The 69256-nt window shown below is 39.6% G+C and overlaps 10 protein-coding genes across 15 annotated transcripts; 6 read left to right on the plus strand and 4 right to left on the minus strand.

The window, feature by feature from the left end:
• Positions 1 to 501: 501 nt before the first annotated feature.
• LOC108042118 lies at positions 502 to 9883 on the plus strand. 5 transcript variants are annotated; one of them, XM_017120252.1, is made up of 5 exons: positions 502 to 585; positions 1226 to 1548; positions 6555 to 7540; positions 8717 to 8785; positions 8844 to 9883. In XM_017120252.1, the coding sequence occupies exons 2-5, from the start codon at positions 1546 to 1548 to the stop codon at positions 9436 to 9438; spliced, it is 1653 nt and encodes a 550-aa protein (XP_016975741.1). In that variant the 5' UTR covers positions 502 to 585; positions 1226 to 1545; the 3' UTR covers positions 9439 to 9883. The 5 variants fall into 5 exon arrangements, with proteins under 5 accessions (XP_016975741.1, XP_016975739.1, XP_016975740.1 ...); XM_017120250.2 differs by having other exon boundaries at positions 505 to 673; XM_017120251.2 differs by having other exon boundaries at positions 505 to 673; positions 1295 to 1548.
• LOC108042117 (probable RNA-binding protein CG14230) lies at positions 9869 to 12117 on the minus strand. Its single transcript, XM_017120248.2, has 4 exons — positions 11850 to 12117; positions 11505 to 11794; positions 10342 to 11437; positions 9869 to 10292 (listed from the first exon to the last, which is right to left on the minus strand). Exons 1-4 carry the CDS (start codon positions 12025 to 12027, stop codon positions 10126 to 10128), a joined length of 1731 nt encoding a protein of 576 aa, XP_016975737.1. The 5' UTR covers positions 12028 to 12117; the 3' UTR covers positions 9869 to 10125.
• Positions 12118 to 12719: 602 nt separating this feature from the next.
• On the plus strand, positions 12720 to 14868 carry LOC108042119 (Golgi resident protein GCP60). Its single transcript, XM_017120255.2, has 4 exons — positions 12720 to 12965; positions 13027 to 13454; positions 13626 to 14096; positions 14151 to 14868. Exons 1-4 carry the CDS (start codon positions 12845 to 12847, stop codon positions 14568 to 14570), a joined length of 1440 nt encoding a protein of 479 aa, XP_016975744.2. The 5' UTR covers positions 12720 to 12844; the 3' UTR covers positions 14571 to 14868.
• Positions 14869 to 15521: 653 nt separating this feature from the next.
• Positions 15522 to 17005, plus strand: LOC108042120 (probable tRNA N6-adenosine threonylcarbamoyltransferase, mitochondrial). Its single transcript, XM_017120256.2, has 2 exons — positions 15522 to 15778; positions 15828 to 17005. Exons 1-2 carry the CDS (start codon positions 15573 to 15575, stop codon positions 16870 to 16872), a joined length of 1251 nt encoding a protein of 416 aa, XP_016975745.2. The 5' UTR covers positions 15522 to 15572; the 3' UTR covers positions 16873 to 17005.
• A 1524-nt stretch (positions 17006 to 18529) lies between these two features.
• On the minus strand, positions 18530 to 20674 carry LOC108042121 (cdc42 homolog). Its single transcript, XM_017120257.2, has 3 exons — positions 20531 to 20674; positions 19567 to 19874; positions 18530 to 19501 (listed from the first exon to the last, which is right to left on the minus strand). The coding sequence occupies exons 2-3, from the start codon at positions 19852 to 19854 to the stop codon at positions 19214 to 19216; spliced, it is 576 nt and encodes a 191-aa protein (XP_016975746.1). The 5' UTR covers positions 19855 to 19874; positions 20531 to 20674; the 3' UTR covers positions 18530 to 19213.
• A 591-nt stretch (positions 20675 to 21265) lies between these two features.
• LOC108042125 (pre-rRNA 2'-O-ribose RNA methyltransferase FTSJ3) lies at positions 21266 to 24153 on the plus strand. The gene is made up of 2 exons (XM_017120261.2): positions 21266 to 23198; positions 23481 to 24153. The coding sequence occupies exons 1-2, from the start codon at positions 21350 to 21352 to the stop codon at positions 24077 to 24079; spliced, it is 2448 nt and encodes an 815-aa protein (XP_016975750.1). The 5' UTR covers positions 21266 to 21349; the 3' UTR covers positions 24080 to 24153.
• A 1007-nt stretch (positions 24154 to 25160) lies between these two features.
• On the minus strand, positions 25161 to 33022 carry LOC108042122 (ras GTPase-activating protein 1). Of its 2 annotated transcripts, none has more exons than XM_017120259.2 (9): positions 32971 to 33022; positions 29532 to 29912; positions 29093 to 29206; positions 28935 to 29007; positions 28396 to 28805; positions 27483 to 28332; positions 26450 to 27356; positions 26225 to 26375; positions 25161 to 25594 (listed from the first exon to the last, which is right to left on the minus strand). In XM_017120259.2, exons 2-9 carry the CDS (start codon positions 29740 to 29742, stop codon positions 25446 to 25448), a joined length of 2865 nt encoding a protein of 954 aa, XP_016975748.1. In that variant the 5' UTR covers positions 29743 to 29912; positions 32971 to 33022; the 3' UTR covers positions 25161 to 25445. The 2 variants fall into 2 exon arrangements, with proteins under 2 accessions (XP_016975748.1, XP_016975747.1); XM_017120258.2 differs by having other exon boundaries at positions 32956 to 33005.
• Positions 33023 to 37159: 4137 nt separating this feature from the next.
• On the plus strand, positions 37160 to 37970 carry LOC108042111 (fibrinogen-like protein 1). Its single transcript, XM_017120242.2, has 3 exons — positions 37160 to 37473; positions 37574 to 37780; positions 37841 to 37970. Exons 1-3 carry the CDS (start codon positions 37160 to 37162, stop codon positions 37968 to 37970), a joined length of 651 nt encoding a protein of 216 aa, XP_016975731.2.
• Positions 37971 to 39818: 1848 nt separating this feature from the next.
• Positions 39819 to 42652, minus strand: LOC108042113. The gene is made up of 5 exons (XM_017120244.2): positions 42412 to 42652; positions 41025 to 41337; positions 40870 to 40946; positions 40324 to 40753; positions 39819 to 40255 (listed from the first exon to the last, which is right to left on the minus strand). Exons 1-5 carry the CDS (start codon positions 42630 to 42632, stop codon positions 39986 to 39988), a joined length of 1311 nt encoding a protein of 436 aa, XP_016975733.2. The 5' UTR covers positions 42633 to 42652; the 3' UTR covers positions 39819 to 39985.
• Positions 42653 to 45346: 2694 nt separating this feature from the next.
• Positions 45347 to 52447, plus strand: LOC108042112. The gene is made up of 8 exons (XM_044461206.1): positions 45347 to 45550; positions 45622 to 45726; positions 45787 to 45930; positions 46611 to 46722; positions 46778 to 46911; positions 46972 to 47112; positions 47171 to 47347; positions 51552 to 52447. The coding sequence occupies exons 1-8, from the start codon at positions 45347 to 45349 to the stop codon at positions 52293 to 52295; spliced, it is 1761 nt and encodes a 586-aa protein (XP_044317141.1). The 3' UTR covers positions 52296 to 52447.
• Positions 52448 to 69256: the final 16809 nt, after the last annotated feature.

Genomic DNA, 69256 nt, shown 5'->3' on the forward strand with positions numbered 1-69256 from the left:
AAGATTGGTTCATAGAGTAGGAATTGAATTTGAATCGGAGTAACTGCTTCCCTCTTCGGGCTGTGGATCTTGGAATCTTGCTTGCTCCGAACCGATCTGATCCGATCCGCTGCCTCCCCAGCCTCCCCCACTTCCTCCTCCGCCTCTGACGCCGTGGTAGCGATCTCTGTCCGATTCTATAAGTAGACGTACGTACATACATATGTACATATTCGTGTATATTTATATACCCACACACACATGCACATATAGCGACACACATGTGCACCACAGAAGGCATCGCCTCCGCCGCAATCTACCAGGTTAGAGCAGAGCCGTCCCGTTCCGTTCCGTTCCGTTATGTGCCGTTATGTTCCGTGCCCGAGGAGCGATCGTCTGCCTAACGATCGTAGCGGTATATATATACGTGTACGCCTATGCGAGTGTAAGTGCGAGTGCTCGTGTGCCATGTGTGTGTGCGACTGCCGTTAGTATCGGCAACGGGATCGCAAACAAAAAGTTCAGTTTCAGTTTCGTTGTTGTTTGGTTTGGTTAGTTTTAGTTGGTTAGTTGGAATCTCAGGAGCAGGCGGACTACGGAGAAGCGGTAAACGGTTGTCCGGCAAAAACGAGACCGAGACGCGCGCCTCTTTTTTCTCTCAGTGCAAATGCAGGTCAGCGAAAGCTTCTCGTGCGTAAGTTAAAGAGAGGGAAAAAGAGTCCGTGAGAGCCTGTGCGTGTGTATGAGTTAGAGAGTGCGAGACAAGGAGGATCAACAGGAACAACAACAACAACAGGGACCCTACATGAAAAAGCTTTGGTGGAAATAATAATAAAATTAAAAAGAATTATAATAACTAATAAATAAATGTGCAGACGGATATTTCTGAGTGTGTACGCAAGGCACATGTGCATCTGATTTCGTGATTTGTTTTTTTCTGGTGTTTCGTATTCTTTTTATTTTTATTTTGCGTGTTTTTGTCGACGTTGCCGTAGCCGATGAGCCGCCGTCTAAGGCTAAAAGGTTAACTTCTAAATATTAATAGTCGTTGTCGGTTTGTTGTCAACAACAAAATGCGAGTAACGCCAAAAACAACAAAGACATACAAAAATCGCGTTCGTTCGTTTATTCCGATTTTTATTTTGTTGTTCCTTGCGACGTTTCGGTTTCTGTGTTGTTCTTGTTGTGATTCGCTATTCTTTATATATGTATGTACATATATACATGCATATGTATTATTTTGTAGAGAAACTCTCACACATGCACAGTCATCGCCGAGCTTTAACTTTAACCGTTAATCGCCGAACGTTACAAGGGTAACGCTGCGTTCCAACTAGGACCATTTGAAATGCAAACGACGCACGGCCGCAACATCGACAACAAAAACAACAAACAGAGAAGCAACAAGAGCAGGAGAATCCGCCATTGAAGCACTCGACGAAATCCGCCGCAGAAAAAGAATTGAAGACAAAAAAAGAGAAGAGAAGAAAGACAAGATCCAGAGTTTCGCCTTCTCAGCAAAATTGGGGCATCAAGGAGAAGCTGCTGACAAATCAGAATTATCAAATGGTAAGCAAAACAACTGAAGATCAGCTTCCAGAGAGAGAGATCGACGAGACTCGGAAGTCTTTGCAGATGGGATCGGAATGCCATAGCCTTTGCATGGATTATTATCAGCAGTGACAATTTGCGAAAATCTGTGAAACCATTTTCGCTGTGTTTAGTCATAGTCTGCTGGGAGAATATATCGAGGAATGAGTTCTTACCGACAGCATGATACACAAACAGTTCTAGTCCAAATAATGACGCATCCAGTTCTTGAATAAGTCGGGCGGCATCTTTAAACCAACGTTAGATCATCAGAATCATGAGTACGGTTTTTCCATACTATTAATACAACGTTAAATAAACATTAATTTTTGATGTTTTCATTTACATACATATTTACAAACATATGTACATATACAACCTATGTACATTAACATTATCTATGTATATACATATCTGACAGAATTCTATGCATCTAAAAAGTCGTAAAATGACCTTTACTGCTAATTTAAAAAATTTTAAATTAATTTTAAATCAGCTTTTAAAATAATTTATAAAGTATTTTAATTTTGTTCAATATTTTTTCTAATTCAGGAAATAGTTTAATAGAGGCCAAAATTGTAAAAACCAACATATAAGGCATAAAGCAGCTCATAATTCTTGGGTAACAAACAAACGTAGCAAATTTTACAGTATGGTTCCTCAGAGAACTACATAAATATATGATACAGCCGTTCGATAAGCAAGATTTTTTAACATGATCAGTATACACAAACAATTTCGATTTGAAATGTTTTATGTTCATAGCTCTAAACCGCGCTTATAAACTGGATTGAACCTTACCTACAGTATGTCAACTAACAAAAAATGTTTTGGCATAGGAAAAGAATTTTTAAATCATACGAGAAGGTTGAAAGGACCCAAAAGTCGATTGGCACACTCAGAACTGTATTTCGCTACACTAAATGGTTGATTTTGAGTCAAATCGATTTTTCCTAAGAGCAAGTCGTTTGTAGAAACTATCATGCAGGCCCTTCCAAAAGGCTGTTGGGTGAATATCCTTACCAAAGTCCTTCTTATCCTTAACTTTGATCTATGTATGTAGAGGAGATCTGCGGGTTGACATTATGCTTTTATACGATCCTTACGAATTCCTGGCCACTCAAAGCCATGGATTAGCCAGTGTGTCCTGCACTTTGCAACGGTGTGGCTCCTTCAAAATGTCGCAAAGGGCTCCAAAAAGTAAAAACGGCTTCTGGGCATCCTTCCACCAATATTAACATTCGAATTGACTCGATCCTGCTTATTAAATATTAATTTTTGGACACATGCGGTTGATTTTCAAACAACCTTTTTTTTAATTAAATGCACTAAAATGATTTTTGCATACCTTTTAGAGTATAGAGGCCAATGGGACAAACCAAAAAAAAGTGGCCAACTCGATAGAGTTTTAACAATATAGGGGAAATTTGGTCCTTTTTTGTTTACCGATTTTTAATAAATTATTTATAAAAGATAAATTAATGAAGTCACTTGTAATAAACAGTATATTGATGTTTCATTTAAATATCAGCATATTATATATAGAAAAAGAAAGGAAAGCTAGCTTCGGGCGGAGCCGAAGTTGATATACCCTTGCAGAATACTCTGTAAATTGTATTCTCTAAAATTATTCATATGATGCATTCTTAATACTCATAAAAATCCCAACTTCCTATCTTTAAAAACACCAAAGTTATGGCATTTCCAATCGTTCAGTTATATGGCAGCTATAGGATATAGTCGGCCGATCCTTATGAAGTTTGGTAGGTCGGATTGATTGGCCAAAAATAAAACCCATAGAAAATCCCAACTTTCTAACTTAACAAACACCAAAGTTATTGCATTTCCAATCGTTCAGTTATATGGCAGCTATAGGATATAGTCGGCCGATCCTTATAAAATTTGGTGGGTCGGATTGATTGGCCAAATATAAAACCCATAGAAAATCCCAACTTCCTAACTTTACAAACACCAAAGTTATGGCATTTCCGATCAATCAGTTATATGTCAGCTATAGGATATAGTCGGCCGATCCCGGCCGTTTCGACATATATACTGCGTGCAAAGGAAAGAAGGGTGTGTGCAAAGTTTCAATTCGATAGCTTTAAAACTGAGAGACTAGTTTGCGTAGAAACAGACAGACGGGCAGACGGACAGACGGACATGGCTATATAAACTCAGGAGGTGATCCTGATCAAGAGGGTCGGAGATGTCTCCTTCACTGCGTTGCACACTTTTGACCAAAATTATAATACCATCTGCAAGGGTATAAAAAGAGCCTTAAAGTTCTACATGCTTGCTGTGCCAATAATTAAGTTCGTTACTGTATAACGTTATTATTAGCTACCACAAGAAATTTAGTGCCAAATTTGTAAAATGCGTACCCGTTTCTTGTAGAGTAAAAGGGTATATTGTATTCGTTGGAAAGTATGTAACAGGTAGAAGGAAGCGTTTCCGATCCTATAAAGTAAATATACATATATATTCTTGATCAGGATCAATAGCCAAATCGATTAAGCTGTGTCCATCTGTCTGTCTTTCCGTATTATGAACGTCGAGATGTCAGAAACAAGAGCTAAAGATTTGGGATAAATAAAACAGATTCTAGATTTTCTTGTGCAGCGCAAGTTTATTATACCCGTTACTCGTAGAGTAAAAGGGTATATTGTATTCGTGCAAAAGTATGTAACAGCTAGAAGGAAGCGTTTCCGACCCTATAAAGTATATATATTTTTGATCAGGGTCACTAGCCGAGTCGATATAGCCATGTCCGTCTGTCCGTCTGTCTGTCCGTATGAACGCTGAGATCTCGGATCTCGGATCTCGGGGCACCCGAGTATAGCGTTCTCTCTTGTTTTAAAATGCTACTATGCCCATTCTAACGCCCACAAATCGCAAAACTCTTTAGAGACCTTGTTGAATCGAATTATTTGGCGGAATATGTTAAAACCGCACCAAAACCCGAATTCGGTCAATATCTATCAACACATCAAAAATTTTGTCAAAGCAGTACTTTAGAAGGTATAGGACATCTTAAGTGTTAATTGTGACGTCACTGCATATTTGAAAACATGGTTCATATATTTGAGAAAGCGGAACAGAGCGAGAAACCTGTTAGTAGGTGGGTGCTGCTTGTTTTCAGCTTGTGGTGTTTGCACTACAGTTCGACATTTCCTGGGGGTATATTTATTTTGAAATTGGTGACCTCAGTAACGGGTATCTTATAGTCGAGGCACTCGACTGTATCGTTGCTCCTTTTTATACCCTTGCAGAGGGTATTATAATTTTGGTCAAAAGTGTGCAACGCAGTGAAGGAGACATCTCCGACCCTATAAAGTATATATATTCTTGATCAGGATCACCTCCTGAGTTGATATAGCCATGTCCGTCTGTCCGTCTGTCTGTTTCTACGCAAACTAGTCTCTCAGTTTTAAAGCTAAAACAAAGCTTTGCACACACCCTTCTTTCCTTTGCACGCAGTATATATGTCAGAACGGCCGGGATCGGCCGACTATATCCTATAGCTGCCATATAACTGATTGATCGGAAATGCCATAATTTTGGTGTTTGTAAAGTTAGGAAGCTGGGATTTTCTATGGCTTTTATATTTGGCCAATCAGTCCGACCTACCAAATTTCATAGGGATCGGCCGACTATATCCTATTGCTGCCATATAACTGAACGATCGGAAATGCCATAACTTTGGTGTTCTTAAAGTTAGGAAGTTGGGATATTTTATAAGTATTAAGAATGCAACATATGAATAATTTTGGAGAATATAATATACAGAGTATTCTGCAAGGGTATATCAACTTCGGCTCCGCCCGAAGTTAGCTTTCCTTTCTTGTTTTAATATATATTTGAACCGATACCTTGAGTTTGATCACTCTTAGTGATTAGGAGTGATTAGGATCAATAGACGAGTCGATCTACCCTTCTGTCCGTATAAACAGATCTCTGAGTTCAGAGAGTTGGTATTAATGTTGAGAAATGTTTTTTGGCGGTATACACTACATTGATCTATTAACATTGATCCAAAAACAACAGCTATTTTTAAAGTTATTTAAAAATTAATTTAACATTGTCAATGACGTCTAAAGGCGTAAAATCTTGTTATCTCCTTGCAGAGAATAAGACATTTCCGACCCTATAAAAAAAATATGTATATATTTTTGATCAGAAACAGCATCAACAGGATAGTCAATCTAGACATGTCTGTCTGTCCGTTTCTACGCAACCTAGCCTCTCAGTTTTAAACATTCTCAAAAGTCTTCTTTCTATTGCAGTATAAAAGAAAACCGTTAATCTGAAATCTTTTAAAAATACTATATTTCCGTATATGTTAAAAATCGAAGTTATAATTCTTTTAATTTATTTTGTCGATAGTTCCAACGGGAGCTATATTAAAGTGTTGACCGATCCGACTTATCGACCCTAAATAGTATTTTTAAAAGATTTCAGATTAACGGTTTACTTTTATAAAAATCGGACGACTAAAAAAAGATTTGCCAATTTTCAATCAAATTTTTGTTCGTTTCAATGACTTCCGATTTTTATAAAATGTAATCCCCAATTTTGAAATAAGAGCGTAGCCGTATATGTTTTGACACGAACATTTTTATTGGCCCGTTTCGACTTAAGAAAAATAAAAACTAAGAAAATTGTATCATATAGCTTTTAACATGAAACACTAGTTTGCCTAGAAACTGACAGACAGACGGATGGAAAGACAGACTTGGCTAGATCGACTCTTCTGGTGAAGCTGATCAAGAATATACATATATACTTAAAGGGTCGGAAATGTCTCCTTCACTGCTTTGGAATCTTTTGACTCTAATAATAATATCCTCTGCAAGGAATTAATAAGAAATACAGTCATAGGATAACGATCTAATTACTTATTTCTAAAATATTGCTTATAATTATAAAATTTGTATATATTAATTCTTTAATAACACCACCCAAAATACCACTGATCCCCACAGGAGACGAAAAACCCCCCGCCAGTGACGAGCAGTTACCACCACCAGCGGGCGCCGCGCACGCCGGAGTCGTACTTCAACGTGCCGGAGTCGGTGGCACTGCTGAACATCGTCAAGTCAGAGCGCATCCAGAGCGCGTTCCAGTCAAACCGCAAGAACCATGCCAGCGTATGGGAGATGGTCGCCGAGGTGCTCAACCGATTCAGTGCCCGGAAGCGGACGGCCAAACAGTGCTGTAACCGGTACGAGAACCTCAAGAAGATCTACACGCAGCTAAAGAAGAACCCGGAGCGCCATGTGCGCCGCAACTGGCCGTACATGTTCCTCTTCAAGGAGATCGAGGAGCAGCGCGGCGAGTGCTGGGGCTCCAACGGCAAGCGCCTGGCGCTTATCTCCAAGAACCACAACGAGCTCTCCTACTACCAGCGCCGGCGACAGGCGGCCGAACTGGGAGTGCTACTCAACAAGGACAATCTCACCCCGCACCAGCACAGCCTCCTGCAGAGCCTGAGTCAGAGCCAGAGTCATTCGCACGCCCACTCCACGGACTCCTCGCAGAGCGGGTGCAAGCTGGAGCGCTTCCTGCCCAACCACTTCGTGGAGGCTCAGCTGAACGAAGTGCCGTGCCCGGTCGGTGGGGCCGGTCCAGGGTCCGGTGGCGTTTCCGGCCTGTCCGGCGGCGCTTACGACGAGAGTCCCCTCCAGATGCAGGTGGCCGCCGCAGCCGCCGCTGCCGCAGTGGCCGCCCAGAAGCGGCACGAGCTCCAAATGGCCTGTGTCGGCGACGTTCAGATAGCGCACGAGGACGACGACGAGGATGAGCATGAGCGTCCCGCATTTAAAAACCGCCTCCACGGGCTGGGCCATGGCTTGGGCCACGGTCCGATGGATGACCCCGGCGAGGCACCCGACTTTGAAAAGGACTGCAATGGAGCCCTCAACATGCACCACCAGAATAACAACCACCATGACAATAACATATCCATGAAGTGAGTACATAAACAGGCCAAAGATTTATTCATTGCAAGAAGATATCTGAGAAACTATATAGTATGGGAAAGTTGATGCTGATCAATAATATATATACTTTATAGGGTCGGATATGACTGACATTTTATTATCATCTGCAAGGATATAAAAATAAGAGTTATTTGTACATTTGTGCGTCAGGCGGTCCAAATTTGTATTACAATTTTAAGGTCCCACTCTTACCCGCTTATTCTGTGCGTATCGATGCATTAAATCACTACATTTATTAAAAAATATGCATTTTAAGATCATTGCTGTGGCTTAAGATTTCATTGACTTAAAATGTAATTTGTTTCTTCATATTTTGACTATAATTTAAAAGAGAAAGAATGTAACAAATAGGAGAGAGATCATTTTGTACAAAGTTTTTACTGGCAGATGTATCGTATAAGTAACTAAAACTCAAAATAGATTTGGTTGATTTTAAAATAAGTCTATTGCATACCAAAATCTTCCACATTAATCGGTAAGAGTATGTTTTTCTTACAAACCTCATTTACACTCGTAGACAATATAATAGGTGTGCAGTTATTTTTTTTAATATCGTTTTAAATATAAGATTTAATAAGGAAGCTATGTTTTTTAATATCATTACACTGTTTCGGTGCGAATTGGAAAATTGCGATTTGATTTATTGCTTTGATTGCGAATTCGGTTGGTCAATTAAATATGCGTATGAAGCAAAACATTCACCTGTAGCTTATAAATACAATTATTTGGTAAGGTATTATAAAAATATACCTAATGGGGACATAAACATTAAAATTGTATTAGAAAGGCCGTGGGCGTCACTGCAGTGCGGAGGAGAGAAGGCTTATTCGACGACTCCGAGATGAAGGAAAAACGTATAATTCTATTGCCATGCTAATGAAACGTTCTCAAAAATTTGCAATAGCAAACTTACCAGGGAAATGTACAGATGAGGAACAAATTTGCATTCGATCGTAGAACCTGGTGAGGACCGAAGGGTGAGAAAAAATGGAGTAATATCCTCTGGAGTGACGAAACCAAAATACATTTATTTACATTTAATACATTTAATTTGTTATGTGTATATATTTCAAGTAGTTTATGACCAAATAATTGCTCAGTAGGTTCTCAAATCTAAGACAAGCACTTTGCTCTTATGCACACAGGTCGGAACCACTTTCGGAAGGCGAGTTCAACCCGGACGACATCCAGTTGATGCAGACGAACTACAATGGGTGAGTGCTCGCGACGGAAGGAGTTTCCGGTTCCCCTCTTAAAACCGTTGTCTTTCAGGGCACAGAACTACTATTCACCGGGCCTGGATCCAAATATTTTGCACCCCGACGTGATCGTCGACACGGACAATCTGTCCGACTGTTCCTCGTCCACCACGCTGAAGAAGAAGCGCAAGATGTCCACCTCCACCGATGGCGACAGCACCAACTACGAGCTGATTGAATATCTGAAGCGGCGCGAGAAGCGTGACGAGGAGTTCCTCAAGCGGATGGATGCGCGCGAGGACCGTCTGATGAACCTGCTAGAGCGCACGGTGGTGGCCATTGAGACGTTAGCCGTAAAGCGAGCACTTTCGTTTTCGACGACGTCCAAAGAAAAGACGCCCACGGCAGCAGATCGCTTTTCTCCGCCACAAGAAGCGCAATTTTTAGCGCCACCAGCATCGCAGGCAAATCCCGCTGAACAGCCCATTGCGGAGCGGAAAGGCAATCCGCCAGCTAGCAGCAGCAGCTCCCTTACCGTCGGGGATCAGGGTCACGTCATCGAAGTGCCTGACGATGGCGATAGCGGTGGCGGTCCTCAGGCTAAGGACACGGCTGCCAATGCCCCAAAAGCTGGAGATGAAGAGCGAGCCGATACCAAGCAGACATAGAATACAACACTCACACACCCACTATTTTAACGCTCGCTAGACCTACTTAAACCTTCCACCCATAATCCCTCCCTACCACCAATCCTGCCCGGATGGCGGAGGAGGACACAGTGCCAAAGACGAGCCACGTCTCGAATTTTTATTGAGATTGCATGTTTACTTAGAGAGCCGACGAACGTGCTCAGCGGACGAAAGAAACTTAATGGAATGTTGAGCACCGCAATTTTTGTTGCAGCGATAATTTTAATTTTTTTTAATTAGCTTTAGTTAGGCGGAATCCCACATCCGGATGCCAAATGAATCTCAACACAGCAGGATTCTCACCGCTACAATAATCTAGTTGGAGCTGCAACGGGGCTCAAATGCATTTGTGCAGCAACTTAAGCACAATCATTTCTTTTTTTTGTAATCTAGATAAATACATGTACGATTTAAAAAAAACAAACGTGGTTTATTTTACAGAGGATTAAGCTTACAACTAAATGAGGCATGCTTTGGCTTTCATAATGCCACTTTTTGTCCAAACTTTCGCCATACTTCTGCGAGGGAGTAGATCAGAGTCAACAATAATTATGTGCAGTGGCTTTGGCACTGGTGTAAAAAGTAGGTATGTAAATAAAGGAGTGGAAATCCAGAGAAAGCCCTTTAACTACCGTATAAATTAACCTAAGGATCAGCCTAAGGGGATTATTGTTTTGCTTTTTTATTCCGGTACTGTTTAATGTCCTTGCTGGGCAGGTTCTTCTTGGTCTTGGCGATCTTGTTGCTGATAAGCAGCTTCAGACGGTTCCTTACTTGGTCGTAGTGGGCCTGGTCAACCTCCGCCTTCGCGGACTTGAAGAACTTGGCGCCCTCTGCAAAACCAGATGAATTAGTTAGGTTAGATAGCACTGATGTTCTTACCTTTCAGTCGAGGATCGTTTTTGGATATGAAGAAGGACTCCAGTTTGATCTTGTTCTTCTTCTGCTTAGACTTCTTGACTGGCTGGTCCTGATTTTCCTTGCTGACCTCTATTTCTTGCTCGTCTTTTGGCGGTTTTGCTTCGTCCTCGCTGTCAGACGAGTCGTAGGAGAAGGGATTGAGCGTGTCCAAGCCGAGCTTGTTGACGGAAGCCTTGCCCACCAGGATCTTTTCGTGACCCAGCTTTTCCAACTGGTCTTGGCGCTTGGCCACCTCCTCGTCGGGGGCGCTGCCAAACATGTCAAGCAGACTGAAGCCTTCGCCCCGAGTGTTCAGAGAATCCTTAAGGGTGTCGGTGACCATGTAGAAGGCCGTTTTTGAGACGGGGGCCTGGACAGTGGCGCTGTCGCCGGTCTTCGCGTCTTTGGTCTTGGGAGCCTCCTCCTCCTTGGAGTGCTTCTGGCGCACTAGCTTTTGATGGTCCTCCTTGGCCGGATCGAAGCGCAACATTTTTTTGCTTTTGGCTGGTTTACCGTCATTGTTATTGGCCCCGCTAATCTTATGTCCCACAACCTGCTCCAGAATGTCCATCTGCCACTTACGCTCACTGTCCTCCGGCTTTGGCTCATCTCCAGAGCGGTCGCCAGAGCCCTGCAGCTCCTCCTCCTCCTCCTCTTCGTCCACAAAGTTGGCTGTGATACGAAAGCGGGGATCTATGCTCTGTTTGCTCTGCATCTCCACCAGACGCTCGCCTTTCTTTCCCTTGTGCTGCGGCAGGACGACCTCCTCGTCCTCCTCATCCTCGTCGCCCTCGAAGAGATCCCGTTTTTGTGGTTTGGACTTTTGGACAGGCTTTACCTCCTCCTCGTCGTCGCTGAACTTGATCCTCTTCGCCTGAGCCCCTTCGCCGGATATCGCAGACAGCGCCTGCTGGATGACAGACTTCTTCTGCTGGTGCCCCTGTCGCATCTTGTTAAGTGACTCCTTGCGCTTCTGCTCCGCCTGGCTGACCTTGGCGTCTGGTTGCTGCTTGGCTGGCTTGCGGTGCTGCTCGATGACGTGCAGCGGTTTCACGTCGTGCTCCTGCTGTATGACGATCTGTATTGAAAGGAAAGGAACCCGGTTTAGATGCCAAAAAATTGCAAGTCGCTAAGTAAGTGCCTACCTTGCCATTGTGCATGGAGTGGGCGGCGCGCTTCTTGGTGATTAGCAACTCCGGAGCAATCTCGTCGTCGCCTATCTCCTCGTCTTCGCCGAAGACCCTGCGCTTGTTCTGGTTGCTCCTTGCCAGCAACTGGGAGACTGGAGCCGACACCTCGGATTCGACTGACTCGCCCTGTTCCCGCCGCTGGTTCTCCTCGCGCTCACGCTTCAGTCGGTCCAGAAACGACTCCTTGGCCAAGGACACCCGCAGCTTTTCGCCGTGAAGCTGCTGCCAGTTAAGCTCGTTGACGCCTGGAAAGTGATCGCTAAGTTATCGCAACGCACTGCTCCATTCCGGCCGACTTACAGTACTGGGCATCCTCCGTCTGCAGAGTGACAAAGGCGAGCACCTTGGTCGCCCCATCCTGCTCCTTCCGCTTCAGATCCACATGCTCCACATGGCCGTAGTCCTGGAACAGGCTGCGTAGGTCCGCCTCCGAGGTCCTGGTCGGCAGATCCGCCAGGAAGAACCGAGTACTCCCCATCGTTGAGTTCAGTTTTCAGTATTGACAAAAAAACAAAACGATTTCACTGCACGTGTAGAATCCCGGCAACAATAACAATGAAAGTGTGACCACGGAAACATACACACTTCTGCCTTAAAATAACCTTCATATATATGGGCTTAAAATTAAAGTCGGTGGTTCGATTGTGCAGCGGTGGAAAATGGTACATGCTATTTATATTTTTCAATTTTTTCGCTATTAAGACTTGTAATTCAAAAATGTAGAGCTTAAGAAAAGTTTCAAACAATTTTTATTTGCAGTTTCTTGGATTAAAATTGTCTTAAAAGCATTGCTCCCGAAAGTGCGGGGAGCAGATTTTTCAAATCCCATTTTGATACATTTGCAAACCTCGAATATTCTAGAATCCATAAGTAAAGTTAGTTTTTTTTTCTTATTGATTTAGGTTTTTTGGATTACCATGCCCAAATAGCGACAAAATTCAAAAATAAAGGCAGCCTATGCTAATTCCACCCATATAAAATATATTCAGTATATCATTTAACTCAGTTCGAAAACGTTAAATAACGTTTTTGTAAATTAATTTCATAAAAAATAAGCCATGAACACAGACAATTTACACAATACCATAAACTGTTATCCGCTTCAAAAAATGCCAGCACTGATCAGCTACTGGCAGTGTTGCAAAACGCGTTGCAACACGACCGCTCCGAGCCTGCAGTGCAGCTGGTCACACCGGCAGCAGACGTCAAATTCTATTATTTTGTTTTGTTTTGCGAAAAGTTTGCAGGCAAAAGTTGCCAGCAAGCGTGGAGATAAAACCACAAGCGACGGCACCATGGCGAGCGGGACAAGCAGCAGCGGAGCGGCAGCGTCGGCGGACACGGCGCCCCCGTCGGCCGAGAAGTGGGGCTTCCCCCTGATGGAACTCTATCGCCTTGCATTCGCGTTCTACAAAAGTGAGTGACCCCTCAACCGATCCGTTTCCCCATTTCTAACTTGTAAACGTGCTTTTTGCAGGGAACTCGGGCAAGGCCATCCACCTGTCCTACGAGGACAACCTGAAACTGATCGCCTTCAAGCAGCAGGCAGCCCTGGGTCCCTTTAACACGACTCGGGCACCGGCGCTGGGCGTCCTGGACGTGATTGGGCGCGACCGCCAGCAGCACTGGCAGCTGCTGGGCGAGATCACTCGAGAGCAGGCCATGGAGGGCTTCGTCGATCTGCTGGACACCATGTGCAGCGCCTTCAGACCGTACATTGAGGCCGTGCGCCAGGATCGCGACGAGACCCTGCGCAAGGAGCTGCGCCTCATGGAGGTGGAGAAGGAGGCACGCGAACGGCAGGAGAACGCCCAGCAGGAGCTGCTCGAGGAGGGCTACAAGGAGGAGCTGCAGCGCCGCCAGCTGCAAGACGCGCTTAACAAGCAGACGTATCAGCAGTTCAAGGTAGAGCCCATCGATTTTTTCCACGAGATGCCGGGCCTCTGCACCTGTTGTTGCGCTCAATAATGCATGCTAATTGCTGGGGCCCGGCCTTGGCAGGGTCTCTGCCATTGAAAGGGGTCGTGACCCAGTTCCCAGGCAATTTAATTTACCCCCATAACACTCCATCCACAGCTGTATGCCGAGAAACAGTTCCCCGGCAATCCCGAGCAGCAGGCCGTGCTCATCCACCAGCTGCAGCGGGAGCACTACCACCAGTACATGCAGCAGCTCCATCTACAGAACCAGAATCAGCAACATAACCAGAACCCAGAGGAAAAGGGCCACCAGGACAGGGAACTGGAGGACAACGCCCCTGGCAACAACAACAACAGCCCTACCGACTTGCCCCACGCCATGGAGGCTCTGAAGCTGGGTGAAATAGAGACGCAACAGGAGCAGCATATGGCGGAGCAGCAGCTCGGCCATGTGGAGCAGGCGGAGGGCGTCGGGCAGGATCAGCTTGGCGAGGAGGAGTACGACGACTACGTCATGATATGCCCGGCCAAGATCTGGACTCGTCCCGACATCGAGCAGTTCAAGACTGAGGTGTCTGCCGGCGATGGCGACGGCGTCATTACCATCGGGCACGGCGACACGGTAACGGTGGGTTCCAATCAGATTTTTGAAAAGGCATATCTTGATTCTTACTATTCGCAGGTGCGGGTGCCCACCAACATGAACGGCAAATGCATTTTCTGGGAGTTCGCCACGGACAGTTACGACATAGGTTTCGGCATCTACTTTGAGTGGGCCAAGCCCGTGACCAACGAGGTGACCGTGCACGTGAGCGACTCCGACGAGGACGAGGACTGCGTAGACGAGGACTACCTATCCACCACCGAGGACCTGGAGTCGGGTTCGCTGTCGCAGGAGCGTGGGGCGGTTAGCAACCCGACTGCTGCCCCCAAGGCACCCATCTCCATTATTGTGCCCATCTACCGGCGTGAGTGCTACAATGAGGTGTACGTGGGCTCTCACTCCTATCCGGGCGAGGGCGTTTACTTGCTGAAGTTTGACAACAGCTACAGCATCTGGCGCTCCAAGACACTTTACTATCGCGTCTATTACGAACGTTAAGAGGCCAAAATGTATTTAATATTCACAAACTTAAAAGAATCCTATTCTATACGACCGGCTCATGTGCAAGTCCGGAATTCCCTGTAGGTGCGTATGCGTGTGCGTGTGCGCGCGGGTTCTGGTGTTACGTGTACGTTAATGCATCTCCGGAAAATAACCAATGGGAATGCCATCTCTTTGCAAATCTGCGGGTGGCCTTCTCTAATAAAACCAATATTATTTATTATTTAGTTGTAAACCGACAAAGACAAGTCCAAAATTCAATTTGAAAAAATAAACCAATAACAAGAAAACTAAACATATTCACTATTTATTATACTTATCGAATACAATTATTTTTTTCTCCGCTATTTTATCAACTTTTGTTTATAAAATTGTTCAGTTAAGACCTTAATCATCAAAAGTATTTCCCAAATTTAGAACGACTTTATTCACCATCAATTTTTTATTTTAAAATTGTGGGATACAGAACAGTTTTGTTGCTTAAAATACGTATTCGTCAATATTATAACTAAATAACGATGTTGATAAGCACCTTTTTTTTAAATGTTATAGGGCTACCACAATTTTTCAGAATCAAAAATATATCAAATACATGGACATTTTTATATCCATTATAATTCAATTCCAATCGAGTTTCAACCGAAGAGATTTGTGTTACCCCTAAATTTATCTAGTTTTTTAAACTTGTTTTCTATTTCTTTTAGATAAACTGTAGAACTTTCAGTGCATTTAAAAAGAGTTTGTTTGTGTCCCAAACGGTCCGTTAAAATATTTTCAATTCATAATTGTTTAGACGTTAGACTTTGGCTAACAAGACCACCAGAGTGAACCCACTCTTTGTTTATGTTTTGCTTATTTCTTGTATTATTTAGCTCAAAGGTGAGATAAATAAAGAAAATACAGATGAGATCTCAACTCGTGGGAGGGGGTCTTAACACAAACGGTCCTACCATCTACTGGTCTAGTGCTTACTGCCGCCGCCCGGTCACACTGGCCATTATGCATGCACTCAGGTTTTCAGCCGGCAATGGAATAGGGAATGCAATCGGAGGAGGGCTCAGAGGAGCACTGCGGTGCCACGGACGCCGCCTCAGCTACGTGCTGGGCATCGAGACCTCATGCGATGACACGGGCATCGCCATTGTGGACACGGCCGGCCGGGTGAGGGCAAATGTTCTGGAGTCCCAACAGGAGTTCCACACTCGGTGAGTACGTTCGTGTATTCGTTCGAAAATCTAACCGATTGGCTTGCAGATACGGCGGCATCATCCCACCAAGGGCCCAGGACCTGCACCGCGCCAGAATCGAGTCCACCTACCAGCGCTGTCTGGCGGAGGCCCAACTGCAGCCGGAGGAGCTGGCGGCCATCGCGGTGACCACGCGGCCCGGACTGCCAATGAGCCTTCTGGTGGGCCTGCGCTTTGCTCGCCACCTAACGCGTCGCCTGCAGAAGCCCCTACTCCCTGTTCACCACATGGAGGCGCACGCTCTGCAGGCCCGCATGGAGCACCCGAAGGAAATCCGCTTCCCGTTCCTCTGCCTGTTAGCCAGCGGCGGCCACTGCCAGCTAGCGGTGGTTCACGGCCCCGGCAGACTGGCGCTCCTCGGCCAGACACTGGACGACGCGCCCGGAGAAGCCTTCGACAAGATCGGGCGGCGCCTGCGCCTGCACATCCTACCCGAGTACCGACTGTGGAACGGTGGGCGGGCCATCGAGCACGCCGCCCTGCTAGCCAGCAATCCGCTGGCCTACGAGTTCCCCCTACCGCTAGCACAGCAGCGCAACTGCAACTTCAGCTTCGCCGGCATCAAGAACAACTCCTTCCGCGCTATCAAAACGCGGGAGCGGGAAGAGCTAACACCTCCGGACGGAGTCATCAGCAACTACGGCGACTTCTGCGCCGGCCTGCTGCGCGCCGTCAGCCGGCATTTGATGCACCGCACCCAACGGGCGATCGAGTACTGCCTGCTGCCGAACGTTCGACTTTTTGGCGACGCCCCGCCCACGCTTATCATGTCCGGCGGGGTGGCCAATAACGACGTCATCTACGCCAATATCGCGCACCTGGCCGCCCAGTACGGATGTAGGAGCTTCCGGCCGTCCAAGCGCTACTGCTCGGACAACGGTGTGATGATCGCCTGGCACGGCGTAGAGCAGCTCATGCAGGACAAGGAGGGCAGTCTGCGCTTCGACTACGACCACATCGACATCCAGGGTACGGCGGGCTTCGCCGAATCCCACGAGGAGGCAGTGGCCGCGGCGGCCATCAAGTGCAAATGGATACAGCCTCTGGGCTGACGGTCCGCATTAGTTTCTCTTTTTGCCTTACACTTCCCGATAAGTTAGAGTAAGGTGCTTTAAATAAGTTTAATGTTGTTATGTGAGGGAAACTAAATCCTTTGAATTATAGGCTATTTTCGTAAAATTCCAAGAAAAACGTTTTTTTTTACTCTGTTACGACTGCGGCATTAGAGCTCAGTCCAAAGGACTTCACATGTCTGCCTGGGTTTAAATAGGAAAAACGCAGTTCTAAATAATATATATTATTAATAGGGTGGGAGATAGACGCTTCGTTAGGTATTACTGACCAAAATTCAGTAGCTTACTTTACTTGGCAAATTCTTTACCATTAAAGGGAAAAAGAACTCGGTTCTCATTATCATTAAAATAATAAATGCTAAATAATTTATCAACGAATTTAACATAAGTAGGCTTGTCTGAGGAGTTTAGTATTAAAACATGCATCCATGTCTTAAAAACTCTTTATCACTTTATCATCTTAGATAGTTAATCATTGCCTTCTAGTAATATTTTCATCTATAAATTTCACAAATAAATCGATGATTAATTATCGCTCTTTCATAAACTAAAATTCTTAAAAAAATAGTACTTATTTTCATTTAATTATTTCAAATGGATTTAAGAGCAAGTGTTTCTTGGCCAATACAGATTAAAACTGTCTATATAATTTCTTCTCCCTTACCATTTTGCAGTTTTTTCGGATCCATAGCCTACTACCGTATTTATATTATGACCGTTGTATGTATTCAGTTACACAAGAAAGTTGATTATGAATTTAATGTCGTCATCGTCTTGCATCAGGTGCATCGTATAACTTAAATAATCCCTTTATAAGCTTGTTACCACATTGGAAGTAAATTCCCATTTAATTTGTTTGATATCGCCTGCTTTAATAATATTATTGGTGTTTTCACTCCATTGATTCATAAACAAACACCTATCACTACCTATTCGCATTCGTCCCGTTTTCTAAATGTCCTGAAATTCATAGCAAGTCGTTGTAATTCACGGACATGGTGCTTATGCTCACACTTTTTCCAACATCTAATGTAATTATTGCATTAAATTTGGCGTCCATAAAAACACTTCAGCATACGGTTTTGTACATATGAATTTCTAAGAAAACGGCAGATCAATTGTTTAATTTTCACCTTTTTACGAACTTAGTTTTGGGTTTTTGTTCCTTGTTCATTCTGGAAAACTGGCAACACAGAAAACGTTTCGTTTTGGATTTCGTTTTATTATAAGATATCTGAAATCAATAATGTTAAATCACTAAGGTCTAGAAAAAAAATGTAAAAATTGATAATGTATACATATAAAAATATTAAAAAATGCATTAGTTCGTATTTTCTTTTTCTTTGTTGTTTTTGCTGAACTACAATACAAATTTGTTTCTTGCTGTTGCCGTTTGTTTTATTGTTATACTTTATGGATTATACATATTTAAATATATATATTTATATAGATTGTAAATTTCAGATGTGTGTTTGTGGTTGCAACGCCTAGTTCTGTTTTTGTTTCGTTTTCTTTTAATTTATTTTTAATCATATTTCAATACTCATACTCTTAGTTTTATTACATAATAAGCTTCACTTTCATATTTGCATGCTAGCAAATTCCTTCCAACCTCCGTTTTCTGAACATAACGCCATTAGTTATCATAAATATTTTATTTAATCTTCGCGACTTTGCTTATTTTTCACATTGCTCATGGGACTATCGACTTGGATTGCAAGTGTTTCATAGACTGATGCAAAACAAAAATTTGCATGGTTCTCCCTTTTTTTGTTTGTTTTTTTTTTGTTTTATCATAAGTTTATATTTTGTTGTTTCTTCTTAATTCTTGTATATATATAAAGAAATATATATAAATAATTTGTTTTCGCTATATTGATATTGTGTTTTCTCTCTTAATAAGAAAATTGCGCCAAAAACAAGAATGCGAGCAGAAATGAAGTCGGTCCTGGCGAAGATCGGGATTGAAATCTGAGGGGCGGAAGAGTGTCCCAGTTTAAAAGCAACTGCCCAGTCAGCTGAGACAGTGTTTAAATCATAATCCAGGGCGATTCTAGCTCCAAAGTCGGAGCACGGACAGTACCGACACAGATACGGATAGAGAAAGAGAGGGAGAGACAGACATAGGCAGATGGAGGGGAAGCAGCTTCTGGAGTACTGGGCTGGACTGGGCTCCGGCAGAAGCGATTGCAGAATTACATTGTCAAAACATATATATGGGCATATATTAAACGCTTCTCGACGCTGGGAGGCTGGGAAGGAGTCAATGCGATAGTAGAAAGCCAGAAAGAAAGGGACACATCATGCGGGGGGAGAAGAATTATAAGAATTTGCACTTCCTTTTCTTTGTCGGCTCTGGCGGCTCAAGGGCGGCCAGGATGGCCTCGTCGAATACATTTTTCAGGCCCTTCTGTGTCAAGGCCGAGCACTCCACGTACTTGACGGCCTTCAGCTCCTTGGCCAGCTTCTCGCCCTGCTCCATGGTGATGGGCTTCTGCTTGTTCTTGGCCAGCTTCTCCAGCGTGCTGGTTTCGTCGCGCAAGTCGATCTGTGTGCCCACCAGCAGGAACGGCGTCTTTTGGCAATGGTGCGTGATCTCGGGCACCCACTGTGGAGTTGATTAAATGTCCGGTTAGTCTGTTTTGGCACATCTATCTGCTGCTATCTGCTTACCTTCTCCTTGACGTTCTCAAATGAACTGGGACTAACCACCGAGAAGCAGACCAGGAAGACATCCGTCTGTGGGTAGGAGAGCGGACGCAGCCGGTCGTAGTCCTCCTGCCCGGCCGTATCGAACAGGCCCAGTGTGTAGGGCTCGCCGCCGATCATCACGGTGACCGCATAGTTATCAAAGACCGTGGGCACGTACTCCGAGGGGAACTTGTTGGTTGTGTACGAGATGAGCAGGCAGGTCTTGCCCACGGCTCCGTCGCCGACGACCACGCACTTGATGGTTTGCATGTTGTGCAGATGGATGACTCCTGCGGTGTAAGAGAGAGCGTAGGATTAGTTTCCGGATTTTGTCACCCGTCGGCGGGGAAGAGGCGGGGAGGCAGACTAGGGTGCGGTCCTGGCCCACTCCTGCTCCTGCCAGAGTGACCGTTCGTCGGCAGGGCCTTATCTATGCGGAGCAGCGGGCATATCTGTGCAGACCGAGCGATGACTCAAGCCAAAGAAAGAACGGAAAGCAACGGCGCACACAGATAAGCCGGACGGACGGGCATCAGAAAATTCTGATTGGACACACACGGGCGTATCGAGTAGGCTGCACCGGTGTGTGTGTGTGTGTCCGAGCGGTGCGTGTTCACTTAAATGCAGTTTTTACTGCACTAGCTCTTTGCCAACTTTATTGCACACGAAACCAGCAGTAGACAGCTGCTAATCTTAACTTGTTTTCCCCCGCAATTAGTAATGAACCAGACAATATTTGCCATTCACGGGTTAAAAACTAATGAAATTTGGAACCAATTATTTATCACACACGCACACCGTTGCACGAACCACACACACACACACACAAGCAGGCCCGTCATCGACGTATCGTTTCGTTCACTTTTCACTGGATAATTTTTTAACTTCTATCTGGATCTTTGGCACTCTTTTACGTCCACCTGCTCTAGGCATATTTTCTACTTACAGTTAATGGAAAATTGCAACCGCTGGCGCGTCCGTTCCGTTTTCCGCTTTTCTGGGCTGGGCTCGATTCGTACGGAAAACTACTATTTCCTTTTGTGTGTTCGTGTTCTCCCTCTCCAGCGATCTGTTTGCGTGCGAGTGACTAGCGCGGCGTTGCCACCCAGCCTCAGTGCTCCCACCCGGCTTGCCGAGCGAGTAGCGGATACACACCCCTCAGTTAGCTAAGACATGCTCTGCAGTACGAATTTGTTCCCGGTCACACTGTTTGTAGGGGTGAAAAAACATCGATGATGATTATGTTTTGCGATGGATGTTTTTTAACCTCTAGTTGCACAATATCTCAAACCTTTCTCATTGATATCGAAATTATCATATATCAACGCAGAACGACCGTTTACACTAGGCAATAGGCTGTAGGAAAACTGTTCTCTTCTTCGATTTGAAACAGAAATCGGGGAAAACAACAGCGGAGCTAACAAAGGAAATGTATATTTCAATACGTTTTTAGGCGAAATGTTGTTAATCTGCCATATAAACTTGTAACAGCTGCCTTGAAGAGCTTATACATTACATAAGGTGTAATTGATTGGATCTTTAATCATATTTTAATTTAATCATTACGGTCCCTGCAAGAACACCCTTCATGTTCCATACTCAACCGTTTCATTTTTGTCGCTTATTTGACGCACATCATTTTTTAAGCCTAGTGGAATATTCAAAATAGTCAATACGGCCACACTGTTGGCAACACGTGCACGATTTGCTGCATTTAATTTGAATTCGGTTCAATTTCTCGAGATTGTATTGAATCGGAGGAAAAATGGGCAAGAAAACCAAAGTTGGAAAAACCAGAAAGGACAAGTTCTACCAGCTAGCGAAGGAAACTGGACTTCGATCGCGTGCTGCCTTCAAGTTGATCCAACTAAATCGAAAATTTGGTTTCCTTCAGCAGTCGCAAGTATGTTTGGACCTGTGCGCAGCTCCCGGAGGATGGATGCAGGTGGCCAAGCAGAACATGCCGGTGTCCAGCATTGTAATTGGCGTGGATCTCTTCCCGATCCGCCCAATAGCCGGTTGCATTGGTCTGGTTGAGGACATAACCACCGAGAAATGCCGGCAGTCGCTGACTAAGGAGTTGCAATCGTGGAAGGCCGATGTTGTGCTCCACGATGGAGCTCCCAACGTGGGTCGCAACTGGCTCTACGATGCCTATCAGCAGATCTGCCTCACCCTCAACGCCCTCAAGCTGACCACACAGTTTCTGCGCAGCGGCGGTTGGTTCGTAACAAAGGTATTCCGCTCCAAGGACTACAACGCTCTGCTCTGGGTTTTGAAGCAGCTTTTCAAGAAGGTTCATGCCACCAAACCAAGCGCCTCGCGTAAGGAATCCGCCGAGATATTTGTGGTCTGCCAGGGGTACATAGCACCCGACCACATAGATCCCCGTCTGCTGGACTCGAAATATGTCTTCGAGGAGCTCGACCTCGACGCCAAGAAGAAGAGCAGCCTGCTTCATCCGGAAAAGCAGAAGCGCATCAAAGCCGAGGGATACACAGCTCAGGATATTGCTCTCCGCAACGATCTAGCTGCCACAGAGTTTATGCAAGCTGAAAATGCCCTAGCTGCCCTACAAGGCGTGGGATCAATTCGCATCGATGACAAACGAATTGCTAATCACAAAAAAACCACACCAGAAATCCTGGAGTGCTGTAAAGATCTTAAGGTCTTGGGCCGCAAAGATATTAAAGGACTTGTGCAATGGTGGAAAGACGTAAGGGAACTTCTTGTGAAAAAGGAAACACCACTGGTCGTCGGGGACCCCAATGCCGAAGAGGAAAAGGCGAAGCCATTAACACAAGCGGAAATAGAGGACATGGAAGACGCCGAACTTCAAACGCAAATCGACACAATTTTGGACGAGGAGAAAAAAGATCTGAAGCGGAAGCGGAAGAAGACGCTTAAAACAAAAGCGAAATTGCACGAGAAGATGAACCTCAACATGGTAATCAAGGGAGACGATGGTCCTGTCGAGGAAATGGAGCACGAAATATTTGAGCTCAAAAATATAAACACCTCTGCTGAGCTGGACGGTTTGCTAGATGTTCAGCCTGATTTTGCTGTGGACGAAAATCTTCCCGAGCAACCTAAGCTGTCAAAATACAAGTATTATGACAAGGATGAACAGAATGTAAATGATGATTTGAACTATGGGGACGAGGATGACGAAGAACAGAGCGAAGCTTCAGAAGACGACACCAACCTGGATAAACGGGGCCTGGGCCTTAGTGACGACGATGAAGAGGTTTCAAAAGGCAAAAACAAGAGGAAAAAACGATCCGAGAATCCACTCATTAAATCAACTGATTTTCGGGATAAAAATACTAAGCGGGAGCAACGTGTTCAGCTTTGGTATGAAAAAGATGTCCTCCAAAATATAAAGTCAGACGACGATGAAGAAAACTACGACCTAGATAATCTGGCTAAGGAATACAAGGCCAAGGGTGTGTCAGTGTTGGGTGAGAGCACCCTTACCGCGGATGACGAACTAATCCAAGGCAAGAAAGCCAAACGTCGCGCACGCCACGAAGCCACAGCAAAGGAAAGCAGCTCAGAGTCATCCGACTCCGAAGATGAAGATGACAAGCATGATAATGAAGACTCGGTTACAGGTTAGTATTAACAAATAAATGGCTTACTGAAAGTCATTCGAAATCTAGGTTGATAATGATAAAGAAACTAAATTGACATGCAAATAATTGATAATATTTTATTGTAAGAAAATAAGAAAGTACACTAAAGTTCAAGGAGAAAAGATACGATTATTATCCACTAGGATATTCAGGCTTAAAACCCTCACACAACGAAATCCTGGATCTTACCTAAGCATGTTCAATGTAGTTTAGATTTAAATAAATATCCTTCTTAAACATTTTCCCATTTTTATGTTTCAGAAACAAAGGTGAAAAAGGTTCGCTTATCCGAAAATGAGATGGCATTGGGTGCATTTTTAACCCGCAACAAGAAAACACGCCGTGACCTCATCGACGCCGCCTGGAATAGATATGCTTTTAACGATGAAAATCTTCCCGTTTGGTTTGTACAAGATGAGGATGAGCACATGACCAAACCACAGCCAGTTCCCAAGGAGCTAACCGCGGAGTACCAACGCAAATTGCAGGAGGTGAATGTGCGCCCAATAAAGAAGGTCATGGAGGCTAAGGCGCGTAAACAGCGTCGTTCCACAAAACGCTTAGCTAAGGCTAAGAAAATGGCCGAAAAGATAATGGAGAACAGCGATTCCACCAATCACGAGAAATCAAAGCAGCTTAAAAAGGTGTACAAAAAGGCTCAAGAGAAAAAGAAGGAGGTTACATATGTAGTCGCTAAAAAGCAATCAGCCGCTCGGCGAGCCCGTCGCCCAGCAGGTGTGAAAGGTCAGTATCGTGTCGTTGATCCACGAGAAAAGAAGGACAAGCGGTCAGTAGTAGCAAAAAAGAAACGCGAGAAGGGCGGAAAGGGCGGAAAAGGCCGGAAAGGAAGCCGCAAATAAAGCATAATATGTAAAAACAAATTTTAATGTAATATTTTATAGTTATTAAATATATGCGTACAAATCATATTGGATTTTTGCAGGATTGTGGATTATTTTAATTATTTTAAATTAACTCCATTGGTGCTATATATACTTTATGTACATTGTATACTATAAATGTAACTATACATTTAAAATAAGAAATTGGTAGTCCGTGATCATGGACTTATGGATTAATCGATCACAAAACTCATGCGCCTTTGTCTTCGGGAAAAATTATGTAAATGTCAAGCGAAACTTTCAAAACGCTTTTTTAAATCACGCTTTATATCAATAGTTTTCTATATCATACAATATGCAAATAAAAATTGTTGGAGGGGATTAATAAATAAATACATTTTATATAATTATAATTGATAGAAACTGAAAATGAAAGTTTAAATTTAAGTGTTAGGCGTGGCGTAACGATCTCAAATTACTCATACGACATGTAATTTCATGTTCAGTATATTTTTTGATCAAAGCCAACAGTACGTGTGAGTGAAACACTAAGGCCTATGCCCTGAAATGTTCATACAAATTTGGACCGTCCTATTGTGCATTGCTAATGGTGAATGTTTTTACTCTCCTTTTAAGTTAAAATTGGGTTCTATGAAAAGGGATTCCTGAAACCTAGAAGCAGATACAAAACAAGATACATACATATGTCACAGGCTTAAGCCTTGTAAATAACATTGCACGAAATAGATTTCCCATTGGCACATAATGGGAGTGAGCGAGAGGCACGATTCGTCGTGAAATGCGTTTAATTCAGAAAGCATATTTTAGTTTACAAATGCAATATGTTGTTAAAAAATGTTCCTCGGTTTTCCAAGAAACAATTTTTTTAAAGCTGGTGTAAGCCTAATTTTTTTAATACTTTCGTATTATTTTTCCGCTTATTCCCCTAAACAAGCTGACTTTTTAAAGTCTACCTATACTCACCCTTTGCTTCATACATATGTCCGTCTGCCTTTTCGTTATAACGATGTGAAGCGGTCTTTTATTTGACGATTGTTCCAAAATTGTAACCCCATATCAATAGCAAAACCACATTGTCTAAGTTTGCGGCTATACGGAGTACGCCGTTGAAGCTGGTGTATTATAGGTAATTCTAATAATAGTAAATAAATGCATACCGGTCAGTTAAATATTATTTCATTTCATATAAATAATTTTTATAAATGATATTTTGTTTACTATTCCAATACAATGCAACCAGTTATTATGAGTTCTTATTTTATGTATTCTAATAGTATACACATATAAATATTTTATAAAAAGGTATGAAGGGACTTGTAGATAAGAAGACAGTGCTTTTATTATCCGGTCTTCGCAATTTATTTTAGCTGATCATCTCGCGGTACTTCAGTTTATGCTTGGTCAACATATCCGTAACTGTGACAAGTTTCTTAATTGAAAGTATGTTAGATAATTCGTGAAGTTCTTGCGAATGTGATACGCAGATGTGATGTAACGTAGCCAGCTCGCGCCCTTAAAAATTACAAGAAAAATATGGTTATTTATTTGGTAAGACAGAAAGGTTAGCTTCGTAAACCGAAGCTTAAATTACTCCCCAGACTTAGCTCTGCTCTACAGGAATTGGTTTTTAATTGCGACAAAGTACAACCAGTCACGAATATATAGGTATCTTTTAAAAACTTTTTAACTTCTGTTATATATGTATTTATCAAATCAACTAAAGGAAAACAAATAAATACCATGCTGCAATACTAGTTTGATTGCAAATAATCGCACATTGCAAGCTATTGCACGTCGGTAGTAGTGACTAATCGCGCTGAACACTGTACGGAACAAGTATACACATATATATTAAGATTTCAGTCTGAGGATTTCAAAAATTGGATTTACATTTTTTTTCTAAATCGGAAAATTGTTTTCAAAATAATACGGAATATGGAAATTAAGCTGTCATTGGAACTATCCAATTATTTGTTTGAAAATTGACATTGCTGTATTATTTTTAATCATAAGCGCATAAATTCAAGATGTTTGGTCGTTGATATAGTCGATTTATAGAGTTATATATTTTTTTGTAGCTGCAAGGGTATATCAAGTTTGGCTTGCTGAAGTCAGCTTCTTTTCTTAATTTAATAAATTTACCCGTGTCTTGCGAATTGAGATTTGTGCTTTGTTCCACAAACATTCCAAGCGGCTGATTCGGATCGGTAACTAGGGATAGTTGATCCAAGAATACAATCATTCGTTCCTTGTTTTTTAAAATAAACGGATTGACAACCTCCATGTATTGTTCCTGAAAAATTAAAAAAAATATTGACTATGTGCAAAACAAATAATGATGCGAAAGAGAGTTCAAATCGTACGAACCTTGCCTCCAAATTCAATCAAGTTGGCTAGGTTTTGCAGACACTTGGCGACCATGACTAAAGAACGAGTGGCTGCCATAGGAGGCGTCTCACTGACCAAACCGAACTGGCGTGGGTTCAGCAGCGCTGGGCATAGTAGACGCAAGAATATAAACCCAGAGACGACTCGGGTCCGCACCAGCCGCTCTGTTGGCCACTTAGCCATCACAGCTTTCTGAAGACAGTTGCAAATAAAGCGCACATTTCGGGGACAGGCGTCCGGCGAGGTGAATATCGACTGTGTAACCAGATCCAGTATTTGCAAGAGGAATTCTGCGTTCGTGCAGGCGTCATCATTGACGTCCATTTTGGTTGGGTTGAGTTCAGCCGACTGCTTACTTTCCAGAATGCGCTGCACAGTTTCGCTGACGGCCGACTGCAGGAATCCGCTGCATTCAGTGCGCATATATAGGTCCATCAGTGTTGTGGCCAAGGAAGCGCCCCGGAAAAGCGTTGTCGTCTCGTTCTCGCGCGTCACCTCCGCCTGGCAAAGCATTCGGATCAATTCTGTTTCCCGCTTCTCCTGCCGGAACACTCGCAGCAGGGCCGTGGCCAAGGGGACGCGATCATTGTGGCAGAGCTCTGCCAGGGCCTTCACCGCGTAGAGCTCCGACTCCAGAAGCAGTTGCTGGAGGGGACTATACTCCTCACAAGGCATTATCAGATCGTCGAGGTAGCGCATACGCAGCCGCAACGAGCCCCACTCGCCCATCGGCGTCATGCCCGTGAGTTGGTACCAGCCCTCCGTCTCCTGCCCATTCTTCAGACTGGATAGTTCAATGGTTAGATCGGCGACTTCAGAGTCCTTGCCGCGCTTCCCGCGTGATATCAACGTTATAGTTAGGGAGACCACATCTGGCGGGACATCGCTGAAAGACAATAAATCATTATGACGCTTGAATTCTAAGGATTTTCGCAAAACGAATGCACCCAGAAATATCAAAGATATGGGCACAAGAACAATAATAAGAGGAATAATATGTAAGAGGACTTACTCTAGTACGAATTCCTCTTCCCACACGGGTTCAGGGGCAATTTTGACACGCGTTTTGCCCACTTTGACTTGATTAAGTGAAATACTGCAGTATGGATGTGGCACTAGTTTGAAGGGTAGGCGATGAGCTTCCAGCACGTGCAGGTTGAGACAACGGAGCTCGCGAAGTCGGGATACCTTCTTCTGAGCCCGACTCAACTGTGAGTCGCACTGCGCCTTGAGAGAGTTTATCCATTCCACATAGCTTTCCTGACTAGGAGCACAAAGATATGTAACTGTGGCCAGGCAGGGCAAGGCCCTCTCCACAATTTGAAAGCAGTAAGGTCGTTCCCAGAGGGAATCGTGGCATTGGTAGAGGTAAGCACATGACAAATCGATCAAACCCTTCGGTTTGGTTTTCTTGGGATTGTCATAGAAGCACAGTTGCGTCTCAGAGCCGTCATTGATCAAAGCGAAATAAAGTTGTTTCCACTTGGTCGTTTTGTCGGATTTTTTGTTTAAGTGCCCGTGGTGTTTGATGCCTTTGATCTTCTTAAGGCCGATTTGGTCACGGCATTCGCGTAGTGTCGCATATATCTTCTCAGCGGCTTTTTCCACGACGTATTGCTGATTAAACTCTGGTTGAATACCATTAACAACCGGATGATTGAGTGAGTGACCCTCTACAATTTGCTCTTTGCGGTATCGATTAATTACCGCGTCCAGGCATTCAAAAGTGCGCCCTCCCATCAAATATCGCACACCTTTCTTCTCTATACGAAAGCGTTGGATCTGGTTGTTTATGTGGAAGAAAAGAGAGTAATCGCCAGGGGAGTTGTCGCTCGGACGAACCAAAAAACTTCCTGGTCCAGCTATTAAGAAACAATTAAACATACAATTCAAATTTGAATCTGGGGTATAAACAAGGTACATACCTTTAACCAACATATCGACGGCTTCGTTTTTAGTGCAATTAGGATGAAACCAAGGAAACACGGTATTGGGATCGATAGACACATCCAAATCGTCCACAAGTTCCCTGAAAATCATTCCCTGCTCGCCAGTACGATGGGCAGTTACCCACAACCATCCATCGCCCATGTCATTGTGCACGAAGAAAATATCACCTTTTTGGAAACTCAGCTCGTCGGTCTCTGGCATTTTTGTGTAAGGCAGGATGGCTACGACGCGCTTCTTGTCATTGACTGGCTCTGGCGGAGCTACTGGTATGGTTAACCGTTCGCGCTTTAGTAAGTCGCTACATGAGGTGTAGTAGCCAACAAGATCGCTTAAGGAAATGAATTGTCGTCCACCAATGTAGAAGTCTCCGCACACGGCTGTGATCCTATGAAATACAATAATAGAATATATATAATCGAAGTGAAAAAAGTATACCGCTGTAGTCGATTTCACAATACAATCTTTGCGTCATCGAAGTCCCTAAAAACTTAGTAATAGCAAAAAAGGCACTTACCGAAAATGGTTTATGCCGGTGCGCCCATAATAACTTAGAACATAAGAGCCAGGCTTGCGGTCACTTTCCCGAACTGCTCAACATTAAGATGCAGCGGCAGAAATAAAATATTTTAGAACTATTTTCACCCTAATATACCAAGGTGTACGTCTACGCACCTAAATAGCTTCCCAATTTACTGCTTCCCCGCAGACGTGACTCAGCAGAGTAACGATCTAGTCGGCCATGGTACCATTCACTTTCCGGAGGAGCAATAATCGCTGGACGTTCGCCTGAAAGAAGGGTTTGTTAAAAACATAGAGTGAAACTTATTGAAAGGTAATTCGATAGTAAGTAAATCTAAAGTCATCAATATCATAATTTCAAACAAATTCTATAATTCAAATAACATTTACTGATACCTGTCATTGAAATCTCTTTTGAGTTGGTAAATGTAATTCTCAGGAGAAATAGTTTAGGGGATTAGACGGACTCCCAATAACTATCTATGTTCTACTACAAGTAATAATTTTAGAAAATAAATCAATCATTAAAGAAATAAAAACGCAAGCCAGAAAATATTGTAAGGAAAGTATAATAATTTAAAATTCTGCTTACCGTTCAGCATATGGGGTCCATCGAATTCATCGTGATCCAATTCCAGGGCCAAGTCACCCAGGTCAATGCCACCCGCAACCATTACGTTGCCCAAGCCACTCATGGCACCCAGTCCTGCTAAGTTTCCATCATCGGAACAGCCCGTGGGCGATCCGGGTTTGTCTTTCTGAATGACCACATCTATGTTTCCCAAGTGTATTAGGTCGGCCATGCTATGTTTATGATCTCTGTGCAGTGAATGAGAATCTAAGTCTATATTTAACTTCGAAGGGAATGCGTTTTAATAAGAGCCACATATAGCAACGATATGTTTGCGCTTAAGTAAGTGAATCGGGGGCTTTTCTGATTGTGTTAGGTTTTCCGTCCCGATTATGTGTAAAACTGTAAGAAAAACGAATAAGATAACTTAAATGCTTATCTACACATTCATTACAAGCATTATTTTAAGACTAATTAAGTTTTGCATTTTAAGGCGTTGCCTCCGTTCTTCGACAATGATATATTTTCAAACAGTTGTTAGCTCAGTTAAATCACAGATGCAGATGTCTTCCGCAGAACAAGGATTTATGAAACGCCGAACCTTATGGCGTTCATTTCACTAATTGGAAACGGCTTTAAAAATAACGCTACATAAAATATTTTAATTTTACAGATTTTATTAATTAAATACAGTTCTATAAATTAGGTTTTTTGTCGTCGTCTGCCTTTGCTAAGAGATTTTAAGTTTTAAATCTAAGTTTCTGTCAGATTATCACGATCCTAAGAGTTTTAAATACCAACTTTCAATTTTACAACAAAATTACTCGTTTGCGAAAAATGGGTTTAACAATGGCCGATTTTATTCACATACAAAATAAAATGTTACCCAGAATGAATAAGTTAATTTTAGATGGCTGCTACCTCGACAAGAGTAGAAGATCCAAGTTGCCAGATTTATATTGCGAGCTTTTTCCTCCTTTCTTTTTATTTTGACCCCTTAACGGAGTGGCGACTTAACTAATCCGCTGCTATTGGGGATATCTTTTTAGCAGGAGTGTCAGGAGATCTCTTATAAGAGGGAACTCGAGATTGTGGATTGCTTAATACTGTGAAGCTCGATCAAGCTGTATGGTTGTTGTACCTTCTAAAGCTGCAATTAGCTTTGAGTTTCCAGAGTGAGAGGTGTATCCTGTGAAGCTGTATTAATCAATGAGTTCCCAGTGTCAAATGCTTTACTATAACCGGTATTAAGTACATCTGTTTAATTCCACAGTGCTTCATGAAAAATATAACTACAGTGACTTCGGATTCTTAATGAACTCATCTAACCTAGCTAAAACCTATTATAATTTTAACATACAAAAAATATAATATGCTTTTTTCTGATATTTTCAATTCCTAACACTCTAGGAAAAACTTTTTCAAAAGGGCTACTTTGCTTTTATTTCCTTATGTTATGCCTACAATAATGGTAAAAGTATGAACATATGTACAAATTCAATTTTCCCTAAAGATATTTTACTACAAATCTTTAAGTCGCTATAAAATCGGAACACGAGCTAATCTGATGTCAAAATTGCCGTTGCAATCCAAAACCATAATCTTTTTCGAAACCAATAATTATGAACCAGAAGATGCCGGTAGATTTTGTATTCAAGAAATAATAAACAGCATGTAGAACAAGAACTACTTGAGGAGGAGGAAGAAAAACCTTCAACACAAGAAACTATTTGGAAATCACCAGAAGAAGAAATAGCCAAACGATGTTCAACGAGCCAGATGGCACAGCAACCATGACAGTCGGAGATCTACTGCAGATTCTAGGACACAACAGAAGTAAACAGGAGATATTATATATACATATTAAAAGGAGACAATGGTTAATATATACAAATTATTAACCATGATAATAATAAAATAATATATCAATCAAATAATAAGGGTTCATATCCGTTTTCCAAATTTCTCAGCATATAAGATTTCCATCATAAAAGTGGGGAACACAGGATTACGCGATTTGTGGACTAGGCAACCTTATTAAATTTAGTTGCTCTGCGTGCATATCTCTTTTTGCCAACTAATAGCGATTAAGGGCTTGCTCTCGTTGTTGAGTTAATGAGTCAGTAGTTGTTAGCTGCAGATAGACCAGTCGGACTTGGCGTAAAAACAATTCTCAACAAACATTAATAATAAGAGGATCCTGTTACTTCAGCTGATAATGCTTCTATCATCAGCTGTCAATTATTCCATCTTCTTTAACTGTTTGTCAAGCTGACATATTCTTAACTGGTAGATAACTATTAATTTGAATTGAAAAACCGCATTTTTTCATGTCCTTTTTTTTTTGGCATGCAAATAAAATCTACAAATCGTTCGGATCAGACAATATCTTATAGCAGACTGAATAGGGTATTATAATGTTGGTCTGATATTTGTAACGCGTTGGGCGTGTGTCTAAAATTTAAATACATTATATAAAGTGACCCACAGCTTATTTCAAATGAAATTAAAAGTCATAAAACCAAAAGGCAATAAAAATATTCCACAATTTTGATTGCAGCCTTTCAAGATTTTTTTTGTAGTGATTTTAAATATCTTGCAATAGCACCTAAAAGTATAAAAAAAACTAAATTATTAACAAATTGTGGGTTACAGCGAAATGGGCAAAAATTGGTGCCCTAATACACATATGTGTATTAAAATATATCTGAAACAACGGCATTTGCAAATTTGTTTGATTTATTTTATGGCTTATCTACGATTCCACTGCTAATTTGAATTTTAGCTCTGCAAGAAATAAGCAGTGTGCCACTGTACATACATTCATATGTACATATTCCTCATCGTCATCACCGGATATATTAAGGATATTTTGGGGATTATCAAAGTAGACGACTGTAGGGGAGCTTCTGTCGGGCAAACTTGGGCTTTCCCGAGTTATCTTTCCCGTTACTTATTAGTCTGGGGTGCAAGATGAGCGAGCCAGTCGTACATCCGTATGTGTATCGTTTTTTAACCGCTGGGACTGCGACTGCACCCTCTTGTTCATCACAGCTATCTAAAACACAAGCAATTAATACGAGCCACACACAAACTTTCGGTTCCGACTGAGCCCTTTGCCAAACGAGTAGAACACGCTCGGTTCTTTTCTTTACGGTTCATACATACACGAGCCAAGGAGTCACAAATTTCAATCTCGGTTGTGTTCTGTCTTTTGCAATGAATCATTAACACAAACACTCATTTCCTTTTCATATGGAGTGCCCAACAAACAAAAACCATCTACACAAAAGATTTGTCGGGCAATGCGCGTGTGTAAATATACATATACATTTCATTACTGCACCAAACCAAAACAACAAAACACTTTGTTGTGAACTTCCATTTATTATGAGCTTAATATATATATATTATAGTATTCATAACAATTTAATTTAAAACAAACCAATTTCTTCCGTACCGATAGCCACACCAATGATAAATTGTCCATAGAGGAGCGTGAAACATCGATGGAAACGTCGGTGTTTTCAAAATATCGGTACTATCGATGTTGGGCAGGGCGTCATCGGTGTTTTTTCACCTCTAACGAGTATTGAAAACATACTTGTCCCCGCTAAGTGCGGAGCGTGTCCCCGCTAACTATCGATAATCGGTGATGTATTTGCTAAAGGCGACGAGTTTCATATCGATAGCGGAGTTAACGCGATCACGCAGAATACCCGTTTACACTTAGTAAACTCGAGTATATGCGTTTGTACACAGCTGTTCTTTGTTTTGATTTGCAAATGTTAAGCCTAGTACTCTGATCGAAAAACTATTTCGCTAGCGAAAAAAATTTAAACTTTCCAGAGAGACCGAATTTTCGAGAGTTCGGATAATATGATAAGTGTACTACGGACTTACTGTCAATCAGCTGGGTTTGTTGACAAACAGAAAACTAAATAATCTAAAAAATGTTGAGTACAAACCAAAATACAATAACCTGAAGGTAGTCTCCAGTAATCTGATACCTCTACAATCATAACAATGAGTGCGAGTGTCAGCGAAACGACGATGGTGGATTAACCCTTAGATGGTTTAAAGGGTTTTATTTTGCCTTTAATAATAACAGGAGTTTTATTTGTTTTTTCATATTTTAATTTTTAATACTTTTAAATTAAAAATTATGAGTTGTTTTTTTTTTTTTGAATAGACAATGTTTTTTCAAGATTCTTACAGTACAAACCTACAAACATTGCTAAAATATAGAGCTAAGCATTTGACAATCAGTGTTGTTAAAATCAGTTATTAGTTATTTTTCTTTAATTTTGTCATACCCGCAATATATTTTCTTATCCTTTGCTTAAATTGAAGAGCAGTTGGATGGTCATTTTGTCCGCCGCTCGCTTGCATGGGGCCAAAAAATGTTTCGAAAATGTCTTGGTTAAGACGGCTTGTTACTATATAGTCCATCTGATAGTTTTTAGACAAATATGCCAGTAGACCATCAAGGGATGCATTATTGACCAAAATTCCGTTTTGGAAGGGCAGCCTTTGGGCTTTCCCAACTATATCATTGCGCATAATTTCAGTCATTTTAGTCAAAACGGCTCGTTGTACTTCAATCTGTTTACCATATGGCTGTGTTTTTTCGATAGAGTTGAAAACGTCGTACCAATCATTGAAAACTTTAAAAAGATCCGCGGTTTCGCACGCGTTTTCTACTTCATACCTTAATGATGCAGACCTAATGTACTTCGCTGTTGCATTTGAAAACAATTGAGTTGCCAATTTTACATTTTGTTCACCGAGCGAGCCAACACTGTAGTGGTTTTCGGTAATTTCCGGTAATAATGCGGACTCAATAATCTCATCGCAGGCGCTAATTGCCTGTCGAATTGTCTTCGTGGTCAATATTTTGCCGTTGATGACTAATCCGCTGTCAATATAGTGGATACGGATCAGTTTTATCAAATGTGGTGTATCCGAAAAAACATAAATGTTTAGTTTATCATCCGCTGGATTGCTAAACCAGGTTTTTGCTAAAACAAAAATTAATTAAATTTTTCTACTTATATTAATGAATTGTTATTTAAAACTTACTCTCGGATATGCCAAGCTGACTCCATAACATTTGATTTTCAGAGCTGAAGTCAGAGACAATAGCTACTACGGGATAACCTCTTATGTGCAGCTTCCTAATGATGTCATTCAGAATATCTGCGTTCATTTGAGTATCAAAGTCAAAAAATACTGGCTGGTTCCAAGATTTTTTCAACCCACGAACTATGACCAATTGGACGTAATTATTTGGTTTATCAACGATATCCGCTGAGCTATGATCAGCACTAATATTAATCTTATCGAAAGACAAAACGCATAGCTTATCCACTTCAAGCATTTCTTCGTTCTCCATGAGGTCCATCACAAAGTCCAGGGTACCCGTTTTAATAGGTTCATCTGCTAACCATCTATATAACGTGGCTCGACTCGGCAAAGGATATCCTTTTTTGTATAAATGGGTATATGCATGAGGACCCGCTGTATGAAGACAAATCGCAGCAGAAATGTCTTTAGAATTAAATGTGGCTCGCTTTCCTCCACTCTTTAATATTTTTATTTGAGTCTCCGTGAAAATTTGGGCTAAAGACATTTCCAACTCCTTATATTCCTCCAGCTGCTGGCAAAAAGAACGATTTTCCTTCTCCATCTCACGAATTCTTTTTCTAAGGCTTTTGTTCTCGACAAGCATTGTTGACCCTATTATATTGTCCCTGTAATAAAAATATATTAATGTTTCCCTGTAAGAATTTACTTACATGTTTAACTTACTCTGTTTGCGTGCTTGAATCGGCGTAGCCTAATTTTTGAATATTAAGTTCAGGTTCTCTCTGTGGAACAGCATCTTCGTTCAGTCGCCTTTTTTTTAAAGTCCCACCTCTTTGTGTTGTCGACTTCCACTGAGAAGACCCAAAGTGCGTTTCGCAAATTTTGGAATAATCGCCAAGTTTACATCCTAACGAGTCCTCCCACAACGCTCTTTTTTGTAAACATTTTGGTGACTTTATAAATTTCACGCCATCCACGTGTCTGCGGCATACATTGCAATATGTCATTTTGTATAATGGTTAATTGTTTACAAATTTCGTCCACAGACAACTAGAGCTGGAAATAACATCGGCGATGTATCGATACATCGATGTTTTCCAAAACTTGGGAAACATCGAGGTTTTCAAACATCGATGTTCGATGTTTCCTCTTTACCCATCACTGCTTGGCAGGAAAGAATCTTGGTAATCTAAACACATTTTTGATTAATTAAATAAAAAAAACTAAAATATACGTTAAAATTAGAATAGAATTCGATGTATCGATACATAGATGTTTTTTTTCTGAAAAACTTCGAAACATGTAGGTAAACATCGATGATTTTCCAGCTCTACAGACATCCTTTTACTTCAAAAAACGAACACGCACTGACCAAAACCCGAACGTTTAGACAGCCGACGAGACTAAAGCCTAGTATCCAGATCGACGAAACCCGTACGCCAGTCATGAGAGAGAGCGAGAGGCAAACAGCTACTCACATGTAAACTCCTGCAATCGACTTTTGCGGGTGTTTTGATTTTTTCCCTCCATTTATTAAAATTTTCAGTGAGAAGCACACTTCAAAAGATTACATTTTTAAATGTTTGCGCCAGGGTTCACCAAAAGTTCATTTCAGGTGGTTGGCAACGCGAAGTACTAACATTTGATTTTTAGAGCTGAAGTGAGAGACAATAGCTACTACGGGACAACTCCTTTTGTGCAGCTTTTTTATTACAGAATAGCGCCAGTGATTTGGACCTTTCGAGTGGATCAAAACGTTCGCCGACTGGGTTTACGACTCGGCATTTTAATTATTCATACAATTGCTGTTTTTATGATTTTTTTTCATATTTATTAATGTTTCCCCTTGGTTTTGTTCCGCTCCTCCCCAACACTCATTAAACATTGATGTACAATAGATTCTCGGTTCTGGAAAGCCCAGTAGAAAGTGTCTATCAGCATATTGGCGCACATAAAACGAAGCAGAAGAATATTTTCAGATTGTAAATTTGTTTTTGAGGAACTATGCTATTATCTCGGTGTTTTTTTTTTGGTTTCCAAATGATTTTAAAAAATATAAAGCGCATTTGTTGTTTTCCAAATAAACAAATACTTTCACTAATATTTAAGGCACAAATAAGCAATAAGAACATTCCAATTTTATAGTCCATACATATGTACACATATTAGGTGATCTGGTTTCTTCCGATTTTTGGCCAACGGACTAGAAATTAGGAAGGCCACGTACCATATATAGGGAATATGAACGTTCAGCAATATGTTAGGCTTCGTTGTTCCTTCAACTTATAGCTACATTTCAGTACACTTTTTAAATTCGTTTTGAGTTGGTCGAACAACTTAAGATGCTGAGACTATTATCCTACTTGCTTGGCATATTCATTTTTCCAAGTGTGCAAGGAGGAATTGGGTTCAATTCAAAAGATCCGTCGTTGTGCGTTGTCCTAGACGAACAAACACAATGCGGCTCATTTTGCCTGACCACACTCAACCCGCTTTTCGACCATTCTCGCAATATCATAAAAAGGTTGGATGAAATCGAGGCAGGGCAGACAGCCCTTAGGATGACAACGGCGCAAGGACAAAAGGATCTGCAGGCTGGACTCGATTCGGTACTCAAGCTGGCGGAAGAACAACATATGGCCGTGAATTCCGAAATAAAGAACCAATTGCAGGAACTCATCTCAAAAGAAGACTTGATTGAGACAACAAAGTCAGAACAATCTAGTCAGATTTCGGAATACCAAATAATACTCAGGGAGATGGAACCATTTAAGGTGTCATGTGCGTCGTCTCCACCTGGTTGGACTGTAATTCAGAGACGCATTGACGGATCCGAGAACTTCAATCGAACTTACAAATGGATTTGCGAATGTCGGTGGAGAATTTTTCATCGGGTTGGAAAGATTGCATCGGATGACTGAGGCACGACCCCAGGAACTCTATATTAAACTTGGGATGGTTAATGGATCCACCAGCTACGCTCATTATGATGCCTTTAATATTGGGTGTGAGGAGGAATACTACAAGTTGAAGAATCTAGGGAAATATTCTGGTGATGCCGGAGACTCCCTGACATTCCATAAGAACCAAAAGTTCTCCACATATGATCGGGATAATGACAACACTGAAAGAAATTGTGCCTCCTTATTTGGTGGATGGTGGTACGATCACTGTGGATTCAGGTAAACCTGCTTATTTATGCTCTTATTAAATCTGTTTACTATAACCACTTAAAATTACAGTATGCTCAATGGAAAATACTTCCAAGATGGCAGAGGCAGTTTAGGAATTATGTGGGGTTTATGGCATAACAACGACTGGAATATATCACTTACATTCGTTGAGATGATGTTAACGCCCAAGTTCTTATGAGTCGCACTGTTTAAATAAAAATCATTTGAATCTTAATCCAAATTCAAAATCTATACTGTACTCCTAATGGTTTCTGGTATTGATTTGATTTTCTTTTATATAATGGGAGAGTCGTGGTTGAGATTATTTTACAACTGATCTGCGTATATTAGGAACATAAACTGGAGAGAGTTGGTATGGTTTTCTTAAATTTTGCTAAATTTGTGTTAACAGGAATCTGTCAGTGCGTTTTTGGGTGCTCCCAAAAAACCTGAATCCGGACCCCGGGCAACATTCATCCAACGGCACTCCCTATATAAACGATGGGGACTATGCAAGTTTCCGCTTAACTTTTCATTCGGATGCCGTCTACCATTGTTATTAAATTGCGTATTTACAAATTTTGTATTAAGTCATTTTGATGGGTATGTAAGGGAGTTTGGGGAAATGATCTGGATAGGGATAATTTCCAGCCTGAAGACACTATTATTCTTGGGTCCGCACCCAAAGTTCAATGCAAAGAACAAAAAAAAGTTAAAAACAACAAAGTTTTACTTTTTAAAATTGTTCCTATGGGAATCGCCCGATCCGGATCGTTCCGACTTATATACTACCTGCAATAGAAAGACAACTTTTGGGAAAGTTTTAAGCAGAAATTATAATACCCTCTGCAAGTGTATAAAAATATATGTAGAGTTTAGAGCAATTGTTTGCGAAGATCCTGCAAGAGTTTATGTGCCTGTCACATAAATCACATCACGCCTGGACATACATCCAGTTATGGAAGTACAAAGTGCTTGCAGGTAGCCAACAAAATTAATTCAGCTTTAACGTATAGCACAAAGTGTGAGGATATGATAACTGATGAAGATTTTCGCAGTAGAAAGTATCCAACACATCACACTGTTAAATACTTAAGTGTTCAGTCAGCTTTTGAGAAACTGGGGATTTTAATGGTAACACAAGTTCCCCTTGATTGCATGTATCTGATAGAATCGGGTGTCATGCGAAAATTTCTGCAGACTTTATTATAATAAAGTTGTAGAAAAATGTTCCAACATTGAAAAGAGAAATATTTCAAAAACTTTAAAATCAATGATTAAATGTATTCCAAAAACGTTTGCACGCAAACTGAGAACATTGTTAAAGCCCCCAAACTCGAAAGCCACAGAGTTTAGATAGTTTTTATTGGATACTGCAATTGTAGCCCTTAAAGATACAGTTAACAAGAAAGGAAGCAAACTTCGGCAAACCGAAGTTTATATACTCTTGCAGTTATTACAAAACGAGTACATTTCGATTTCTACGCCTATATTACTAAAAACAATAAAGCTATGTCGATTTCCCGATGCATTTTGCAATCGTTTCTATGGCAGCTATATGATATTGTTTGTCCGATTTTGACAAAACTAAAAGCGTAATTCTGATAAAGTAAATAATTACTATATCTCAAAGGAATATTTTAATAAATAGAAAAACTGCATTAGACATTTTTTTTTCATTTTAATTTTTTTAATGTTTCTATGGAAGCTATATGACATCTATAGTCCGATTTTAATTTAATTAAAACCGCAATTCTGTAGTATTTAAATATTACCAAATCCGAAAGAACAAAAAAAATTAAAAACTTTTTTACATTTTTTTTCCGATTGTTCCTATGAGAGCTATATGATATAGTCGCTCGATCCGGCTCGTTCCGACATATATACTACCTGCAATAGAAACCAGATAGCTTTAAAACTGAAAGACTAGTTAGTGTAGAAACGGTCGGACGGACAGAAGGACACGGCTAGAACGACTCTCCTGGTGATGCTTATCAAGAATATATATACTTTATAGGGTCGGAGATGTCTCCTTCACTGCGTTGCAAACTTTTTACTGAAATTATAATATATGCAAGGGTATACAAATGGGCAATTGTATCTTTGTTATTTAAGCTAATGAGGGTAACAGTTACTTTATGCTTAACATGTTTGAAGACTTTTCTATAGCGTTGCAGCTCTTGTATCGATTCGAAAAAGAAGATTTGAGTTCAATTATTGTAGTTCAGTGCTCTCCCTTTCTGGCTTCTGGGACATCACAAACGCCGGAATAGGATCCGGAGCCGGGGTCGAGCTCGTGGAGGCGGATTCCTTCGCGAACGACCCGGGAAAGTTGTCCAGCTTGCTGGCCACGTCCTCCACCCGGCAGCACTGCACCAATCCGTAGGCGGGGAACTGGTGGAGACTGGCGAACAGGCTGTTCTTCAGCCAGGACACCTGGTTGCACATCGAAGAGCACAGCTCGGCGGAAATGTCGCTGCGGAACTGCAAGAGTTAAGGGATTTTTGTTTGGTGAATCGAAAGATTCGCTGCGATTGGTCCCATATACATACAAAGGGGGAGTTGTGGCCGATGATGACGAACTCGTCGTCGACGCCTCCGGTTGACTCCAGGGCGTGGACATGGGCCCAAATGTGGGCGGGAGCCGGCACGGAGCCGCCGTCCGTTAGTTCGAAGACCAGCGAGCGGCTGGCGTTGCAGGGTTGCCCCACATCCAACGGCAGCTCCAGTACTCCGGAGACGCCCAGTCGGACGTCAAAGTGGACACCGGCTCTGGTGGCCTCCCGCATCGCCGTCACCCAGCGCTTCCAGTTGCCGGAACGCAGGGCGCTCAGCCAGGTGGTGGTCATCATGGCCTCGTAGCCGTCCAACTGGACGCCAACAGCCTCGTCCTGAACTAGACTGGCGGACTGGAAGCCTCTTCCCTGGAACAACTGCGACAGCACCTCTTTCTTCACCAAGTAGGCGTCGATTTCGGCCTGGCTGCTCAAGGAGACACAAGCTAATGACTACAGGACAATTTTGAAGGCCGGAGAGTATTTTAATAACTTATGAACTAGACTCTCAGACACAGACAGTCACCGAATTTCGTAACCCACCTGATGGACTTGATTAGGTTCTTGCGGTAGTTTACTTTGATGTCCAGTCCGATAGAATTTAGCTGACCCAATTGCGTCTGTAGCAGGGAAACCGAAACAGATATAAAGCTTTTACAACTGCGAGATCTCGGAAATAACAATTTCGTAAGTCATACCTTTTGCAAAATCAGGTTCTTCTCGGGGAACGTCGTGTAGCCAATGTATTTCATCCGGGAGGCGACAATATCATAGCACAAGGCGGCACTTTTCATTGTCCCCATTTCTTCGAAGTCATGACCCAAAACGAGAGTCATGTCGCCTTCGCAGTTGGGCAAACTGGTCCTGCTCTCAAACAACTGCGACACTCCCTTCTGGCACTGAACAACAAGGTTTTCTAAGGGCTCTCCATCGCTTGGAATTATAAAATAATCTGAATCGCAACTCAGTGAAACCTTATTCTGATTTATTGATGTATATTCCTCATTGTTGCTAAGCCCGAAAAAAATAGATTTCAATACAAATTAATAAAACACCTTTTTGTATAAACTTGCAGTCGCTTAAACATTAACTTCCCAATACACTATAGGTACTTGGACCGATTGGTAAAATAACATAATGTCTTCCGTTTTAAATAATACTCAAAATTAACAGATTTTGACCGGTATTCGTTAAATATCTATCGACACTCAATAAATTGTTCAACCATTATTTTAGGAATTATTTTGCAGGGGTATGAAAATAAGAAATCAAGGTTTCAAGGCAATGCCAATTTAATAGGTGTCAAGCTGAAAGTAGTGTCAAGTATGTAGTGACGAATATGTTGAAAAACAACGACGCTCTGTCGATTTTCCTTTTATCATCCGATCTGATTTGTATTCAATTTAAACTGTATGTCAATAAAACATATCTCGGGGAATTTCCGTACATGTTTAAACCCAACGTAGTTCTGTGTATTTTCATGCTATTTTCCTATTTATTTTCCGATCTTTCCTATGGCAGCTATATGGTAAAACGATATTTATAAATCGAAAACCTTATTTCTGATGTCGTTAAAATCTGCTATATCTCGAAGTATATGGGTATATGTTAAGAAACAACGAAGTTTGAATTCTCTTTTTGCTGATTGTGCCTATGGGAGCCATATGATATAGTCAACCGATCCAGTTCTTTCCGACATATACAGTACCTGCAATAGAAAAACAATTTTTTGGAAAGCTTCATCCAAATGGATTGATCACTGAGAGACTAGTTTGTGTAGTAACAGACAGTAAGACTGGCGGACAGACGGTGATCAGGAATATGTATACTTCATACTCCTTCACTGCGTTGCAGTCTTTTGAATGAAATTAACATACTCCTGCAAGGGTATAAAAACACAAAGAAATCACAAACTTATTTCACTGACAACTAATTGACTATGTCAAGATTTGCACAATATAAGTATATGTCTTGAAATTATTTAGGTGCGGAAATTTTGGAAACAAGTTTTTATTGCCTTACAAGCTTCTGAGCCTTCTGCAAATTCTTTTCCACAATTAAATTAACATACACTCTGCAACCCACCTATATTTGAACAAAAATCCACTGCCGCAAAACAACTCAATAGTTTCGCCTTCATCACGTTCATGTATCCCACCAGAATTGGACAACAATTGCTTGGAGCCAAAAGTCGTAACGATAAGGGGGGCGGTGGGTGTGGTCTCAAGTTGACAGGATCCAATCACATCCTGGGGCAGTCCCCAGAGAACTGAAAGACCCAGGAATAGGCGGAGTAACGACCACATCGCGACGCCTTTAGAACTAAACTGATCTTGCCTCCCAATGCAACCCCTAATTAAAGGGTCGAATTGCCGATGGAGCAGAATTTCGTATGGCACTTGCGGATTCGTAATCGTAAGCGCATTTCTGACGAGTGCAGCGCTAAAAGCGATAAGCGATGGGTTGATCTCCTTTGCTCTAAAAATACAAAATAAATAAATATATATATATGTATATATATATTTGTCTTATCTTTATAAATAAGGCAAACGGACAATTATTTGTGTATATATGGCTAAAGCTGCTTGATTAGTTTTCCACAGATTGCTTACAGTTGAAAGATGAGAGTGTCGATAGGACCATTAATGCTCAATTAAATTGTCTGTATGTATATATTCTACATACTGTGCACTAGGTGATAGCATTTATATTTAAACTCTTGCTACTTGTTTTACTAAATAAATGACAGTTCGCAAATTAAATCAACAGATTGTTGGTGCTTTTAGAGATTTTACTGTAAACACAATATTGAAAACATAAAAATTCTGCAAAAATATGATCAAGTACTACTTTTCTCTGTTTAAAAGTGTGTAACTTATCTTAAGGCCAATAGAAGTGGAATGGTTGACACATTTGATCACAAATGCAACCGATTTTTGCATTTATATATTAAAGACATATATTTTTATTATTTGAAAATAAAAGAAGAAAGGAAAGCTAACTTTGGGCGGAGCCAAAGTTGATATACCCTTGCAGAATATTCTGTAAATTATATTCTCCAAAATTATTCATATGCTGCATTCTTAATTCTCATAAAAAATCCCAACTTTCTAACTTTAAAAACACCAAAGTTATGGCATTTCCGATCAATCAGTTATATGACAGCTATAGGATATAGTCGGCCGATCCCGTCCGTTCCGACGTATATACTGCGTGCAAAGGAAAGAAGGGTGTGTGCAAAGTTTCAGTTCGATATTTTTAAAACTAAGAGACTAGTTTGCGTAGAAACAGACAGACGGACAGACGGACATGCTTATATCAACTCAGGACGCGATCCTGATCAAGAATATATATACTTTATAGGATCGGAGATATCTCCTTCACTGCGTTGCACACTTTTGACCAACATTTTATATATATACCCTTTGCAAGGGTATAAAAATTTGTGCCAAATGTCGACTATATTGTATTGATAAAATTTAAGCAATTTTGGTAATATTTAAATATTATGGAATTTCGGTTTTAATTAAATTAAGATCAGACATTTTTATCATAAAGCTCCCAAGGAAAATCGAAAAATGAAAAAAATAAGATCCAATAAAATTTTTATTTTACTGTTTTTCTGTTTATCAAAATATTCCTTTGAGATATAGTAATTATTTACTATATCAGAATTACGCTTTTAGTTTTGTCAAAATCGGACAACCATATCATATAGCTGCCATAGAAACGGTTGCAAAATGCAGCTTACAGAAATCGAAAAGCAGATAGTAAGGGATAGTAAGTTTTAAAAATGAATTTAATATACATAATGTATGTGCATACATATTTGTAAAAAAAATAGAACTCGAGAAGAGGTTAAAAGCGGACAGCCAACCCATGTTTGATCAGATGACGGCTCTGACCAATGCCGTAGGGACACTCATGAATTATAATGTCAAGCAGTCGTCGAGGTCAGAGTCAAACACGTTCGAAAAAATGCAAGAGTTATTTCCTATCGACACGGACGAGAAGCTTTTGGAAGTGGACAACAATATTATTCTGGAAACCGAAAAATATGTATGTTTTTTATTGCCCAAACTGTACATATATATACTTGTATATACTAATATATTCATTTTCATTTGTTCAGCAAAATGACATGGTAAGGGTTCTGGGTCAACAAAAGTTGCAGCCAGCAAAAAAAAAGGTTAAAATCATTCCCCAATTTTTTTTTGCAGTTTAATGAGTAAGTTTGAATGATTGAATGATTTTTTTTCTTTTACTAACATTTTAATATTTTAGATGCCATCGGTCATTTTAGATGCCATTAGCCGGAGAAGGCACTAACCAAGGCAATGAAACGCATTAATAACCTGCACGCAGTCAGGAAAAAGGTGCCTAAAATATATGAGACCCCCAGCACTTCCAACACCCCATCATCCCCAACACCCGCGATACCCCTTAAATAGGAAATAAATTAGTTTAAGTTAAATATATAGTGAAAATTTGATGAAATTAAAATAAATTTATATGGAAATATACTGATGAAAATGTGATTAATTACTGATGAAATAGCAATGAATTACTGATGAAAATGCGATGAATTACAGATGAAAATGCGGTGAGAAAGGGATCAATTACTGATCAACTGCGAGAACTCCCCACACTATTGCTTGTGCCTTGCACATGTTTGTGGTGGTGAGAAACCACCATGGCTCATGGCTCTCAGCAGAGCTTTGGCAGAGGGGCGGGCAAACACCAAAGTAATGGCACTTCCGATCAATCAGTTATATGGCGGCTATAGGATATAGTCGGCCGATCCCGGTCAAAACCGAAGCCAACTGGCGCAGCAGGCGGCTTACAAAAATAGTTGTCATTAGGAACATGTCATATAAACACAATTAATTGAACCTAGCAAAACGACATCTGTGGCTTTTATCAGGACTTTCAACGAGAGATACGACCATAAACATAAGCTGGTTGACAGTTCTTATATAGGCAGACATACCAAAAACCAAAGCAAAAAAAGATTGCAACCATGTCGAAGCGCCAGCGCGAAGGACTTGATGCCCCGGCCAAGAGGGCTGCCAAAAATCGGTTCAAGAAGCTCGTCCGCACCGTGATCCTGAACATGCAGTGGCTGAACGAAGCCACCGAGGACACGGGCATTTCGCTGAACGTGAAGAAGAACGTGGCCATGCTGGTGCGACAGAAGCGCAAGGTCGGCATGATGACCATGGCCGTAAGTGCTGAGCAGTACGCTGAACGCTCTGTGAGCCCAGAGTAATCCCCATACCCCTCACCGAATTCCAGGAGAAATCCCTCCTGCGCACTCCGCACTCCACGCGAAGCGTCGATGACAGGAAGAAGTTATGCAACATTGTGGCGAACCTAGCATGCTTTTCCAAATTTCCGCCAGTGGGTAGTCCTCTGATTGATTTCTCATTTACCACTCGTTATTGGGTCGTTCTCCTGTAGAAAGTACGCGCCCGCCTGGTACCGCATGTCAAGTTCATGGCGGTCACCCCCGGACGCGTTATCATGAAGGAGGGCGATGTCCCCGTAACCATTTATTTTATTATCGCAGGAGAGGTGGAAATGTCTAGGAATGTATTAAACAAGGTAAAATGTTTAAATCGTATCTGTGCTACTTAACGCGACAATGATACAGTCAGCACAAAATTTAATCGTACACCCATCACTTTTGATTTTTAACTTCTAAGGTAATTGGTAAAAACAAAACAAACAAGAAAGGAAGCAAACTTATATGCCCTTGCAGTTAATACAAATCGACTACATTTCGATTTCAATGCCTATATTACTAAAAACAATAAAGCTGTGTCAACTTTGCGCTACATTTTGCCATCGTTTTTATGGCAGCCAAATGATATTGTTGTCCGATTTTTTAAATATTTAAATTTTACCAAATACCAAAGAACACAAAAAAATAATTTTTTTGAATTTTTTTCCGATTGATATATATATATCAATATTGATATATATGATATAGTCGCCCGATAAGGCTCGCTCCGACTTATATGCTACCTGCAATAGTAAGACAACTTTTGGGAAAGTTTTAAGCAGATAGTTTAAAAACTGAGGGTCTAGTTTGCGTAGAAACGTACGGACGGACAGACGGACATGGCTATGGAAATGTCTCCTTCACTGCGTTGCAAACTTTTGACTGAAATTATAATACCCTCTGCAAGGGAATAGATATTATTATTGTTTTTTATTAAATTGTTGAGATATTCAAAATGTAACGTTTTAAAGTTAAATATCTGTTGTTTGTTTTTGTGAAGGCCACAAAGGTCTATGAGCTACAATCAGAGGCTATCTTTGGACCCGGCGATTGTATTGGCGACATCGATGTCATGGAAGATTCGCCCAGAACCAACACTTACGTCGCCACAAGTAAGCTTCGTAGTTTGGAATTGAGTTCAATGGATTAACCAAATCTAGTTTTCAGCTAATTGCGAGCTACTAGCTGTATTTAACACAAACTACAAACTTGTCCTTCAGCCCTTTATGCAAAAGCTGTGGAAGGAAAAGAAGGCTGCGCTTCGGGCTCTAGACTATTTTAACTTTCTTAACGAAGAGCAGGTGAGTGCTGGAAAATAAACCTATCCGAATTGCGACATAGGCCCATATCCACTGGCTCAGATCGTAAACGCCAGCAAGTACGGGACCATTCAGCAGTTCGATCCGTTGGAGACAATCTACACCGAGGACTTGGGCTCTATGAGCTTTGTCTACTTTGTTCTTAGCGGCGAGTGCGTCGTGCTCCAGTGCCTTCACATGAAGGTCTGTTATGTGGCCACATCCGATCTGGCCGGACTACTTAATTCCTCTTCCCCTCCAGGTGAGCATGGTCAAAAGGGAGAAGGTATTCGAGCTGGCATTGGTGCCTAAACGGGAGTCTGGAGCCCTGAATATGGATGACGGTTCTAAGACTAACAACGAGCCGTTTTTTGACGTAAACGAATACATGCAGTCCAGTTCATCGGTGGATGAGAGCAACCAAAGCAAGAAGAGGGGGGTGAGTGCTCAAAGCTGGTGGTAAACGATACATCAGGCGGTCTGGAGCATGTGTACATGTAAACCATAAGATCCACATCTTACTGAATTTGTATTTTTCACCATGGTTTATCATTTACAACCAGCAAATGATATATATTACCCTTGAAGAGGGTATTATAATTTTAGTAAGAAGTTTGCAAAGTAGAAATTTTCGATCATATAATGTATATATATATTGGTCAGAAGCATTAGCCTAGTAGTTCTAGCCATGTCCGTTAGTCCGTTTCTACGTAAACTCTTTAGTTTTAAATCTATTTGATCGAAACTTTACCTAAAATCTTATTTATAAATGTATGTTGAAACCGCCAGGATAGTTGCCAAATTTTCGATTTCAGAAATATCGTTTTAAATATATAAAATTTTTACATATAGCTGCCCTAGAAACGATAGGAAAACAAGAAAGGAAAGCTAACTTCGGGCGGAGCCGAAGTTGATATACCCTTGCAGAATACTCTGTAAATTATATTCTCCAAAATTATTCATATGATGCATTCTTAATACTCATAAAAAATCCCAACTTCCTAACTTTAACAACAACAAAGTTATGGCATTTCCAATCGTTCAGTTATATGGCAGCTGTAGGATATAGTCGGCCGATCCTTATGAAATTTGATAGGTCGGATTGATTGGCCAAAAATAAAATCCATAGAAAATCCCAACTTCCTAACTTTACAAACACCAAAGTTATGGCATTTCCGATCAATCAGTTATATGGCAGCTATAGGATATAGTCGGCCGATCCTTATGAAATTTGGTAGGTCGGATTGATTGGCCAAAAATAAAATCCATAGAAAATCCCAACTTCCTAACTTAACAAACACCAAAGTTATGGCATTTCCGATCAATCAGTTATATGGCAGCTATAGGATATAGTCGGCCGATCCTTATGAAATTTGGTGGGTCGGATTGATTGGCCAAATATAAAACCCATAGAAAATCCCAACTTTCTAACTTTACAAACACCAAAGTTATGGCATTTCCGATCAATCAGTTATGTGGCAGCTATAGGATATAGTCGGCCGATCCTTATGAAATTTGGTAGGTCGGATTGATTGGCCAAATATAAAACCCATAGAAAATCCCAACTTCCTAACTTTACAAACACGAAAGTTATGGCATTTCCGATCATTCAGTTATATGGCAGCTATAGGATATAGTCGGCCGATCCCGGCCGTTCCGACTTATATACTGCGTGCAAAGGAAAGAAGGGTGTGTGCAAAGTTTCAATCCGATAGCTTTAAAACTGAGAGACTAGTTTGCGTAGAAACAGACAGACGGACAGACGGACAGACGGACAGACGGACAGACGGACAGACGGACATGGCTATATCAACTCAGGAGGTGATCCTGATCAAGAATATATATACTTTATAGGGTCGGAGATGTCTCCTTCACTGCGTTGCACACTTTTGACCAAAATTATAATACCCTCTGCAAGGGTATAATAATGGGAAAGTCGACACAACACCGATTTTATACCCGTTATCCGTGGCGTAAGTATATTGCATTCGTTGAAAAGTATGTTACAGGAAGAAGAAAGCTTTTCGACCCCATATTCGGGTGAACTTCCATTTAGCTCCAACCTCCGATTTTGTTCAAGCTTTCCATATCCATTTTTTTTGGTGTTCTGATTATTGAGAAAATGGACAAAGTTGGCTGTTTTCCTGAAAGAAGCCGTTAAAGCGAAAGATATTTAAAAAATACATGTTTTAGTCTTATACATATTTCTGTAAGCCTTAAAGTTTTTGAGAAAAACTCACTATTCCACAATCTCTTGAAAATCAAATGTCGTTGGAGCAAACTTGCGTCATTATGCACGATATATCGCACGGAAGCTTACCTTTCTATCGATGTGTCGTTATTGAGATCAATGTGTTAGAGATGGTGCTTCCGGTTACGAGGATCGCTAAAAAAATGATTTTAGAATTATAAAAAATTAGAAATTATAAAATCGGAATCAACAAAATAAAAATATTGGACCTTTGTCCGTTTCAGTAATGGAAGTTGACTACTAAATAAAATTACAAATTATAAAAAACAATGCATTAACAAAAAAATATATAACAAGAAAGAAAGCTAACTTCGGGCGGAGCCGAAGTTGATATACCCTTGCAGAATATTCTGTAAATTATATTCTCCAAAACCGGATCGGTTATTCATATGATGCATTCTTAATACTCATAAAAAATCCCAACTTCCTAACTTTAAAAACACCAAAGTTATGTCATTTCCAATCGTTCAGTTATATGGCAGCTATAGGATATAGTCGGCCGATCCTTATGAAATTTGGCAGATCGGATTGATTGGCCAAAAATAAAACCCATAGATTATCCTAACTTCCTAACTTTAAAAACACCAAAGTTATGTCATTTCCAATCGTTCAGTTATATGGCAGCTTAGGATATAGTCGGCCGATCCTTATGAAATTTGGCAGATCGGATTGATTGGCCAAAAATAAAACCCATAGATTATCCTAACTTCCTAACTTTACAAACACCAAAGTTATGGCATTTCCGATCAATCAGTTATATGGCGGCTATAGGATATAGTCGGCCGATCCTTATGAAATTTGGTAGGTCGGATTGATTGGCCAAATATAAAACCCATAGAAAAGTCCAACTTCCTAACTTTACAAACAGCAGAGTTATGGCATTTCCGATTAATCAGTTATATGGCAGCTATAGGATATAGTCGGCCGATCCTTATGAAATTTGGCAGATCGGATTGATTGGCCAAAAATAAAACCCATAGATTATCCTAACTTCCTAACTTTAAAAACACCAAAGTTATGTCATTTCCAATCGTTCAGTTATATGGCAGCTTAGGATATAGTCGGCCGATCCTTATGAAATTTGGCAGATCGGATTGATTGGCCAAAAATAAAACCCATAGATTATCCTAACTTCCTAACTTTACAAACACCAAAGTTATGGCATTTCCGATCAATCAGTTATATGGCGGCTATAGGATATAGTCGGCCGATCCTTATGAAATTTGGTAGGTCGGATTGATTGGCCAAATATAAAACCCATAGAAAATCCTAACTTCCTAACTTTACAAACACCAAAGTTATGGCACTTCCGATCAATCAGTTATATGGCAGCTATAAGATATAGTCGGCCGATCCTTATGAAATTTGGTAGGTCGGATTGATTGGTCAAATATAAAACCCATAGAAAAGTCCAACTTCCTAACTTTACAAACAGCAGAGTTATGGCATTTCCGATTAATCAGTTATATGGCAGCTATAGGATATAGTCGGCCGATCCCGGCCGTTCCGACTTATATACTGCGTGCAAAGGAAAGAAGGGTGTGTGCAAAGTTTGAATTCGATATCTTTAAAACTGAGAGACTAGATCGCGTAGAAACAGACAGACGGACAGACGGACATGGCTATATCAACTCAGGAGGTGATCCTGATCAAGAATATATATACTTTATAGGGTCGGAGATGTCTCCTTCACTGCGTTGCACACTTTTGACCAAAATTATAATACCCTCTGCAAGGGTATAACAAGAGAGAACGCTATAGTCGGGTGCCCCGACTATCAGATACCCGTTACTCAGGTAAAGAGAGTGCGAGGGAGATGGAGATAGAAACTTTGATCACGCATAACTTTTTAACGAATGGTCCGATTTGAAAAATTTGAAAACTTCTACATTTCGATAGGTATTGATAAACACAATAAAACTGCATTTTTACCTTTCCGAACTATTTAAATTTTTAAAATCGTATATAAGCGATTGTGGGCGTTAAAGGGGGCGTGGCACCTTTTTGAAACAAACTTGCGCTGCGTAGGAACTCCTAGAATCTGCATGCAAAATGCCAATTCTAGCTTTTATAGTTTCCGAGATCTCAGCGTTCATACGGACGGACAGACGGACATGGCTATATCGACTCGGCTAGTGACCCTGATCAAGAATATATATACTTTATAGGGTCGGAAACGCTTCCTTCTAGCTGTTACATACTTTTGCACGAATACAATATACCCTTTTACTCTACGAGTAACGGGTATAATTACCGTATTCACTTCAAGCATAAAGAAATGAAATAGAGTACTATACAATTTAGTAAATAGGACCTGGTGGAACAACATCAGGGCTGTTTAAACTTTGGCTTACCGAATTTAGATTCCTTTCTTGTTTTTCTCGTTTGACAGCTGCGTAAAATGGGCCTCAAAGAGATACAGCGCGCCTGTGCCGATATGAAGAAGTCGCCGACGAGGAGATCCACCAAGGACCAAGCGCGGCAGCGGCAACGCCAGCGACAGCGGCAGCGGGAGGGAGAGCGCCAGGTGGAGCGCGAGGAGTACGAGTTCTACATAGGGGGCGAGGGCGAGGAGTCCTACGATGGCTCCGAGGAGTTCGCCGAGGACCGGTACAGTGAGCATTCCGGCCGGCAGTCGCCCGTGCCCGTGCCCGTGCCCGAAACCATCGAACTGGGCATAGAGAGCGAGACGGAGGGCTCGGAAATATTCACCGCCTCGAACACCTCGCTGCTTGAAACCGTCGAGGAGAGGGACGACCTGCAGCACTATGAGACGCATTTCATTGACGTTGGCTCACTAACCTACGGCGGGATCTTCGGGTTGGGCGAGAAGATGGATCACCGCGTAATTATGGCGCGGACAACGGTGCAGTGCATCCTGATACCCCGCTTCTGGCTCTTTGAGGCCGCCCAGAATCCAGGTAACATTTGGCAGAGGCAGCGTTTCTATATCGAATGCAATATTCCAACCAGGGAGGACTTGTTTAAGGACTTCCTTAAGACACGAAAGTGGGAAAAGTTCAGACATGACTATATCCAAAACATACTAAATTCGGATTCTTTGGCCAACTTTACAAAGGTCGAAGATATACCAATAATTAGTCGCATTGTGGAGTCAAAAGCTGACGAAGCTTAAGCTCGACCTAAATTTCCTTGCCGTTTATTTATATTTTTGCAAGTTTCCAACATTATTAAATCAGTAGTAATGTGCCTGTTTCAAAATTTATTGGATATATGACAGCAAGCTAAAGCATTGTTCGATACTTATGCCCACATATCGCTTGTTTACAAAAGCATACACTTGAGTACTGTACTTAATGTTTATAAGTCTGAAATGAGTATTTGAGCAATTAAATATATGTACATATAAAACAATATTTTAGTCGATTATTTTTTTTTGTCTAAATAAAGTCAGGTTTTAATAAATATCACTTCTATTGTGCGGCTTGGTAAGTTTAAGTAGAAATTGCATGGTTATACGAGTAGTAACATGGTGTGTTAAGATCTAGCAATTTTTAATTTGAACCTTAACGGATACACTTAAAAGAATTTTTTTAATCAAAAAAAATTGTTCTTCGTCAAAAAAAGGGATTAGTTTTGTCATGGCATTCAAAAAATAATTAATCTTTAATTTTGCTCCTTTTGATGTTTTCATCCCACGGCCCATTTTAGAATGTTGTATAAAAAATGTTAAAATTGTATGAGGTAAGTAGGTAATAAGGTCTGCACATACAAAATAATAAAAAAAAATTATTTATAATTATAAAAGGTTTTTATAATTTACAAATGAGTTTGGAATTTTTGTAAGTTTTTTTTGTTGTAGTGAACAAATTTGATTTCTATTTTGTGAAAAATATAGAGTGTGCTCCGTTTTCGTGAAAGATGAACCCTGTGTTTCATTGTTAGTATTTGGGGCTGTAAAAATGGCATTTAAGCGCCTATTATCAAATCATGCGACATGAAAAGTCAATTTAAAGAAATTATTTATTATCGGAGACTTGGGAAATTTACTGCTCGCAAAAGTAAAAACATTTTTAGCCGATATTTTAAGTAAGCTCAAAAATGCAAATAGTAATCGGTTTTTGGGTAACTGTTGCCTTTGTTACTTATATTTTCGTAGGTAAGTAATGTACAAAATCGAAGTTCTGATTGGGATAACTGATTTTTATTTACAGGACCAATCAATAATCCAAAAAGAATACTTTGGATAAAGGATCAAGATTCCAATCGGAACTTAGCCTTTTACCTTTATTTATCTAAGCCATCGGATTCTCATAACAGACGTTTTACATATTTAAATTATACTAGGTCAGCTATTCGGTTTCGAAAAATGACTAAAATATCGTTATATAATCCACTTAATCCAAAAAGCACAGTGAGCTTCAGAAACTATTACAAATTCGTAAAATCGAAAATTAGACTAGATATTACATTTAAAAATAGTTTTCGGCAGCTATTTTTGAATACGCTTCTGAGCTGGCGTATTGCTGGATTCACCATATTTCCAGTTTTGAACTATAGTTTTTTAAGGGTAAGTTATGACTAATAACAAAACAGATTATCTTTTAATTTTACATTTTCAATTCAAACAGAAATATTGGAAGAAAGATTTCTTTTATCATTGCTTCACACAGTTTCACACCATAAGCATAAAGAAGTTTGAAAAGGATCATTTAACTAACATTACAAATTTGCAAGCATATCTTAATCAATATATTATTTCAAAACAACATTTTTTTTGCACAAACACTGGAATTAAAATTATTGTGCTATCTTGTCGTATTCAGATTCAAAATAATTTGTCGCGGAGTGGCATTACCCTTTTTATTCTGCAGAGCATATTTAAAATCAAACATATTCAGTGTTTTATACAAATAATAAGTAAGAAAAGTACTTTTAGACGATGCATTACAATAGATTTCATAACTGAATCTTTTCTAAGCACAAGGAACTTACAGTTGAAGATACATTTGAAGAGCCGTGCACGAAGGGTGAGTTTTTACGAATGTGCAATTTTTTGGATAATTGATCATTTAATAAATGTATTCTAAGGTGATATATTCCTCAAAGGCCTATACAGCTATATTAAAAAATACTAACATATTGGACAGTAAAAAAAGGAAATTTATTGCTAAAGAATTAATAAAATCAATCGCGGTCAGGAAAACCGCACAAAAACTTCGAAATCTCTCAAAAAACTTAAGTAAATATGCGTTTTATATTATTAAGCCAATTCTACCGCTGTTAATATTAATTCGAAGACGAAAGTATTTATTAATGAATACGTCTAAAGTTGTAACTCCAAAGACTATAATGGAAAAACCAGAATTTTTTGAATATTTGTCGGCAAATAAAACAAAAGTAATCGTTTCACAAGAACTATTGCAAAAATTTAAATTTGTCCACTTACAAGAGAAACATATATTTAACTTATCAATTCCAATTATTAAAAACGAGAAATTAACTTTTATGCTCACAAACAAATCATTAGGTGAAGCACAATTAAAATTAGTTAACGAGAAAGTTGGCCTTATTATGCAAGTGACATCAGGGTCACCTCATACAATAACAAAATGGCATCTAAGCAAAACTGAACACAAAGAAAATCAACTACAATTAGACACCAATCTTAATATAAAAGGTCAAATCTCGAAGACAATTTATTCACCTATAAATTCAAATAAAGAGATAAATTTACGCAATGTATCCTCAAAATGTGAGTGCTCTTGCCAATTTAAGGTATGCAATGAATCATGCAAATATGAATGCAGATCAAAAACAAGCAACAAGCCATCAACTTATAACGTTTGCGATTGCACCTGTAAAATAGAAATAGAAGAAGACTCTTGTTCCTGCAACTGCAAAACACAACTGCAAAAGCCCAGTTCAGAAAACTGGAAGCATTCGGGATCTGTGCCTCAATCGACGATTTCAAAATTTCAACTTGAACAATCAACTTTTCCTAAGTGCGATTGTACCTGTGAACTTAATATGGGTGATGACTCATGCATCTGCGACTGCATTTTTAGGCTCAGTTCGACTACGATTTCAAAATTTCAACTTGAACAATCAACTTTTCCTAAGTGCGATTGTACCTGTGAACTTAATATGGGTGATGACTCATGCATCTGCGACTGCATTTTTAGGCTCAGTTCGACTACGATTTCAAAATTTCAACTTGAACAATCAACTTTTCCTAAGTGCGATTGTACCTGTGAACTTAATATGGGTGATGACTCATGCATCTGCGACTGCATTTTTAGGCTCAGTTCGACTACGATTTCAAAATTTCAACTTGAACAATCAACTTTTCCTAAGTGCGATTGTACCTGTGAACTTAATATGGGTGATGACTCATGCATCTGCGACTGCATTTTTAGGCCCAGTTCAGAAAACAGGAAGCATTCGGAATCTGTGCCTCAGTCGACTACGATTTCAAATTTCCAACTTGAACAATCAACTTTTCCTAAGTGCGATTGTACCTGTGAACTTAATATAGGTGATGTCTCATGCATCTGCGACTGCATTTTTAGGCCCAGTTCAGAAAACGGGAAGCAATCGGAATCTGTGCCTCAGTCGACTACGATTTCAAAATTCCAACTTGAACAATCAACTTTTCCTAAGTGCGATTGTACCTGTGAACTTAATATGGATGATGACTCATGCATCTGCGACTGCATTTTTAGGCTCAGCACTGCAGAAGCCACAACAAGTGAAACAGCACCTGCATCAAGCAGTTCAGAAAACAGGGAGCTGTCGAGTACTGTGCTTCAATCGACGATTTCAAAATTTCAATTTAAGCAATCCAGCTTTTCTGTGTGTGATTGTACCTGTGAACTTGAAATAGGTAAAGACTCATGCATCTGCGACTGCATTTTTAGGCCCAGCACTTCAGAAGCCGCGACAAGTAAAACAGCAAGTAAATTAAGCAGTTCAGAAAACAGGGAGCTGTCGAGTACTGTGCTTCAATCGACGATTTCGAAATTTCTATTTAAGCAATCCAGTTTTTCTGTGTGTGATTGTACCTGTGAACTTGAAATAGGTAAAGACTCATGCATCTGCGACTGCATTTTTAGGCCCAGCACTTCAGAAGCCTCGACAATTAAAACAGCAAGTGCAGAAAAAAGTTCAGAAAACAGAAAGTTGTCGAGTACTGTGCCTCAATCGACGATTTCAAAATTTCAACTTAAACAATCCAGTTTTTTTGTGTGTGATTGTACCTGTGAACTTGAAATGGGTAAAGACTCATGCATCTGCGACTGCATTTTTCGGCCCAGCACTTTAGAAGCCGCGACAAGTAAAACAGCAAGTAAATTAAGCAGTTCAGAAAACAGGGAGCTGTCGAGTACTGTACTTCAATTGACGATTTCAAAATTTCAATTTAAGCAATCCAGTTTTTCTGTGTGTGATTGTACCTGTGAACTTGAAATAGGTAAAGACTCATGCATCTGCGACTGCATTTTTAGGCCCAGCACTTCAGAAGCCTCGACAATTAAAACAGCAAGTGCAGAAAAAAGTTCAGAAAACAAAAAGTTGTCGAGTACTGTGCCTCAATCGACGATTTCAAAATTTCAACTTAAACAATCCAGTTTTTCTGTGTGTGATTGTACCTGTGAACTTGAAATGGGTAAAGACTCATGCATCTGCGACTGCATTTTTAGGCCCAGCACTTCAGAAGCTAGGACAAGTAAAACAGAAAGTACAGCAAGCAGTTCAGAAAACAGGAAGCTTTCGAGTAATGTGCCTCAATCAATGATTTCCAAATTTCAACTTAAGCAATCCAGTTTTTCTGTGTGTGATTGTACCTGTGAACTTGAAATGGGTAAAGACTCATGCATCTGCGACTGCATTTTTAGGCCCAGCACTTCAGAAGCCGCGACAAGTAAAACAGCAAGTAAGTTAAGCAGTTCCGAAAACATGAGGCTGTCGAGTACGGTGCTCCAATCGACGATTTCAACATTTCAACTTAAACAATCCAGTTTTTCTGTGTGTGATTGTACCTGTGAACTTGAAATGGGTAAAGACTCATGCATCTGCGACTGCATTTTTAGGCCCAGCAATTCAGAAGCCACGACAAGTAAAACAAAAAGTACAGCAAGCAGTTCAGAAAACAGGAAGCTGTCGAGTAATGTGCCTCAACCGACGATTTCCAAATTTCAACTTAAGCAATCCAGTTTTTCTGTGTGTGATTGTACCTGTGCACTTGAAATGGGTAAAGACTCATGCATCTGCGACTGCATTTTTAGGCCCAGCACTTCAGAAGCCACGACAAGTAAAACAGCAAGTAAATTAAGCAGTTCCGAAAACATGAGGCTGTCGAGTACGGTGCTCCAATCGACAATTTCAAAATTTCAACTTAAACAATCCAGTTTTTCTGTGTGTGATTGTACCTGTGAACTTGAAATGGGTAAAGACTCATGCATCTGCGACTGCATTTTTAGGCCCAGCACTTCAGAAGCTAGGACAAGTAAAACAGAAAGTACAGCAAGCAGTTCAGAAAACAAGAAGCTGTCGAGTACTGTGCCTCAATCGACGATTTCAACATTTCAACTTAAACAATCCAGTTTTTCTGTGTGTGATTGTACCTGTGAACTTGAAATGGGTAAAGACTCATGCATCTGCGACTGCATTTTTAGGCCCAGCACTTCAGAAGCTAGGACAAGTAAAACAGAAAGTACAGCAAGCAGTTCAGAAAACAAGAAGCTGTCGAGTACTGTGCCTCAATCGACGATTTCAAAGTTCCAATTTGAACCATCCAGTTTTTCTGTGTGTGATTGTACCTGTGAGCTTGAAATGGGTAAAGACTCATGCATCTGCGACTGCATTTTTAGGCCCAGCACTTCAGAAGCCACGACAAGTAAAACAGCAAGTAAATTAAGCAGTTTAGAAAACATGAGGCTGTCGAGTACGGTGCTCCAATCGACAATTTCAAAATTTCAACTTAAACAATCCAGTTTTTCTGTGTGTGATTGTACCTGTGAACTTGAAATGGGTAAAGACTCATGCATCTGCGACTGCATTTTTAGGCCCAGCACTTCAGAAGCCACGACAAGTGAAACAGCAAGTATATTTAAGGGGTTGGTACTGACGGAAACTATATCAAACATTAGTGGAATTGGAGGCTATATTACAACTCAAGAAAAGAGTGTGACTGGAAATAGAATAATAGTGTCGACTGAGATGTCTTCGTTGGAAACGACCAAATTGAAAACAAGCAATATACCATCTACTTTTACTATTTGCGAATGCATCTGTGAAATAGAACTAGAAGAAGACTCTTGTACGTGCAACTGCAAAACAAACCCAAGCTCTGTAATTGAGTATTCCGAAATACCTAGTTCGTTTAAAATTTTAAGTACAGAAAATTATCAACTAGCTCAAGAGAAAACAAGGAAACTTTCGAGATTATCGCCAAAAACGGTTATAATATTAAGTAATTCAGAAACCACGAAACTAACAAGATCTGTGCTTCAATCGACTACCACTTTAAACTTTCAACTTGAACAATCCAGTTTCCTCGTGTGTGATTGTACCTGTCAACTTGAAATGGGTAAAGACTCATGCATCTGCGAATGCATTTTTAGGCCCAGCACCTCAGAAGTCACAACCAGCAAAACAGCAAGTGGATACAAGCCGTCACTACTCATGGCAACACAACTAAGTAGAATTGGAGAATATATTACAACTCCAGAAAAAAGTGTGTCGCGAAAGACATCAATAAAGCCATCAAAAATGTCATCGTTGGCAATGATCAAATCGAAAGCAAGCACCGAACCACCAACTTTTATGATTTGCGAGTGCACCTGTACAATTGAACTAGAAAACGACTCTTGTACCTGCGAATGCAATAAAATACGCAGTTCCTATAAAATTTTGAGTACAGAAAAATATTCAAAAACACAAGCTGAAATAAGCAAACTGTCTAAATCGTTACCTCATTTGATTACAAAGCCATTTGAAATTTTCAGTGAAATTTCGAGCGCAGAAAAATATCAAACAAATCTTAAGGAAACAACAAAACTTTCGACATCTTCGTCTTTATCTAGCATAATTTCAAGTAGTCCATTTCAAATTCCTAGCACCGAAAAATATCAAATGACTGAAGAGGAAACAACAAAACTGACGAAATCTGCATCGGAATCGATTACAATATCAAGCAGTTTGATCAAAATTCCGAGCTCCGAAAAATATCATATATCTCAAGAAGAAACCAGTGAACAATCGAAGCCAATATCGATAAGTTCATTTGCAATTTCGAGTGCAGAAAAAAATCAAACAACTCATGAGGAAACAAGAAATCTATCGATATCACCACCCAAATCGATTTCAATATCAATAAGTTCATATAAAATTTCGAGTAAAGAAAAATATCAAACAACACTTGAGGAAACCAGTAAACTTTCGACATCTTCGCCTGCATCTAGCATAATTTCAAGTAGTCTATTTGAAATTTCTAGCCCCGAAAAATATCAAACGACTGAAGAAGAAACCAGTGAACAATCGAAACCAATATCGATAAGTTCATTTGCAATTTCGAGTGCAGAAAAATATCAAACAACTCAAGAGGAAACAAGAAATCTATCGATATCACCACCCAAATCGATTTCAATATCAATAAGTTCATATAAAATTTCGAGTACAGAAAAATATCAAACAACACTTGAGGAAACCAGTAAACTTTCGACATCTTCGCCTTTATCTAGCATAATTTCAAGTAGTCCATTTGAAATTACTAGCCCCGAACAATATCAAATGACTCAGGAGGAAACAACAAAACTGACGAAATCTGCATCGGAGTCGATTACAATATCAAGCAGTTTGGTCAAAATTCCGAGCTCCGACAAATATCATATATCACAAGAAGAAACCAGTAAACAATCGAAATTAATATCGATAAGTTCATTTGAAATTTCGAGTGCAGGAAAATATCAAACAACTCAAGAGCAAACAAGAAATCTATCGATATCACCACCTAAATCGATTTCAATATCAATAAGTTCATATTCAATTTCGGGTACAGAAAAATATCAAACAACACTTGAGGAAACCAGTAAACTTTCGACATCTTCGCCTGCATCTGGCATAATTTCAAGTAGTCCATTTGAAATTTCTAGCCCTGAAAAATATCAAATGACTGAAGAGGAAACAACAAAAGTGACGAAATCTGCATCGGAATCGATTACAATATCAAGCAATTTGATCAAAATTCCGAGCTCCGAAAAATATCATATATCACAAGAAGAAACCAGTGAACAATCGAAATTAATATCGATAAGTTCCTTTGCAATTTCGAGTGCAGAAAAATATCAAACAACACTTAAGGAAACCAGTAAACTTTCGACATCTTCGCCTTTATCTAGCATAATTTCAAGTAGTCCATTTGAAATTTCTAGCACCGAAAAATATCAAATGACTGAAGAAGAAACAACAAAACTGACGAAATCTGCATCGGAATCGATTACAATATCAAGCAGTTTGATCAAAATTCCGAGCTCCGAAAAGTATCATATGTCTCAAGAAGAAACCAGTGAACAATCAAAAGCAATATCGATAAGTTCATTTGCAATTTCGAGTACAGAAAAATATCAAACAACACTTGAGGAAACCAGTAAACTTTCGACATCTTCGCCTGCATCTAGCATAATTTCAAGTAGTCCATTTGAAATTCCAAGCATCGAAAAATATCAAATGACTGAAGAGGAAACAACAAAACTGACGAAATCTGCATCGGAATTGATTACAATATCAAGCAGTTTGATCAAAATTCCGAGCACCGAAAAATATAATATATCTCAAGAAGAAACCAGTGAACAATCGAAACCAATATCGATAAGTTCATTTGCAATTTCGAGTACAGAAAAATATCAAACAACTCATGAGGAAACAAGAAATCTATTGATATCACCACCTAAATCGATTTCAATATCAATAAGTTCATATAAAATTTCGAGTTCAGAAAAATATCAAAAAACACTTGAGGAAACCAGTAAACTTTCGACATCTTCGCCTGCATCTAGCATAATTTCAAGTAGTCCATTTGAAATTTCTAGCACCGAAAAATATCAAATGACTCAAGAGAAAACAAGAAAACTGACGAAATCTGCATCGGAATCGATTACAATATCAAGCAGTTTGATCAAAATTCCGAGCTCCGAAAAGTATATGTCTCAAGAAGAAACCAGTAAACAATCGAAACCAATATCGATAAGTTCATTTGCAATTTCGAGTAACGAAAAATATCAAACAACTCATGAGGAAACAAGAAATCTATCGATATCACCACCTAAATCGATTTCAATATCATCTTCGCTTGCATCTAGAATAATTTCAAGTAGCCCATTTGAAATTTCAAGCACCGAAAAATATCAAATGACTGAAGAGGAAACAACAAAACTGACGAAATCTGCATCGGAATCGATTACAATATCAACCAGTTTGATCAAAATTCCGAGCTCCGAAAAATATCATATATCTCAAGAAGAAACCAGTGAACAATCGAAACCAATATCGATAAGTTCATTTGCAATTTCGAGTGCAGAAAAATATCAAACAACTCATGAGGAAACAAGAAATCTATCGATATCACCACCTAAATCGATTTCAATATCATCTTCGCTTGCATCTAGAATAATTTCAAGTAGCCCATTTGAAATTTCAAGCACCGAAAAATATCAAATGACTGAAGAGGAAACAACAAAACTGACGAAATCTGCATCGGAATCGATTACAATATCAAGCAGTTTGATCAAAATTCCGAGCTCCAAAAAATATCATATATTTCAAGAAGAAACCAGTGAACAATCGAAACCAATATCGAAAAGTTCATTTGCAATTTCGAGTGCAGAAAAATATCAAACAACTCAAGAGGAAACAAGAAATCTATCGATATCACCACCTAAATCGATTTCAATATCATCTTCGCTTGCATCTAGAATAATTTCAAGTAGCCCATTTGAAATTTCAAGCACCGAAAAATATCAAATGACTGAAGAGGAAACAACAAAACTGACGAAATCTGCATCGGAATCGATTACAATATCAAGCAGTTTGATCAAAATTCCGAGCTCCAAAAAATATCATATATTTCAAAAAGAAACCAGTGAACAATCGAAACCAATATCGATAAGTTCATTTGCAATTTCGAGTGCAGAAATATATCAAACAACTCAAGAAGAAACAAGAAATCTATCGATATCACCACCCAAATCGATTTCAATATCAATAAGTTCATATAAAATTTCGAGTACAGAAAAATATCAAACAACACTTGAGGAAACCAGTAAACTTTCGACATCTTCGCCTTTATCTAGCATAATTTCAAGTAGTCCATTTGGAATTTCTAGCACCGAAAAATATCAAATGACTGAAGAGGAAACAACAAAACTTACGAAATCTGCATCGGAATCGAATACAATATCAAGCAGTTTGATCAAAATTCCGAGCTCCGAAAAGTATCATATGTCTAAAGAAGAAACCAGTGAACAATCGAAAGCAATATCGATAAGTTCATTTGCAATTTCGAGTGCAGAAAAATATCAAACAACTCAAGAGGAAACAAGAAATCTATCGATATCACCACCTAAATCGATTTCAATATCATCTTCGCTTGCATCTAGAATAATTTCAAGTAGCCCATTTGAAATTTCAAGCACCGAAAAATATCAAATGACTGAAGAGGAAACAACAAAACTGACGAAATCTGCATCGGAATCGATTACAATATCAAGCAGTTTGATCAAAATTCCGAGCTCCGAAAGGTATCATATGTCTCAAGAAGAAACGAGTGAACAATCGAAACCAATATCGATAAGTTCATTTGCAATTTCGAGTACAGAAAAATATCAAACAACTCATGAAGAAACAAGAAATCTATCGATATCACCACCTAAATCGATTTCAATACCAATAAGTTCATATAAAATTTCGAGTACAGAAAAATATCAAACAACACTTGAGGAAACCAGTAAACTTTGGACATCTTCGCCTGCATCTAGCATAATTTCAAGTAGTCCATTTGAAATTTCAAGCACCGAAAAATATCACATGACTGAAAAGGAAACAACAAAACTGACGAAATCTGCATCGGAATCGTTTACAATATCAAGCAGTTTGATCAAAATTCCGAGCTCCAAAAAATATCATATATCTCAAGAAGAAACCAGTGAACAATCGAAACCAATATCTATAAGTTCATTTGCAATTTCGAGTGCAGAAAAATATCAAACAACTCAAGAAGAAACAAGAAATCTATCGATATCACCACCTAAATCGATTTCATTATCATCTTCGCTTGCATCTAGAATAATTTCAAGTAGCCCATTTGAAAATTCAAGCACCGAAAAATATCAAATGACTGAAGAGGAAACAACAAAACTGACGAAATCTGCATGGGAATCGATTACAATATCAAGCAGTTTGATCAAAATTCCGAGCTCCAAAAAATATCATATATTTCAAGAAGAAACCAGTGAACAATCGAAACCAATATCGATAAGTTCATTTGCACTTTCGAGTGCAGAAAAATATCAAACAACTCAAGAAGAAACAAGAAATCTATCGATATCACCACCTAAATCAATTTCAATATCAATAAGTTCATATAAAATTTCGAGTACTGAAAAATATCAAACAACACTTAAGGAAACCAGTAAACTTTCGACATCTTCGCCTGCATCTAGGCCTATTTCAAGTAGCCCATTTGAAATTTCTAGCCCCGAAAAATATCAAATGACTGAAGAGGAAACAACAAAACTGACGAAATCTGCATCGGAATCGATTACAATATCAAGCAGTTTGATCAAAATTCCGAGCTCCGAAAAGTATCATATATCTCAAGAAGAAACCAGTGAACAATCGAAACCAATATCGATAAGTTCATTTGCAATTTCGAGTGCAGAAAAATATCAAACAACTCAAGAGGAAACAAGAAATCTATCGATATCACCACCTAAATCGATTTCAATATCAATAAGTTCATATAAAATTTCGAGTACAGAAAAATATCAAACAACACTTAAGGAAACCAGTAAACTTTCGACATCTTCGCCTGCATCTAGCATAATTTCAAGTAGTCCATTTGAAATTTCAAGCACCGAAAAATATCAAATGACTGAAGAGGAAACAACAAAACTGACGAAATCTGCATCGGAATCGTTTACAATATCAAGCAGTTTGATCAAAATTCCGAGCTCCAAAAAATATCATATATCTCAAGAAGAAACCAGTGAACAATCGAAACCAATATCGATAAGTTCATTTGCAATTTCGAGTACAGAAAAATATCAAACAACTCATGAGGAAACAAAAAATCTATCGATATCACCACCTAAATCGATTTCAATATCAATAAGTTCATATAAAATTTCGAGTACAGAAAAATATCAAACAACACTTAAGGAAACCAGTAAACTTTCGACATCTTCGCCTGCATCTAGCATAATTTCAAGTAGTCCATTTGAAATTTCAAGCACCGAAAAATATCAAATGACTGAAGAGGAAACAACAAAACTGACGAAATCTGCATCGGAATCGTTTACAATATCAAGCAGTTTGATCAAAATTCCGAGCTCCGAAAAGTATCATATGTCTCAAGAAGAAACCAGTGAACAATCGAAACCAATATCGATAAGTTCATTTGCAATTTCGAGTACAGAAAAATATCAAACAACTCATGAGGAAACAAAAAATCTATCGATATCACCACCTAAATCGATTTCAATATCAATAAGTTCATATAAAATTTCGAGTACAGAAAAATATCAAACAACACTTAAGGAAACCAGTAAACTTTCGACATCTTCGCCTGCATCTAGCATAATTTCAAGTAGTCCATTTGAAATTTCAAGCACCGAAAAAATATCAAATGACTGAAGAGGAAACAACAAAACTGACGAAATCTGCATCGGAATCGATTACAATATCAAGCAGTTTGATCAAAATTCCGAGCTCCGAAAAGTATCATATGTCTCAAGAAGAAACCAGTGAACAATCGAAACCAATATCGATAAGTTCATTTGCAATTTCGAGTACAGAAAAATATCAAACAACTCATGAGGAAACAAAAAATCTATCGATATCACCACCTAAATCGATTTCAATATCAATAAGTTCATATAAAATTTCGAGTACAGAAAAATATCAAACAACACTTAAGGAAACCAGTAAACTTTCGACATCTTCGCCTGCATCTAGCATAATTTCAAGTAGTCCATTTGAAATTTCAAGCACCGAAAAAATATCAAATGACTGAAGAGGAAACAACAAAACTGACGAAATCTGCATCGGAATCGTTTACAATATCAAGCAGTTTGATCAAAATTCCGAGCTCCAAAAAATATCATATATCTCAAGAAGAAACCAGTGAACAATCGAAACCAATATCTATAAGTTCATTTGCAATTTCGAGTGCAGAAAAATATCAAACCACTCAAGAAGAAACAAGAAATCTATCGATATCACCACCTAAATCGATTTCATTATCATCTTCGCTTGCATCTAGAATAATTTCAAGTAGCCCATTTGAAATTTCTAGCCCCGAAAAATATCAAATGACTGAAGAGGAAACAACAAAACTGACGAAATCTGCATCGAAATCGATTACAATATCAAGCAGTTTGATCAAAATTCCGAGCTCCGAAAAGTATCATATGTCTCAAGAAGAAACCAGTGAACAATCGAAACCAATATCGATAAGTTCATTTGCAATTTCGAGTGCAGAAAAATATCAAACCACTCAAGAGGAAACAAGAAATCTATCGATATCACCACCTAAATCGATTTCATTATCATCTTCGCTAGCATCTAGAATAATTTCAAGTAGCCCATTCGAAAATTCAAGCACCGAAAAATATCAAATGACTGAAGAGGAAACAACAAAACTGACGAAATCTGCATCGGAATCGATTACAATATCAAGCAGTTTGATCATAATTCCGAGCTCAGAAAAATATCATATATCTCAAGAAGAAACCAGTGAACAATCGAAACCAATATCGATAAGTTCATTTGCAATTTCGAGTGCAGAAAAATATCAAACAACTCAAGAGGAAACAATAAATCTATCGATATCACCACCTAAATCGATTTCAATATCAATAAGTTCATATAAAATTTCGAGTACAGAAAAATATCAAACAACACTTGAGGAAACCAGTAAACTTTCGACATCTTCGCCTGCATTTAGCATAATTTCAAGTAGCCCATTTGAAATTTCTAGCCCCGAAAAATATCAAATGACTGAAGAGGAAACAACAAAATTGACGAACTCTGCATCGGAATCGATTACAATATCAAGCAGTTTGATCAAAATTCCGAGCTCAGAAAAATATCATATAACTCAAGAAGAAACCAGTGAACAATCGAAACCAATATCGATAAGTTCATTTGCAATTTCGAGTACAGAAAAATATCAAACAACTCATGAGGAAACAATAAATCTATCGATATCACCACCTAAATCGATTTCAATATCAATAAGTTCATATAAAATTTCGAGTACAGAAAAATATCAAACAACACTTAAGGAAACCAGTAAACTTTCGACATATTCGCCTGCATCTAGCATAATTTCAAGTAGTCCATTTGAAATTTCAAGCACCGAAAAATATCAAATGACTGAAGAGGAAACAACAAAACTGACGAAATCTGCATCGGAATCGTTTACAATATCAAGCAGTTTGATCAAAATTCCGAGCTCAGAAAAATATCATATATCTAAAGAAAAAACCAGTGAACAATCGAAACCAATATCGATAAGTTCATTTGCAATTTCGAGTGCAGAAAAATATCAAACAACTCAAGAGGAAAAAATAAATCTATCGATATCACCACCTAAATCGATTTCAATATCAATAAGTTCATATAAAATTTCGAGTACAGAAAATTATCAAACAACACTTAAGGAAACCAGTAAACTTTCGACATCTTCGCCTGCATCTAGACCTGTTTCAAGTAGCCCATTTGAAATTTCTAGCCCCGAAAAATATCAAATGACTGAAGAGGAAACAACAAAACTGACGAAATCTGCATCGGAATCGATTACAATCTTAAGCAGTTTGATCAAAATTCCGAGCTCAGAAAAATATCATATATCTCAAGAAGAAACCAGTGAACAATCGAAACCAATATCGATAAGTTCATTTGCAATTTCGAGTGCAGAAAAATATCAAACAACTCAAGAGGAAACAATAAATCTATCGATATCACCACCTAAGTCGATTTCAATATCAATAAGTTCATATAAAATTTCGAGTACAGAAAAATATCAAACAACACTTGAGGAAACCAGTAAACTTTCGACATCTTCGCCTGCATCTAGCATAATTTCAAGTAGTCCATTTGAAATTTCTAGCACCGAAAAATATCAAATGACTGAAGAGGAAACAACAAAACTGACGAAATCTGCATCGGAATCGATTACAATATCAAGCAGTTTGATCAAAATTCCGAGCTCCGAAAACTATCATATATCTCAAGAAGAAACCAGTGAACAATCGAAACAAATATCGATAAGTTCATTTGCAATTTCGAGTACAGAAAAATATCAAACAACTCATAAGGAAACAAGAAATCTATCGATATCATCACCTAAATCGATTTCAATATCAATAAGTTCATATAAAATTTCGAGTACAGAAAAATATCAAACAGCACTTAAGGAAACCAGTAAACTTTCGACATCTTCGCCTGCATCTAGGCCTATTTCAAGTAGCCCATTTGAAATTTCTAGCCCCGAAAAATATCAAATGACTGAAGAGGAAACAACAAAACTGACGAAATCTGCATCGGAATCGATTACAATATCAAGCAGTTTGATCAAAATTCCGAGCTCAGAAAAATATCATATGTCTCAAGAAGAAACCAGTGAACAATCGAAACAAATATCGATAAGTTCATTTGCAATTTCGAGTACAGAAAAATATCAAACAACTCATGAGGAAACAAGAAATCTATCGATATCACCACCTAAACCGATTTCAATATCAATAAGTTCATATAAAATTTCGAGTACAGAAAAATATCAAAAAACACTTAAGGAAACCAGTAAACTTTCGACATCTTCGCCTGCATCTAGGCCTATTTCAAGTAGCCCATTTGAAATTTCTAGCCCCGAAAAATATCAAATGACTGAAGAGGAAACAACAAAACTGACGAAATCTGCATCGGAATCGATTACAATATCAAGCAGTTTGATCAAAATTCCGAGCTCAGAAAAATATCATATGTCTCAAGAAGAAACCAGTGAACAATCGAAACCAATATCGATAAGTTCATTTGCAATTTCGAGTACAGAAAAATATCAAACAACTCATGAGGAAACAAGAAATCTATCGATATCACCACCTAAATCGATTTCAATATCAATAAGTTCATATAAAATTTCGAGTACAGAAAAATATCAAACAACACTTAAGGAAACCAGTAAACTTTCGACATCTTCGCCTGCATCTAGGCCTATTTCAAGTAGCCCATTTGAAATTTCTAGCCCCGAAAAATATCAAATGACTGAAAAGGAAACAACAAAACTGACGAAATCTGCATCGGAATCGATTACAATATCAAGCAGTTTGATCAAAATTCCGAGCTCAGAAAAATATCATATGTCTCAAAAAGAAACCAGTGAACAATCGAAACCAATATCGATAAGTTCATTTGCAATTTCGAGTACAGAAAAATATCAAACAATTCATGAGGAAACAAGAAATCTATCGATATCACCACCTAAATCGATTTCAATATCAATAAGTTCATATAAAATTTCGAGTACAGAAAAATATCAAACAACACTTAAGGAAACCAGTAAACTTTCGACATCTTCGCCTGCATCTAGCATAATTTCAAGTAGTCCATTTGAAATTTCTAGCACCGAAAAATATCAAATGACTGAAGAGGAAACAACAAAACTGACGAAATCTGCATCGGAATCGATTACAATATCAAGCAGTTTGATCAAAATTCCGAGCTCAGAAAAATATCATATGTCTCAAAAAGAAACCAGTGAACAATCGAAACCAATATCGATAAGTTCATTTGCAATTTCGAGTACAGAAAAATATCAAACAATTCATGAGGAAACAAGAAATCTATCGATATCACCAC

This window comes from Drosophila rhopaloa, unplaced genomic scaffold (assembly GCF_018152115.1).
Source record: "Drosophila rhopaloa isolate 14029-0021.01 unplaced genomic scaffold, ASM1815211v1 contig_3, whole genome shotgun sequence".
Classification (NCBI taxonomy): Eukaryota; Metazoa; Arthropoda; class Insecta; order Diptera; family Drosophilidae; genus Drosophila; species Drosophila rhopaloa.

Coding starts and splice junctions, on each gene's coding strand:
- LOC108042118 (XM_017120252.1), top strand. Junction 7,541..8,716: donor GACAATAACATATCCATGAA/GTGAGTACATAA, acceptor TTATGCACACAG/GTCGGAACCACTTTCGGAAG. Junction 8,786..8,843: donor ATGCAGACGAACTACAATGG/GTGAGTGCTCGC, acceptor GTTGTCTTTCAG/GGCACAGAACTACTATTCAC.
- LOC108042117 (XM_017120248.2), bottom strand. CDS start 12,027: ATGGGGAGTACTCGGTTCTTCCTGGCGGATCTGCCGACCAGGACCTCG. Junction 11,795..11,849: donor GACGGAGGATGCCCAGTACT/GTAAGTCGGCCG, acceptor ATCACTTTCCAG/GCGTCAACGAGCTTAACTGG. Junction 11,438..11,504: donor ACTCCATGCACAATGGCAAG/GTAGGCACTTAC, acceptor CTTTCAATACAG/ATCGTCATACAGCAGGAGCA.
- LOC108042119 (XM_017120255.2), top strand. CDS start 12,845: ATGGCGAGCGGGACAAGCAGCAGCGGAGCGGCAGCGTCGGCGGACACG. Junction 12,966..13,026: donor TGCATTCGCGTTCTACAAAA/GTGAGTGACCCC, acceptor TGCTTTTTGCAG/GGAACTCGGGCAAGGCCATC. Junction 14,097..14,150: donor GGCACGGCGACACGGTAACG/GTGGGTTCCAAT, acceptor TACTATTCGCAG/GTGCGGGTGCCCACCAACAT.
- LOC108042120 (XM_017120256.2), top strand. CDS start 15,573: ATGCATGCACTCAGGTTTTCAGCCGGCAATGGAATAGGGAATGCAATC. Junction 15,779..15,827: donor CAACAGGAGTTCCACACTCG/GTGAGTACGTTC, acceptor ATTGGCTTGCAG/ATACGGCGGCATCATCCCAC.
- LOC108042121 (XM_017120257.2), bottom strand. CDS start 19,854: ATGCAAACCATCAAGTGCGTGGTCGTCGGCGACGGAGCCGTGGGCAAG. Junction 19,502..19,566: donor TTGAGAACGTCAAGGAGAAG/GTAAGCAGATAG, acceptor TCAACTCCACAG/TGGGTGCCCGAGATCACGCA.
- LOC108042125 (XM_017120261.2), top strand. CDS start 21,350: ATGGGCAAGAAAACCAAAGTTGGAAAAACCAGAAAGGACAAGTTCTAC. Junction 23,199..23,480: donor TAATGAAGACTCGGTTACAG/GTTAGTATTAAC, acceptor TTTATGTTTCAG/AAACAAAGGTGAAAAAGGTT.
- LOC108042122 (XM_017120259.2), bottom strand. CDS start 29,742: ATGGCCGACCTAATACACTTGGGAAACATAGATGTGGTCATTCAGAAA. Junction 28,333..28,395: donor CGTCGATATGTTGGTTAAAG/GTATGTACCTTG, acceptor GTTTCTTAATAG/CTGGACCAGGAAGTTTTTTG. Junction 27,357..27,482: donor GAAGAGGAATTCGTACTAGA/GTAAGTCCTCTT, acceptor ATTGTCTTTCAG/CGATGTCCCGCCAGATGTGG.
- LOC108042111 (XM_017120242.2), top strand. CDS start 37,160: ATGACAACGGCGCAAGGACAAAAGGATCTGCAGGCTGGACTCGATTCG. Junction 37,474..37,573: donor AAATGGATTTGCGAATGTCG/GTGGAGAATTTT, acceptor TGGATCCACCAG/CTACGCTCATTATGATGCCT. Junction 37,781..37,840: donor TACGATCACTGTGGATTCAG/GTAAACCTGCTT, acceptor TTAAAATTACAG/TATGCTCAATGGAAAATACT.
- LOC108042113 (XM_017120244.2), bottom strand. CDS start 42,632: ATGTGGTCGTTACTCCGCCTATTCCTGGGTCTTTCAGTTCTCTGGGGA. Junction 40,754..40,869: donor AACCTAATCAAGTCCATCAG/GTGGGTTACGAA, acceptor CTCCTTGAGCAG/CCAGGCCGAAATCGACGCCT. Junction 40,256..40,323: donor TCGGCCACAACTCCCCCTTT/GTATGTATATGG, acceptor TAACTCTTGCAG/TTCCGCAGCGACATTTCCGC.
- LOC108042112 (XM_044461206.1), top strand. CDS start 45,347: ATGTCGAAGCGCCAGCGCGAAGGACTTGATGCCCCGGCCAAGAGGGCT. Junction 45,551..45,621: donor TCGGCATGATGACCATGGCC/GTAAGTGCTGAG, acceptor ACCGAATTCCAG/GAGAAATCCCTCCTGCGCAC. Junction 46,912..46,971: donor ACTTTCTTAACGAAGAGCAG/GTGAGTGCTGGA, acceptor CCACTGGCTCAG/ATCGTAAACGCCAGCAAGTA.